Below are 72,089 nucleotides of genomic sequence, written 5' to 3'. Positions count from 1 at the left end.
GAATGAGGATGTCGAGTCCATATGGGTTGAAATTCATGGAGGGAAAAATGGTAACAAAATTCTCATTGGGGTCTGTTACAAACCCCCAAATATAACAGAAAGCATGGAAAGTCTACTTCTAAAGCAGATAGATGAAGCTGCAACCCATAATGAGGTCCTGGTTATGGGGGACTTTAACTACCCGGATATTAACTGGGAAACAGAAACCTGTGAAACCCATAAAGGCAACAGGTTTCTGCTAATAACCAAGAAAAATTATCTTTCACAATTGGTGCAGAATCCAACCAGAGGAGCAGCACTTTTAGACCTAATACTATCTAATAGACCTGACAGAATAACAAATCTGCAGGTGGTTGGGCATTTAGGAAATAGCGACCACAATATTGTGCAGTTTCACCTGTCTTTCACTAGGGGGACTTGTCAGGGAGTCACAAAAACACTGAACTTTAGGAAGGCAAAGTTTGAACAGCTTAGAGATGCCCTTAATCTGGTAGACTGGGACAATATCCTCAGAAATGAGAATACAGATAATAAATGGGAAATGTTTAAGAACATCCTAAATAGGCAGTGTAAGCGGTTTATACCTTGTGGGAATAAAAGGACTAGAAATAGGAAAAACCCAATGTGGCTAAACAAAGAAGTAAGACAAGCAATTAACAGTAAAAAGAAAGCATTTGCACTACTAAAGCAGGATGGCACCATTGAAGCTCTAAAAAACTATAGGGAGAAAAATACTTTATCTAAAAAACTAATTAAAGCTGCCAAAAAGGAAACAGAGAAGCACATTGCTAAGGAGAGTAAAACTAATCCCAAACTGTTCTTCAACTATATCAATAGTAAAAGAATAAAAACTGAAAATGTAGGCCCCTTAAAAAATAGTGAGGAAAGAATGGTTGTAGATGACGAGGAAAAAGCTAACATATTAAACACCTTCTTCTCCACGGTATTCACGGTGGAAAATGAAATGCTAGGTGAAATCCCAAGAAACAATGAAAACCCTATATTAAGGGTCACCAATCTAACCCAAGAAGAGGTGCGAAACCGGCTAAATAAGATTAAAATAGATAAATCTCCGGGTCCGGATGGCATACACCCACGAGTACTAAGAGAACTAAGTAATGTAATAGATAAACCATTATTTCTTATTTTTAGGGACTCTATAGAGACAGGGTCTGTTCCGCAGGATTGGCGCATAGCAAATGTGGTGCCAATATTCAAAAAGGGCTCTAAAAGTGAACCTGGAAATTATAGGCCAGTAAGTCTAACCTCTATTGTTGGTAAAATATTTGAAGGGTTTCTGAGGGATGTTATTCTGGATTATCTCAATGAGAATAACTGTTTAACTCCATATCAGCATGGGTTTATGAGAAATCGCTCCTGTCAAACCAATCTAATCAGTTTTTATGAAGAGGTAAGCTATAGACTGGACCACGGTGAGTCATTGGACGTGGTATATCTCGATTTTTCCAAAGCGTTTGATACCGTGCCGCACAAGAGGTTGGTACACAAAATGAGAATGCTTGGTCTGGGGGAAAATGTGTGTAAATGGGTTAGTAACTGGCTTAGTGATAGAAAGCAGAGGGTGGTTATAAATGGTATAGTCTCTAACTGGGTCGCTGTGACCAGTGGGGTACCGCAGGGGTCAGTATTGGGACCTGTTCTCTTCAACATATTCATTAATGATCTGGTAGAAGGTTTACACAGTAAAATATCGATATTTGCAGATGATACAAAACTATGTAAAGCAGTTAATACAAGAGAAGATAGTATTCTGCTACAGATGGATCTGGATAAGTTGGAAACTTGGGCTGAAAGGTGGCAGATGAGGTTTAACAATGATAAATGTAAGGTTATACACATGGGAAGAGGGAATCAATATCACCATTACACACTGAACGGGAAACCACTGGGTAAATCTGACAGGGAGAAGGACTTGGGGATCCTAGTTAATGATAAACTTACCTGGAGCAGCCAGTGCCAGGCAGCAGCTGCCAAGGCAAACAGGATCATGGGGTGCATTAAAAGAGGTCTGGATCCACATGATGAGAGCATTATACTGCCTCTGTACAAATCCCTAGTTAGACCGCACATGGAGTACTGTGTCCAGTTTTGGGCACCGGTGCTCAGGAAGGATATAATGGAACTAGAGAGAGTACAAAGGAGGGCAAAAAAATTAATAAAGGGGATGGGAGAACTACAATACCCAGATAGATTAGCGAAATTAGGATTATTTAGTCTAGAAAAAAGACGACTGAGGGGCGATCTAATAACCATGTATAAGTATATAAGGGGACAATACAAATATCTCGCTGAGAATCTGTTTATACCAAGGAAGGTGACGGGCACAAGGGGGCATTCTTTGCGTCTGGAGGAGAGAAGGTTTTTCCACCAACATAGAAGAGGATTCTTTACTGTTAGGGCAGTGAGAATCTGGAATTGCTTGCCTGAGGAGGTGGTGATGGCGAACTCAGTCGAGGGGTTCAAGAGAGGCCTGGATGTCTTCCTGGAGCAGAACAATATTGTATCATACAATTATTAGGTTCTGTAGAAGGACGTAGATCTGGGTATTTATTATGATGGAATATAGGCTGAACTGGATGGACAAATGTCTTTTTTCGGCCTTACTAACTATGTTACTATGTTACTATGTTACATAGGCATCGACGGAAATGGATGATAATGAGCAAATCAGAGTCACAGACAGAATGAACTTAGACTGTAACGTACTAATGGCAACAGACTTATCAACCTTTTTTGTGCGTTTAGAGCATGCTGATATAACATGAGCTGAATCACCACAATAAAAGCACAACCCATTTTTCCGCCTATAGTTTTGCCGTTCACTTCTAGACTGAACTCTATCACATTGCATTGTCTCAAGTACTTGTTCAGAAGACACCGCCAAATGGTGCACAGGTTTGCGCTCCCGTAAACGCCGATCAATCTGAATAGCCATAGTCATAGACTCATTCAGACCCCTGGCGCAGGGAACCCCACCATAACATCTTTAATGGCCTCAGAAAGGCCATCTCTGAATTTTGCAGCCAGGGCGCACTCATTCCACTGAGTAAGCACCGACCATTTCCGAAATTTTTGACAATATATTTCTGCTTCATCTTGCCCCTGAGAGAGAGCTAATAAAGCTTTTTCAGCCTGAATCTCCTGGTTAGGTTCCTCATAGAGCAAACCCAATGCCAGAAAAAACGCATCCACATTAAGCAACGCAGGATCCCCTGGTGCCAATGCAAATGCCCAATTTTGAGGGTCACCCCGCAGGAAAGATATAATAATCTTAACCTGCTGAGCAGGGTCTCCAGAAGAGCGAGATTTCAAAGAAAGGAACAGCTTGCAATTGTTCCTAAAATTCAGAAAACTAGATCTATCTCCAGCAAAGAACTCTGGAATAGGAATTCTAGGTTCAGACATAGGAGCATGTACAACAAAATCTTGTATATTTTGAACCTTAGCAGCAAGATTATTCAAGCTGGAAGCTAAACTCTGGACGTCCATGATAAACAGCTAAGGTCAGAGCCATTCAAGGATTAAGAGGAGGAAAAAAAAAAAAAATCAGCCAGGCTGCAATTAAGGCTAGGCAGCAACCTCAGAGGAGAGAAAAAAAAAAAAAAAAACTTCCTCAGACTATTTTTCCTCCTACTTCAGCCCAAACATTTTGGGCCGGCTATACTGTCATGATTCCAATGGCAGGGAATCACAAAAGGACAAGCACCAACGAGCTCTAGGGTGGTGGAACCTGAGCTGACCGCGACCCTAAACCTGAACACACAAATAACAATAGCCGGGGAACGTGCCTACGTTGATCCTAGACGTCTCGCACCAGCCGAAGATCTAACTTCCCCTATTAGAAGAAACACAGACCTCTCTTGCCTCCAGAGAAATCCCCCACAGAAATAGCAGCCCCCCACATATAATGACGGTGAAATGAGAGGAAGGCACATACACAGTATGAAAACAGATTCAGCAAAATGAGGCCCGCTAAAACTAGATAGCAGAGGATACAAAAGTAAACTGCGCGGTCAGCAAAAAACCCTTCAAAAAACCATCCTGCAATTACTTGAACTCATGTTCCAACTCATGGAACATGAGGAGCAATTACAGCCCACTAGAGCAACCAGCAGCAAAGAAACAATTATATGCAAGCTGGACAAGACAAAAATAAAGCAAAACGTGGAACAAGAAAATCAAAAACTTAGCTTGTCCTGAAGATTACTGAAGCCAGAAGCTGAGGTAACAAAACACTCTGGTAACCTTGATAGCCGGCGGGGAAATGACAAGAAAGCCCGGTTAAATAGGAAACTCCCAAATCCTAATAGAACAGGTGGACACCAGAGACAGCAGAACACAAATCACCCAGTACCATCAGTAACCACCAGAGGGAGCCCAAAAACAGAACTCACAACACCATCCTAGCACAAAAGGCTCGCCAAAACCTCGAAACAAAACTGGGAACCTCTGTCCGAAACGATGTTCTCCGGAATGCCATGTAAACGAACCACATGCTGGAAAAACAATGGCACCAAATCAGAGGAGGAAGGCAATTTAGACAAGGGTACCAAATGGACCATCTTAGAGAAGCGATCACAAACCACCCAAATGACCGACATCTTTTGAGAGACAGGGAGATCCGAAATAAAATCCACAGAAATATGCGTCCAGGGCCTCTTCGGGACCGGCAAGGGCAAAAGCAACCCACTGGCACGAGAACAGCAGGGCTTAGCCCGAGCACAAGTCCCACAGGACTGCACAAAAGAACGCACATCCTGCGACAAAGACGGCCACCAAAAGGATCTAGCCACCAAATCTCTGGTACCAAAGATTCCAGGATGACCAGCCAACACCGAACAATGAACCTCAGAGATAACTCTACTAGTCCATTTATCAGGGACAAACAGTTTCTCCGCTGGGCAACGGTCAGGTCTATCAGCCTGAAATTTTTGCAGCACCCGCCGCAAATCAGGGGAGATGGCAGACAAAATTACCCCCTCTTTGAGAATACCCGCCAGCTCAGGAACACCCGGAGAGTCGTGCACAAAACTCCTTGACAGGGCATCAGCCTTCACATTCTTAGAGCCCGGAAGGTACGAAACCACAAAATCAAAACGGGAGAAAAATAGCGACCAACGAGCCTGTCTAGGATTCAACCGTTTGGCAGACTCGAGATAAGTCAAATTCTTGTGATCCGTCAAGACCACCACGCGATGCTTGGCTCCTTCAAGCCAATGACGCCACTCCTCGAATGCCCACTTCATGGCCAACAACTCTCGATTGCCAACATCATAATTGCGCTCAGCAGGCGAAAACTTTCTAGAAAAGAAGGCACATGGTTTCATCACCGAGCCCTCAGAACTTCTTTGCGACAAAACAGCCCCTGCTCCAATCTCAGAAGCATCAACCTCGACCTGAAATGGAAGCGAAACATCTGGCTGGCACAACACAGGGGCAGAAGAAAAACGACGCTTCAACTCCTGAAAAGCTTCCACAGCCGCAGAAGACCAATTGACCACATCAGCACCCTTCTTGGTCAAATCAGTCAACGGTTTAGCAACACTAGAAAAATTACTGATGAAGCGACGATAAAAATTAGCAAAGCCCAGGAACTTTTGCAGACTCTTCACAGATGTCGGCTGAGTCCAATCATAAATGGCCTGGACTTTAACAGGGTCCATCTCGATAGTAGAAGGGGAAAAAATGAAACCCAAAAATGAAACCTTCTGAACTCCAAAGAGACACTTTGACCCCTTCACAAACAAAGAATTCGCACGAAGGACCTGGAACACCATTCTGACCTGCTTCACATGAGACTCCCAATCATCCGAGAAGACCAAAATTTCATCCAAATATACAATCAGGAATTCATCCAGGTACTCTCGGAAGATGTCATGCATAAAGGACTGAAATACTGATGGAGCATTGGAAAGCCCGAATGGCATAACCAGGTACTCAAAATGGCCCTCGGGCGTATTAAATGCTGTTTTCCATTCATCGCTCTGTTTAATACGCACAAGATTATACGCACCACGAAGATCTATCTTGGTGAACCAACTAGCCCCCTTAATCCGAGCAAATAAATCAGACAGCAGCGGCAAAGGGTACTGAAATTTGACTGTGATCTTATTAAGAAGGCGGTAATCAATACAAGGTCTCAAAGAACCATCCTTCTTGGCCACAAAAAAGAACCCTGCTCCCAATGGTGACGACGACGGGCGAATATGACCCTTCTCCAAGGATTCCTTAATATAACTCCGCATAGCGGCGTGTTCTGGCACAGATAAATTGAACAGTCGGCCCTTAGGAAACTTACTACCAGGAATCAAATTGATAGCACAATCGCAATCCCTATGAGGAGGTAGGGCACTGGATTTGAGCTCATCAAATACATCCCGGTAATCCGACAAAAACTCCGGGACTTCAGAAGGGGTGGATGACGAAATAGACAAAAATGGAACATCACCATGTACCCCCTGACAACCCCAGCTGGACACAGACATAGATTTGCAATCCAATACTGGATTATGGACCTGTAGCCATGGCAACCCCAAAACGACCACATCATGCAGGTTATGCAACACCAAAAAGCGAATATCCTCCTGATGTGCAGGAGCCATGCACATGGTCAATTGGGTCCAGTACTGAGGCTTATTCTTGGCCAAAGGCGTAGCATCAATTCCTCTCAATGGAATAGGATACTGCAAGGGCTCCAAGAAAAAACCACAGCACCTAGCAAACGCCAAGTCCATCAAATTCAGGGCAGCACCTGAATCCACAAATGCCATAACTAGTGTTGAGCATTCCGATACCGCAAGTATCGGGTATCGGCCGATACTTGCGGTATCGGAATTCCGATACCGAGATCCGATATTTTTGTGATATCGGGTATTGGTACGGAAGTGTAAAATAAAGAATTAAAATAAAAAATATTGTTATATTCACCTCTCCGGCGGCCCCTGGACATCTGCGCGAGGAACCGGCGTCCGGCACGGCTTCTTTCTTCAAAATGCGCGCCTTTAGGACCTGTGGTATGACGTCCCGGCTTCTGATTGGTCGCGTGCCGCCCATGTGACCGCCACGCGACCAATCAGAAGCCGCGACGTCATTCCTCAGCTAAAGTCCTAGAATGAGCGCCTTTTAGGACCTGAGGAATGACGTCGCGGCTTCTGATTGGTCGCGTGGCGGTCACATGGGTGGCACGCGACCAATCAGAAGCCGGGACGTCATTCCACAGGTCCTAAAGGCGCGCATTTTGAAGAAAGAAGCCGTGCCGGACGCCGGATCCTCCCGCTGATGTCCAGGGGCCGCCGGAGAGGTGAATATAACAATATTTTTTATTTTAATTCTTTATTTTACACTTTAATATGGATCCCAGGGCCTGAAGGAGAGTTTCCTCTCCTTCAGACCCTGGGATCCATGAGGATACATTCCGATACTTGATGTCCCATTGACTTGTATTGGTATCGGATATCGGTATCGGCGATATCCGATATTTTTCGGGTATCGGCCGATACTATCCGATACCGATACTTTCAAGTATCGGACGGTATCGCTCAACACTAGCCATAACAGAATAAGATGACAAAGAGCAAATCAGAGTAACGGACAAAAGAAATTTCGACTGTACCGTACCAATGGTGGCAGACCTAGCGAAACGCTTAGTGCGCATAGGACAATAGGAGATAGCTTGAGTGGAATCTCCACAGTAAAAGCACAGCCCATTCCGACGTCTGTGTTCTTGCCGTTCAGCTCTGGTCAAAGTCCTATCACATTGCATAGGCTCAGGTCTATGCTCAGATAATACCGCCAAATGGTGCACAGCTTTACGCTCACGCAAGCGTCAATCAATCTGAATGGCCAAGGACATAGACTCATTCAGATCAGCAGGCATGGGAAATCCCACCATGACATCCTTAAGGGCTTCAGAGAGACACTTTCTGAAAATTGCTGCCAGGGCACATTCATTCCACTGAGTGAGTACAGACCACTTCCTAAACTTCTGACAATATATCTCTACCTCATCCTGACCCTGACACAGAGCCAGCAAGATTTTCTCTGCCTGATCCACTGAATTTGGTTCATCATAAAGCAATCCAAGTGCCAGAAAAAACGCATCAACATCACGCAATGCCGGATCTCCTGGCGCAAGGGAAAATGCCAAGTCTTGAGGGTCGCCACGTAACAAAGAAATAATGATTTTCACTTGTTGAACAGGGTCACCTGAGGAGCGAGGTTTCAAAGCAAGAAACAATTTACAATTATTTTTGAAATTCAGAAACTTAGATCTATCCCCAAAAAACAAATCAGGAATTGGAATCCTAGGCTCTAACATCGGATTCTGAACCACAAAATCTTGAATGTTTTGTACCCTTGCAGTGAGATTATCCATGCAAGAGAACAGACCTTGAATGTCCATATCTACACCTGTATCCTGAACCACCCAGAGGTAAAGGGAAAAGAGAGACAAAACACACTGCAAAGAAAAAAAAATGGTCTCAGAACTTCTCTTATCCCTCTATTGAGATGCATTAGTACTTTGGGCCACGTGTACTGTTATGACCTGGTGGTTAGGACAATAATGGACCTGGTGGTTAAGAGCACACGGAATGACCTGATAGTTACTAATAATACAGGACAAGCTCTGAGACGGGGCAACTCTGCTGACCGCAATTCCTAATCCTATCACACACACTAGAAATAGCCATGGATTGCTCCTAACGCTCCCTATGCAACTCATCACAGCCTAAGGAACTAGCTAGCCCTAGTGATAGAAAAATAAAGCCTATCTTGCCTCAGAGAAATTCCCCAAAGGAAAAAGCAGCCTCCCACATATAATGACTGTGAGTAAAGATGAAAATTACAAACACAGAGATGAAATAGATTTAGCAAAGTGAGGCCCGACTTACTGAACAGACAGAGGATAGGAAAGGTAACTTTGCGGTCAGCACAAAAACTACAAAAAGACCACGCAGAGGGCGCAAAAAGACCCTCCGCACCGACTCACGGTGCGGAGGCGCTCCCTCTGCGTCCCAGAGCTTCCAGCAAGCAAGACAAAAATCAAAATAGCAAGCTGGACAGAAAAATAGCAAACCAGAGAAAAACAAGCAGGAACTTAGCTTCTGCTGGGAAGACAGGTCACAAGAACGATCCAGGAGCGAACTAGACCAATACTGGAACATTGACAGGTGGCATGGAGCAATGATCTAAGTGGAGTTAAATAAAGCAGCCAGCTAACGAATTAACCTCGTCACCTGTGGAAGGAAACTCAGAGGAAGCCCATGGACAGAACCAGCCGAAGTACCCTTCATGACCACAGGAGGGAGCTTGACAACAGAATTCACAACAGGAATGGCACAGATGCAGATTTGCCAATCTTAATCTCTCCCTTTTTTATTTTTTTCTTGGAGACTAGTGAATAAATCAGGCCCACTGTAATACAGTATATTTTCTGTGGCAGAAAATGACAGACAGATACTACAGACAGGACTGGCACAGATGCAGATTTGCCAATCTTAATCTCCCCTTTTATATTTTTTCTGGGAGAATAGTGAATAAATCAGGCCCACTGTAATACAGTATATTTTCTGTGGCAGAAAATGACAGAGAGATGCCACAGACAGGACTGGCACAGATGCAGGTTTGCCAATCTTAATCTCTCCCTTTTTTATTTTTTCTGGGAGACTAATGAATAAATCAGGCCCACTGTAATACAGTATATTTTCTGTGGCAGAAAATGACAGACAGATGCCACAGACAGGACTGCCACAGATGCAGATTTGCCAATCTAAATCTCCCCATTTTATAGTTTTTCTGGGAGAATAGTGAATAAATCAGGCCCACTGAAATACAGTATATTTTCTGTGGCAGAAAATGATAGAGAGATGCCACAGACAGGACTGGCACAGATGCAGATTTGCCAATCTTAATCTCTCCCTTTTTTATTTTTTCTTGGAGACTAGTGAATAAATCAGGCCCACTGTAATACAGTATATTTTCTGTGGCAGAAAATGACAGACAGATGCCACAGACAGGACTGCCACAGATGCAGATTTGCCAATCTTAATCTCCCCCTTTTATAGTTTTTCTGGGAGAATAGTGAATAAATCAGGCCCACTGTAATACAGTATGTTTTCTGTGGCAGAAAATAACAGACAGATGCCACAGACAGGACTGGCACAGTTGCAGATTTGCCAATCTTAATCTCCCCCCTTTTTTTCAGGGAGAATAGTGAATAAATCAGGCCCACTGTAATACAGTATATTTTCTGTGGCAGATGACAGACAGATACCACAGACAGGAATGGCACAGATGCAGATTTGCCAATCTTAATCTCCCCTTTTATAGTTTTTCTGGGAGAACAGTGAATAAATCAGGCCCACTGTAATACAGTATATTTTCTGTGGCAGAAAATGACAGACAGATACTACAGACAGGACTGGCAAAGATGCAGATTTGCCAATCTTAATCTCCCCTTTTATATTTTTTCTGGGAGAATAGTGAATAAATCAGGCCCACTGAAATACAGTATATTTTCTGTGGCAGAAAATGATAGAGAGATGCCACAGACAGGACTGGCACAGATGCAGATTTGCCAATCTTAATCTCTCCCTTTTTTATTTTTTCTTGGAGACTAGTGAATAAATCAGGCCCACTGTAATACAGTATATTTTCTGTGGCAGAAAATGACAGACAGATGCCACAGACAGAACTGCCACAGATGCAGATTTGCCAATCTTAATCTCCCCATTTTTTAGTTTTTCAGGGAGAATAGTGAATAAATCAGGCCCACTGTAATACAGTATATTTTCTGTGGCAGAAAATGAGTGACAGATACCACAGACAGGAATGGCACAGATGCAGATTTGCCAATTTTAATCTCCCCCTTTTTTATTTTTTCTGGGAGACTAGTGAATAAATCAGGGCCACTGTATTAGAGTATATTTTCTGTGGCAGAAAGTGGCTTGAAGATATATAACAAAAAAATAAAATAAAAGGGAAAAGTATGGCAGGCAGCAATAAAAAGGACTGCTGCACACAAAAGTCAAAAGTGTGGACAAACAAACAAGATAGCTGTGCAGAAAGGAAGGAGCAACAGGATTTGTGCTTTGAAAAAAGCAGTTGGTTTGCACAGCGGCGTACAAACAGCAATGCAGCTATCAGGGAGCCTTCTAGGGCAGTCCAATAAGCTACAGAGCTGATGAAGAAAAATCTAGCCTCCACTGTCCCTGCAAATAAAAGGTGGTGTTGGACAGTGGAAATCGCTACAGCACAAGCGGTTTGGGGGTGAATTTATCCTGCCTAACGCTATCCCTGCTTCTGACGAAGCGGCAGCAACCTCTCCCTATACTCAGATCGGCAGCAGTAAGATGGCGGTTGGCGTGCACGCCCCTTTATAGCCCCTGTGACGCCGCAGAAAGCAAGCCAATCACTGTCATGCCCTTCTCTAAGATGGTGGGGACCAGGACCTATGTCATCACGCTGCCCACACTCTGCATCCACCTTCATTGGCTGAGAAATGGCGCTGAACGCGTCATAGGAAACGCGACTTTGGCGCGAAGGTCGCCGACCACGTGGCCGACCCCACACAGGGATCGGGTCGGGTTTCATGAAACCCGACTTTGCCAAAAGTCGGCGACTTATGAAAATGACCGATCCATTTCGCTCAACCTTAGTTGGCACCATTTCAGCATTGTTGGCTCTCCCAAGGATTGTGTGACATTGTTATGTTACATGATACCTGTGGCCAATCAGTGCTGGCTTCACTCACCTCTAATATGAACGAATCAGATACGCCCAGAGGAAGTGAAAGAGTAGCAGCCAATGCCGACACCGCTGGAACGTTGCCAGCAACGGAGGTGAGCAACATTGTTATTATATCACAAAGGAGAAATATACAGTAGGGATTGAGAAGGGGTTGTCGAAGTGGTGGACAACTCCTTTATTGGCACATACTGGCGCATGGTATTATGTATGGGCCTCTCTCTAGCACAGTGTTGTGGATGTTTCATTGAAAAACATACCACCTTCCATGACGTACGCCTAGGACTGAATTCAATGGCCACACAATAGGATTAACCAATTTTCTAAAATACACTCCACACTCCACTTTCATTACAAACCAGTATTTTTCATCTTATTCTATGATGCAAGGCATTTTTTATGTCTGTCTCATTGTTTATATATGCTATATAAAATATTAGTTTTGATAAGTATATAGTAATCCTCTCCCATACATTTTATAGCGTGTATTGAGTTATTTAAATTAATCGCTGCAATCATATTTCATTTCAAGTGAATAAGTGAGATCAGCCCTAAACATATATTAGGGGTTGCCTGATTAAAACAAGTTATCATCTATCCACAGGTTTCCCACCTCTGGGACTAGCACAGATCGCAACGTCATTCATTTTTTGAGGCTGCCACAAACAGCCAAGCACAGCTCTCAGCAGCCCAAAAAGGAATAAATGGAGTAAAGGTCCAGCATGTGCACTGCTGTTTCATTCTAACAGGGATAAAAGTTCCCCGTTTTGCCAATCGGTGCAGGTCCCAGAGGTTAGACCATTGCCATCTAGGTGTGGAAGTATAAGTGATAACTTGTTTTAACCGGATAACTTCTTTATTGAATTGCATCCTGCTATGCTTGCATTTTTTTCTTTCCTCCTAAATGAGGAATCCCTGATGAGCCACAGTAGGTGGTGAAACATGTAGATGTGATGAGGGAACGTTAGGAATGTGAATAATAACTGAGAACGAAGGATTTTTGCTACAACTGAATGAAAAATTTGCGTATAAAAGGAGGCATAATGATAAAATGAAAATGTGATGTGGGGGCAATGATGATTATAAACTCCAAGACACCTACCTTTTGATAGAACTAAGGAGGGAAACAAGTGTCCCATAAATACCGAAAAGAGGTCATTATTTTGGGGGTTAATTGAATGTATATAATTCTACGCTATTGAACTACTAAAGGGAGTAGTCATCTTAAATCACCACTCCAGCCATTTTTGTTTTATTTCACCCCTGAAGTGGACTCACTGATGTCCATCCCCATTCTGTAGTAAAATACTTACCAGATACCGTATTCTGCTCCTTACTGACCGGAAGTGACAACTAATGGTCTCAAGCTCTCAATGTTGTCTTATGTGGTCTTATTCTGGCTCTTATTGACTTACATTGAGAAGATTCTGGCTCTTTTCGACTTACAATGAGAAGTGATCTCTGGCTCGCTCAGCTAGTCACAACCCGCAAAAGAGGAATGTAGCGGGACCTCAAGAACAGCAGAAGATGGCAACCAGTAAGTATTTTACTACAGGCATTAGTGATAACAACCTGGAGGGTAAAATAAAAAAAACACCAGAGTGGTGCTTTAAGTTTTATAATCAAATGGATGGGCTGTCAACTATATATTAGTCCTCTGTTTGATAAAATCCACATGGAGAATTTGAGATAAAGCGAAGACTTGAAGAATTTATATACGGGGTGAAATAAGTATAGCTAATTACAACCTGAAGAATCAACAACCATTGATATACAGTACATGTGTCTTAATGCATTCATATGTTCTGTCCTAATATCCTCTTCTATTTATATAACTGCCTTGTAATGTTTTAATTTCCTGTTCTGTCCAGATGTCACCGTATCCCAGAATTCCAAGCGGAGGAAGTTGACCGACCGCCATATTGAGACACCCAAGTGATGGGTGTCTCAATATGGAAACTGCTGCAAATACCAACCTATTGCGCGATACCACCATCGGAATACCGGCGCACCACACATACACTCTATACGCCGTACACACAACACACACACACTCTTACACTCTCACACACTCACACACTCTCACACACTCATACACACACTTTCACACACACACTTCCACACTCACACTTACACACTCACACATATACTCAAACTCACACTCTCACAAACTCACACACTCACGCAGTCTCTTGCGTGGTACCACAAGCAGAACACCATCGCAAGCACGCCGCCTACGGGATCAGCCGAATGATTCACTGACTGCCGCTATCTTTGTACAGGAGGAGCGCATATGCCGTTTTAATGTGACCACCACTATCTGTCTGCACAAAGATGGCGGTGGACTGATTTACTGTGCCTGCGCAAATTATATGCAGGTGCAGTGAATCATTTGGCTGATCCCGGCGGCAGATGCACAATGTGTCTACAGGCAGAGGAATCCGGTCACATTAAGGGGGTTTTCCCAAGAACGAAAGTTCATTTTAAAAACTGACTGTGTCTGACCATGTACGGCGCATACCACATCTCCAGGGTAGGGGAGGAAGCAAAAGATAATACTGACATTACATCAGGGGATCACAGTGGATTCATTTTGTGAGGTAAAATATTTCACTGACTGTTTTTAAAACATATTTTACCTCACAAAATGTATCCTCTGCAATCTCCTGGTGTAATGTCAGTATTGTCTTTTGCCTCCTCCCCTGCCCAGGAGCTGTGGTATGTTCGGACCACTGTCAGACACAGACAATTTTTAAAATGAAATTTTGTTCGTGAGAAAACCCTTTTAAAAAGCAAATATCAATGCCAACATGGCTCATCATAAAAAGTACGCCAATGCCAATGAAAGGAAAGCAGCAAAGGCACAACATCGAAGACAATAAAGGGCAAATGAGACTCTTGAAGAGCAACAGCGTCGCTGCGACAAAAACAATGCATATAAGTGTAGGCGTCAAGCACATGAGTCCCCTGATGCAAAAGTAATTAGATTATCACAGGATGTCATTAGGCAACAACAGCACCGCATGCCTGCCCCCATCGTGACGTTACCGCCCTCCTGATGCGATAGCATCAGGCCTCCATCTAGTTTCGATATATAATGCAAAATACAAAAGCAATGTACTGCCAAATAAAGTATTTTGAAACACTATTCAAAGGAATACGAGGACTCAGCATTAGAAAAAAATTATTTTAGTGCATCTGAAAAAAGAAATATATATATATTTTAACTGTAATTACTAGCTCTACTTTTTGATATTTGAAACAAAAATGTTGTCTCATTATCATACTAATGCAAAGTAAAGGGAACAACCATGTGTTCACACCTCTCAAATCCACAGACGTTGTATGCAGTTATCTGAGGAACGTGTTCTAGTGCAATATCTCAGAAAGCCGCAACATGATACCTAGTAACAGTAATGTACTAGTAACTTGTCACAAATGCTAAACCATCATTAAAACCCTGCTGTTCTGTTGGTCAAAAATGACCGACCTTGAACTTCAATATTCTTTAAAATATTCAAGATGCGGCTCTGAAACCCGTGGCCGACCGACCCATCCTCATTTAAGTCAATCAACCACAAGTTTCAGAACCGCATCTTGAACACCCCAAAAAATACCAAAGTTCAAAATAGGTCTCCCCAGACCGAACAGAACAGCAGGGTTTTAATGTAATAGAGGTATGCACAGGATCTTTATGGCACTAGATAGTGGAAACAGGATCTCCAATAGCTGATAAGGAGTCACATTAAGGAAAAACAGGTAGAGACACTTTATTTTTCTGTTTCCCAAGCAGTCGGAGCATTTGAAACTTTTATTTTAACATGTGAATGTTTTAGAAAAGAGATTCATGATGACAAGCCAAATCCAAGTGTTTTCAAAAGACAGATGCCATTTTAAACCAGTCATCTCCTTTCAGAATAAAGGATCGGCATATTGAAAGCCAACGTGACAATCCTAGACCTTTTTCTCAAATAGAGCCCACCCCAATATTAGCAGTACTAATGGCACAACTAATGTTTTTTTTTTACCATGCTCACTAAATGCTAAAACTGACCCGCCATTATGATTCTCCAGGTCAATACAAGTTTATAGCCACTGAACATGTCTAAGTTCATTTTTATTTAAGTGGTGAAAAATAAATCCAAAGTTTGTTAAAAAAATAAGAAATTGTGCAGTTTTCTGATACCCGTAGAGTCTCCATTTTTTTGTTATCTGGGGCCGGGTGAGGGCTTATTTTTTTTGCGCGCAGAGCTGACGCTTTTAATGACACCATTTTGGTGCAGATCCGATCTTTTGATTTCCCGTTATTGCATTTTCATGCAATGTTGCGGCGACCAAAAAAATGCAATTCTGGCATTTTTACTTTTTGTTTCTCATTATGCCATTTAACGATCGGGATAATTCATTTTTTTTATTGATAGATCGTGGGATTCTGAATGTGGTGATACCAAACGTGTATATTTGATTTTTTTTTATTTTATTTCGACTGGGGCAAAATTTGAACTTTTATATTTTTTAATTTTTTTTTATATTTTTAAAAACCTTTTTTTTTGTTTTTGCATGGGAGACTAGAGGCTGCAGTTGTCTGATCAGCTCTGCTACACACAGGAGATGATCAAAACACCTGTATGCAGCAGAAATGCTCACTTTCTATGAGCGTCGTCCACCGGGCGGCGCTCATAGCAATCTATTAAAGCCATAGAGGTCTGCTTGAGACCTCTGGTTGTCATGCCAACCCATCGATGACCCGTGATCACGTGATGGGGTCACTGATGGGCAGAGAATGACAGCGGCATTTAACTGGTTAACAGCCGTGGGTGGATCGCGATTCCACCCCCAGCTGTTGCATGCACATGTCAGCTGTATATATCAGCTGACATGTGCCCGGAAAGGTGTGGGCTCAGCACCAGAGCCTGCACTAAACAAGGGGAGTCCGACATCAGTGTACTATTATGCCCGATGTAGGAAAGGGGTTAAATCACATCCACACAATTTTTTGCTCCCCTATCTAGTTCTGATCTGTGTAAGAAGCAAAATGATCATGTTCTGTTTCCAGAGAAACAACACAGCAGAAGTTTGGACACCAAACTGAACTGAAGTTTGGACACCAGGCATAATCCCATTCATAACTCAGTCTAGACCATCACTATAGGTGGCATCAATCCAGCTACTAAAGACCACCAGTGAAGTCTTAAAGTTTGAAAAATACTAGAATCACTGCTTTTTGCGGTCACATAAATCCTTTACTCCTTCACACTGCAGAGCTGCTATTTTATCTAGAGAAAATCCCCAGTGACTACAACATTTCATCCTTGGTAATGGCAAAAACAGTGACTAGTAAAGTGTAAAAACCTCTGCAAACAAAAGTTGTGACAGAGGAGTGGGGTATTACACTTATAAATGAAATTATACATTAATAATTTAGAATAAGTAGTTCATATAATAATAAGTATTGCTTTAAACTATACCAAAAGTGGTGCCTAATTTACAGCAATAAATGAAGGATTATATTAGTAACAGTTACATAAAGGTACCTTCACACATAACGATATCGTTAACGATATCGTTGCTTTTTGTGACGTAGCAACGATATCGTTAAGGAAATCGTTCTGTGTGACAGCGACCAACGATCAGGCCCCTGCTGGGAGATCGTTGGTCGCTGAGGAAAGTCCAGAACTTTATTTCGTCGCTGGACTCCCTGCAGACACCGCTGGATCGGCGTGTGTGACACCGATCCAGCGATGTCTTCACTGGTAACCAGGGTAAACATCGGGTTACTAAGCGCAGGGCCGCGCTTAGTAACCCGATGTTTTCCCTGGTTACCAGCGTGTGGCACCCCTAGGGGTATTTGCCACAAAAATAGTTACTGACACTAAACACAAATATTAAGAGAGCAAAACTGCACTACCACCTCCGGCCAGAAGGGGGAGCTCCAGAGACTCCCCTTAATCCATTCTGGTCTGAGAGAAGAAATGGCAGTTGGGCTAAGGAGCTGATAGTGAGAGGTCATACAGCTGAATTTCTAACAGCCCTATGACGGTTTCCAGGCCCAAATCACCAGCCTGAGGAGAAGAGGGACAGAGAAAAGGGACATTGTGAGAACCGGGTAGCATCAATCACTACCCAGAACAGGCGCAAAGACGGATACCGGATCCGTGGCTGTATTCATTATATATAATACAGCAACCGGAAAAACGTGAGGTGATATCAGCTTCACTAGGGTCGGACGCAGCAACAGACACAGAGTTCAGCGGTACTCCCGGAGGGGGTAAGCCGATAAAAGGACTCGGGTTGCCCATCGAACCAGGACCCGGAGGGGACAGATTGGGCCGGCAGCCAGTTCACATACAGCAGCAGGGCCACACAGAAATTGCGCACAATAAGAGGCGAAGACCCCGGCAGGGTCAAAGTAACTCAGAGTTCCCATACAGACGCCGGTGACAGGACTGGTTGTAAATCCTTTTATGTTAAAGTAAACTGGTTAAACGTTTCAGTGCCTCAGTCTTTCATTTGGACAATAGCCATCTATCCAGGATCGGGATCGTCACCGCTGGGAGAACCTGCTGCTGATCAAGTAAGTGCCTGTCCCCTCACGATACCCCTTACACTGTGCATTGCCTGAGGCCACAGCACCGGGTCAAGCCACCTGTGACATTCCCCTCAAGAGACAGACCCCATTGGTCCGGTGCTGGGTACCCCGGTCTCTCGGGCGTCACAATTGGCGTCACGAACAGGATAGAGCCAGCCCATATACCGGGTATTGTGTGCCGTGATTGGAGCCCAAAACTGTGAAAACTTGGATGAAAATTCTTGAAAATTGACTTTATTAAAGAAAAATCCATTCCCCATTGAAAACTATTGAAAGTGACTTTTCCCCATTGGTTATAATGGAGTAAAGATGGCCGCCATCCCCTGAGGTAATCACGTCATAACCGTTAGGCACGAGACTGTTAATTGAGCTACGCCATCACCTGAGCCCCAGTCTAACTGAAAAACTTCAGAATCCGCCATTACAGAGCGCGCGGCCGTCAGGAGCAGCAGGGGGCGTGTCATTGTGGGCGGCACCAAGCTGAGCGCTCTGACATCAGAGCAAGGGGAAAATCGATCCTGCTGCACAGCGGAACGAATCTACACTATCCCGACGGAAGCGGAGGACCGGAAGGGTCCGGATTAACTAAGGGGGCACAGTATGTCGCAGCACGGAGACGCCGCAGCATCCGGCGACGCTAATGCAGCTGAAAGACAGAGTGTCGATAGAGAGTCCGGTAGCGCAGCGGTGCAAGGAGTGGCGCCCATCATACCGGTGCTGATGCCATATACCCCGGGTCGCCCATGGCTTCCAATGTATGAAGGTGAGCCTAATACCCTTGACGATTTCAGAGAAAAGATGCTGGCCCATTTTGACATGTTCCCCGTGGGTGAAGTTCAGCGTGTTAGTCTCCTGATGATGCAGTTAAGTGGCCATGCTAAGCGAGAAGTCACAGCATGGGCAGCTGATCTAAAAGGCACTGTTGAACGCATATTTGCTGGATTAAAAGCTACATTTGAAACCACTGCCAGCAGCAAAGCTAAAGTACGATTCTTTAATTGCAAACAAAAAGTTAATGAGGGCGTGAGAGACTTTGCCTTAAACCTGCAGGAAGCCCTTAAATCACTTACACTGGCTGAACCCATTTTTAATACCGGAGCGGATAAACTGCTAAGAGATCAATTTATTGAGGGACTCTATACCCCTTCTCACCGGGGGCATGTGAGCATGCTTGTTTTTAAGAACCCTGAATTGACATTTGCTCAATTAAAGGAGAGCGTTATACGTCTCCAGCTGGCAGAGGCACCTCGGGATCAGGAGCCTGCGCAACTCATGGCAGAGGCTCCTCAACAACATGGAGTACCAGTGACATCAGCTATGTCCGGGGCCATTGCTAAGCCCCTGGGGCCCAGTACTAATGAGGCTTTTCAACAAAAGCTTGACTCTTTAACTGATGTTGTTGCTTCAATGGCTAAAACCATGCAGGAGATGAGAGGACCCAAGATGGAGTTGGCAAACCGTAGAGAGGATGTTCCATGGATGAGACCCCGGAAATACCCGACATGGAGAGGACGACCCCGCGACCGCTACCAACCGGATGGACAGCCCATTTGCCGCCATTGCCAGCAGCCAGGCCACTTTGCACGAGATTGTGATTTAAACGGGAATCCCCTGGGAATGCGGGCCGCTTCCCAGGAATGAACTTTCAAGGCCCAACACCCTGGCACGACAGGTACATCGGAGGACGACCCATTATCCCTATCGTGCTGGACGGAATGCCCCTCTACGCTTTGCTGGACACAGGTTCCCAGATTTCATCTATACCGTATATCCTTTATAAGAGGTACTGGGCTGATGCAGATATTGATAAAGGGCCCTCTGATGTTGAACTAGATATATGGGCCAGTAATGGTAAGTTGGTACCGAAACTAGGATTCAGGGAGATGACCATAAAGATTGGTAAAGTAGAATTGAAGAAACAGGGTATAATTGTTGTTGATGTTGACCGGCGGAACTGTGAACCAACTGTATTGATAGGAATGAATGTGTTAGAGAACTGCTTTTCCGAAGTCATTTCTGTCTTACAGCAAATTGCTGAAACTGCCCAATCCTGCCAGCAGAGAGTTCTCCAAAGGGAAATAAAAGTATTGATGTTAAGGCAACAGGTAGAAGTTGCAGGTGGAGAAATCGGCAGTGTGAGGGTAAGTGATCCAACGTCTATTGTAATCCCACCAAAAACAGAAATGCTGGTATGGTGTAGAGCAGCCATTGGTACTAAGGGACGAGATTATCAAGCCTTAATAGAACCAGTGTACACCGACAGCAGGCCCACTATACTCACAGCACGAGGTATAGTCGAGGTACACCGGGGACGAGTGCCGGTACGACTTTTGAACTGTGGAGAGGAAGAGGTCACTTTGCCAAGGTATGCTACAATGGCAAAGCTATTTACTGTTGACAACAATGCCATCACAACCATTGAGCCCTTAGAACCAACCTGTCAGGTGGAAGGCAATGGCTCAGATGGAGAAATGGAGGATTGGTGCCAACAGCTACACGTGGGCATAAATTCAACACCTACCCATCAAAAACAAGGGGTGTATAGGCTAGTGACGGAATATGAACAAGTCTTCAGTAAACACCCATTGGACTTCGGACGGATAGAAGGGGTAGAACACACAATCCCCACAGGTGACCATCCCCCAATAAAAGAAAGATATAGACCCATACCGCCCGCTCACTATCAATGTGCAAAAGATATGCTGAGGGAAATGAAACAGGCCGGGGTAATAAGAGACAGCTGTAGCCCCTGGGCGGCCCCTCTAGTGCTTGTCAAAAAAAAGGACGGAACCATGAGAATGTGCGTAGACTACCGGCGGATTAATAACATCACCCATAAAGACGCCTACCCCTTGCCTAGGATAGAAGAGTCCTTGACTGCTTTGAAATCTGCTAATTATTTTTCCACCTTAGACTTAACAAGCGGGTATTGGCAAGTCCCTGTGGCTGAGAGAGATAAGGAAAAGACAGCATTCACCACACCAATGGGTCTAAGTGAATTTAATCGCATGCCATTCGGACTCTGCAACGCATCCGGTACCTTCCAGCGGCTGATGGAATGCTGCCTCGGACACAAGAACTTCGAGACCGTCCTCCTGTACCTAGATGATGTGATCGTCTACTCAAAGACTTACGAACAACACTTAATAGACCTGGCAGAAGTGTTCGAAGCCTTATCCAGGTATGGCATGAAAATCAAGCCATCCAAATGTCACCTTCTCAAGCCAAAGGTACAGTACCTGGGACACATCGTGAGTTCGGAGGGAGTAGCACCGGATCCCGAGAAAATAAGCGCCATAAGGGATTGGCCAAGACCTACCAACGCAAAAGAAGTGAGGCAATTCCTGGGATTGGTGGGTTACTATCGCAGATTTATAAAAGGATTTACCAAATTGGCAGCACCCTTGCAAGACGCCTTGGTAGGGCAGACGAAGAAACCTTCAAACCGAAACCCTCCTTTTCAGTGGAACGATGAAAGGGAAGACTCCTTTGAACAACTAAAGAAGGCACTAACCGGAGAAGAGGTTCTGGCATACCCAGATTACCATCAACCTTTCATCCTCTACACCGATGCCAGTAATGTGGGACTAGGAGCGGTGCTGTCACAAAAGCAAGAAGGTCGGGAGAAAGTCATCGCCTTTGCAAGTAGAAAGCTCCGGCCTACTGAAAGAAATCCAGAAAATTATAGCTCCTTCAAATTGGAACTACTGGCAGTAGTTTGGGCTGTGACTGAACATTTCAAACACTATCTGGCTGCTGCAGAATTTATTGTCTATACTGACAACAATCCGTTGACCCACCTGGACACAGCCAAATTAGGTGCGTTAGAACAGCGATGGATAGCCCGGTTATCTAATTACAACTTCAAGATCAAGTATCGAGCAGGTCGCAAGAATGGAAATGCCGATGCCCTATCCCGGATGCCACACTTGAGAGATGTAGAAGAAGAAACGGGGGAGCTTGAAGAAATTGAACTACCAGCCTTCCATCATCCCAAGGCAAAACATCATCAGTCAAGTACCTATCAGAAACAACAAGAGGTGAATTTTAATCCGTTAGCACACCATAGATGGGCTGACACTCAAGACAGCAATCCGGCTGTGAAGTTGGTGAAGGAACTGCTGACTGAGCAAAGTGCATATCCCGATGAGGATGCCCCAGAAGAGACGCATCAACTCTGGAAAGAGAGAGGCAAAATGTTCCTGTATCAAGGGAAGCTCTGTAGAAGGTACACCAATCCGAAAACACATGAATTGGTTTGGCAGATTATCGTGCCTAAACAAGATGTCAAGATGGTCCTCGAAGCTTACCATAATGGTGCTGGTCACTTCGGTTGGAAAAAGTTAGAAGTACTTCTAAGAGAAAGATTTTATTGGGTCGGGATGAGAAAATCAATCGAACAGTGGTGCAGAAATTGTGGCCCGTGCAACCTCAGAAGAAACGATCAAAAGAACCAAAGAGCACCACTGCAGCCCATAATCACCAAACAACCACTTGAACTTGTAGCCATGGACCACGTGAAGTTGACACCAAGCCGGTCCGGCTATGTCTATGCCTTGACCATCGTGGACCATTATTCACGCTTCTTGGTAGTAGTACCCGTAAAAGATCTGACAGCAAAAACAGCAGCCAAAGCGTTCCAAACGTACTTTTGTAGACCCCATGGATATCCGGAACAGGTTCTCACCGACCAAGGTACAGCCTTTGAATCAGAGATCTTCAGAGAATTCTGTAATATGTATGGTTGCAAAAAGATCCGGACGACGGCCTATCATCCACAAACAAACGGCTTATGCGAGAAGATGAACCATATTATAATAGACCTACTAAAGACTTTACCTGAGACAGAAAGGAATCAATGGCCAGAGAAATTGCCTGACTTGGTAGATCTATATAATCATGTCCCGGTAAGCTCCACCAACTGCACCCCAGCTTACCTTATGCGTGCAAGACCCGGCCAATTACCAATCAATCTAGAAATGGGAATTCTGAAACCAGACGCAGAAGTTCAAGACTCCAATTGGGATATCATACGGCAAAAGCAGTATCGCCAAGTGCAAGAGAGTGTGGAAAGAAGCCTTCAGCAAACTAGAGAAAGACAAGAGCGAACTTTCAACCAGAATGCTCTAGCGACCCCATTAAGACCGGGTGACCAAGTGCTCAAGAGAAATCGTCGAACCAATAAACTAGACAATCAGTGGGAAGCCGTACCCTACACAGTTTTACCAACAAGAATGGATAATCCTAAAATGTGTCTCATTAGCAAAAACGGAGGCTTAACATCTGTACTAGTGTCAAGAGACAATCTTAAATTGTGTCCGGAAGCATTGAAAGAGCCAGAAGTTGTCCAGCCAGAACCAGAAGTTATTCAACCCATACTGGTCCAACCAGTAAAGGAAAAAGAAGAGAAAATGTATCACACCTGTATAGGAGACTTTCCCAAAACCCTACTAACATACCATGGTGCAGTAGTGGTTCCCATGGTGGCCTTTTACCCAACACCGAACCCAATACCAGAAGTACCAAGACAGGAAGAGGCTGACCCCGTACTACAGGAGGTTCCAGGCCAGGAAGAACAGATTCCTGATAAGAGTAATCTCATTCACGGTGGACTTGCCAACTCCATAGTCATGGAATTATCTTTAGCAGAGCGGGCAGATACTACATCCGCAGTAGACAGTAGTACACCACATGAAGAGATACCGCTATTACGTAGATCACAGCGTAGTACCCAGGGCCAATTATCGGCCAGGTATGCAGATTACCAACTATAAAGCTCATAATGTGAATTGTATATATGTTATGCCATATATAGTTAAACAGAAAATGTAGTATAGTCATTGTTATCAGTCTGCAACGTTTAAGCCCAGTACCTACAGAGACTTGTCTGTATGAACTTCTTGCATATTCTTGAACTTGTTATCAGCCCGGAGGCACTAAATCAAAGCTCCGGAAAGACTGCTTTTTGAACTTTCCTTTTTGCTCTTTTTGAACTTTCTTTAGACTTTCTATTGGTAACTCCGTTGGAAAAATGGAACTAAATTCCTGGACACAAAGTGCAGTGCCTTTCCTAGTACCTTCAAGGGTAGAACTGTATTAATGGACGCTATTTGAAGTGACTTTTTACAGAACTCTATTTTTGTTTCCTTGAGTGGTTTTTGTAACTTTTCATTTTTAAGACTCTGTACATATTAATTGTTATTTCAAAATGTTATCGTCCCACAGTCCCGGAGTACTGTTCTTAACTAAGGGGGAATGTGGCACCCCTAGGGGTATTTGCCACAAAAATAGTTACTGACACTAAACACAAATATTAAGAAAGCAAAACTGCACTACCACCTCCGGCCAGAAGGGGGAGCTCCAGAGACTCCCCTTAATCCATTCTGGTCTGAGAGAAGAAATGGCAGTTGGGCTAAGGAGCTGATAGTGAGAGGTCATACAGCTGAATTTCTAACAGCCCTATGACGGTTTCCAGGCCCAAATCACCAGCCTGAGGAGAAGAGGGACAGAGAAAAGGGACATTGTGAGAACCGGGTAGCATCAATCACTACCCAGAACAGGCGCAAAGACGGATACCGGATCCGTGGCTGTATTCATTATATATAATACAGCAACCGGAAAAACGTGAGGTGATATCAGCTTCACTAGGGTCGGACGCAGCAACAGACACAGAGTTCAGCGGTACTCCCGGAGGGGGTAAGCCGATAAAAGGACTCGGGTTGCCCGTCGAACCAGGACCCGGAGGGGACAGATTGGGCCGGCAGCCAGTTCACATACAGCAGCAGGGCCACACAGAAATTGCGCACAATAAGAGGCGAAGACCCCGGCAGGGTCAAAGTAACTCAGAGTTCCCATACAGACGCCGGTGACAGGACTGGTTGTAAATCCTTTTATGTTAAAGTAAACTGGTTAAACGTTTCAGTGCCTCAGTCTTTCATTTGGACAATAGCCATCTATCCAGGATCGGGATCGTCACCGCTGGGAGAACCTGCTGCTGATCAAGTAAGTGCCTGTCCCCTCACGATACCCCTTACACTGTGCATTGCCTGAGGCCACAGCACCGGGTCAAGCCACCTGTGACATTCCCCTCAAGAGACAGACCCCATTGGTCCGGTGCTGGGTACCCCGGTCTCTCGGGCGTCACAAGCGTAAAAGTAAAAAAAACAAACACTACATACTTACCTTCCGCTGTCTGTTTCCGGCGCTCAGCTTCTCTGCCCTTCTCCTGCACTGACTGTGAGCACAGCGGCCGGAAAGCAGAGCGGTGACGTCACCGCTCTGCTTTCCGGCTGACCGACGCTCACAGCCAGTGCAGGAGGAGTGCAGAGAAGCTGAGCGCCGGAAACAGACAGCGGAAGGTAAGTATGTAGTGTTTGTTTTTTTACTTTTACGCTGGTAACCAGGGTAACCATCGGGTTACTAAGCGCGGCCCTGCGCTTAGTAACCCGATGTTTACCCTGGTTACCCGGGGACCTCGGGATCGTTGGTCGCTGGAGAGCTGTCTGTGTGACAGCTCTCCAGCGACCAAACAGCGATGCTGCAGCAATTGACATCGTTGTCGGTATCACTGCAGCGTCGCTGAGTGTGAAGGTACCTTTACACTACAGTGGCATGTAAAAGTTTGGGCACCCATGGTCAAAATTACTGTTATTGTGAACAGTTAAGCAAGTTAAAGATGAAATGAGTCCGTTCTACCTGAGGATCCAGAATCAGTGTAGCCTGAACAGAGTCCGAACCCTGTCCTGCCAGTTACTCCGAGACCAGTCCATACCTGGGAGGCTGACCCTTGGGGTCAGCATCTGCAGTATCGGGGGCTGCCTAGGAGTGGTACCTGGTGGCTACCTGCAGCTCAAGCTGATTCCACTATCAGGAGATCTAGCGAAAACCAGGTAGTCACTTAGCTACAGGTCCTTCTCAAAAAATTAGCATATAGTGTTAAATTTCATTATTTACCATAATGTAATGATTACAATTAAACTTTCATATATTATAGATTCATTATCCACCAACTGAAATTTGTCAGGTCTTTTATTGTTTTAATACTGATGATTTTGGCATACAACTCCTGATAACCCAAAAAACCTGTCTCAATAAATTAGCATATCAAGAAAAGGTTCTCTAAACGACCTATTACCCTAATCTTCTGAATCAACTAATTAACTCTAAACACATGCAAAAGATACCTGAGGCTTTTATAAACTCCCTGCCTGGTTCATTACTCAAAACCCCCATCATGGGTAAGACTAGCGACCTGACAGATGTCAAGAAGGCCATCATTGACACCCTCAAGCAAGAGGGTAAGACCCAGAAAGAAATTTCTCAACAAATAGGCTGTTCCCAGAGTGCTGTATCAAGGCACCTCAATGGTAAGTCTGTTGGAAGGAAACAATGTGGCAGAAAACGCTGTACAACGAGAAGAGGAGACCGGACCCTGAGGAAGATTGTGGAGAAGGACCGATTCCAGACCTTGGGGAACCTGAGGAAGCAGTGGACTGAGTCTGGTGTGGAAACATCCAGAGCCACCGTGCACAGGCGTGTGCAGGAAATGGGCTACAGGTGCCGCATTCCCCAGGTAAAGCCACTTTTGAACCATAAACAGCGGCAGAGGCGCCTGACCTGGGCTACAGAGAAGCAGCACTGGACTGTTGCTAAGTGGTCCCAAGTACTTTTTTCTGATGAAAGCAAATTTTGCATGTCATTCGGAAATCAAGGTGCCAGAGTCTGGAGGAAGACTGGGGAGAAGGAAATGCCAAAATGCCTGAAGTCCAGTGTCAAGTACCCACAGTCAGTGATGGTGTGGGGTGCCATGTCAGCTGCTGGTGTTGGTCCACTGTGTTTCATCAAGGGCAGGGTCAATGCAGCTAGCTATCAGGAGATTTTGGAGCATTTCATGCTTCCATCGGCTGAAATGCTTTATGGAGATGAAGATTTCATTTTTCAGCACGACCTGGCACCTGCTCACAGTGCCAAAACCACTGGTAAATGGTTTACTGACCATGGTATTACTGTGCTCAATTGGCCTGCCAACTCTCCTGACCTGAACCCCATAGAGAATCTGTGGGATATTGTGAAGAGAAAGTTGAGAGACGCAAGACCCAACACTCTGGATGAGCTTAAGGCCGCTATTGAAGCATCCTGGGCCTCCATAACATCTCAGCAGTGTCACAGGCTGATTGCCTCCACGCCACGCCGCATTGAAGCAGTCATTTCTGCAAAAGGATTCCCGACCAAGTATTGAGTGCATAACTGAACATTATTATTTGATGTTTTTTTTGTTTGTTATTAAAAAACACTTTTATTTGATTGGATTATTTTTATTATTATTATACATTTTTATAGCGCCATTTATTCCATGGCGCTTTACATGTGAATACGGGGCAAATATAGACAATTACATTAACCATGAGCAGATAACAAGGCACACGAGTACATAAGGAGGGAGGACCCTGCCCGCGAGGGCTCACAGTCTGCAGGGGGTGGGTGAGGATACACTAGGAGAGGGAAGAGCTGGCTGTGCGGCTGTTCAGTAGGTTGAGGATCACTGCAGGCTGTAGGCTTGTCGGAAGAGATGAGTCTTCAGGTTCTTTTTGAAGGTTTCTATGGTAGGCGCAAGTCTGATGTGTTGGGGTAGAGAGTTCCAGAGTATGGGGGAAGCACGGGAGAAGTCTTGGATGCGGTTATGGGAAGAAGAGATGAGAGGGGAGTAGAGAAGGAGGTCTTGGAAGGATCGGAGGTCGCGTGTAGGTAGGTACCGGGAGACCATGTCACAGATGTATGGAGGAGACAGGTTGTGGATGGCTTTGTATGTCAGTGTGAGGGTTTTGAACTGGAGTCTCTGGGCGATAGGAAGCCAGTGAAGGGCTTGACACAGGGGAGAGGCTGGGGAATAGCGGGGGGACAGGTGGATTAGTCGGGCAGCAGAGTGTAGGATGGATTGGAGTGGTGCCAGAGTGCAAGAGGGGAGTCCAGAGAGTAGGAGGTTGCAGTAGTCGAGGCGGGAGATGATAAGGGAATGCACTAGCGTTTTTGCAGTGTTGCGGTCAAGGAAAGCACGGATCCGGGAAATATTTTTGAGTTTGAGACGACAGGAGGAGGCAAGGGCTTGGATATGTGGCTTGAAAGAGAGGGCAGAGTCGAGGATCACCCCGAGGCACCGGGCGTGTGGGACTGGGGATAGTGAGCAGCCATTGACATTGATGGATAGATGTGGTGGAGGGGTAGAGTGAGATGGGGAAAGATGATGAATTCTGTTTTGTCCATGTTCAGTTGTAGAAAGCGAGCAGAAAAGGCTGAAATGGCAGACAGACAGTGCGGGATTTTGGTAAGCAAGGAAGAGAGGTCAGGTCCGGAGAGGTAGATCTGCGTGTCGTCGGCGTAGAGATGGTACTGCATACCGTGGGATTCTATGAGCTGTCCCAGGCCGAAAGTGTAGATGGAGAAGAGTAGGGGTCCTAGAACAGAGCCTTGAGGAACACCGACTGACAAGGGGCGAAGTGAGGAGGTGGTGTGGGGGAGGGAGACACTGAATGTTCGGTCTGTCAGATATGACGAGATCCAGGAAAGGGCCAAGTCTGTGATGCCAAGGGATGAGAGGATTTGTAGCAAAAGGGAGTGGTCAACAGTGTCAAAGGCAGAAGACAAGTCCAGGAGAAGGAGGACAGAGTAGTGTCGCTTGCTCCTGGCAGTTAGTAGGTCATTGGTGACTTTAGTTAGGGCAGTTTCAGTTGAGTGATGGGAACGGAAGCCTGATTGTAACCGATCAAAGAGGGAGCAGGAGGAGAAGTGGGAGGACAGTTCAAGATGGACGTGTTGCTCCAGCAATTTGGAGGCATAAGGGAGAAGAGATATTGGGCGATAGCTAGACACAGAGGATGGGTCGAGGGAGGGCTTTTTGAGGATGGGTGTGATCTTGGCATGCTTGAAGGATGAGGGAAAGACACCTGTTGTGAGTGAGAGGTTGAAGAGGTGCATTAGGGTTGGGATGAAGACCGTGGAAAGGTTAGGGATGAGGTGGGATGGGAGCGGGTCAAGCGTGCAGGTGGTGAGGTGTGATCTTGACAGGAGGGTGGAGAGCTGATCTTCTGTCATGGTGGAGAAGCTGGTTTTGGAGGAGCAGGGTTGAGCAGCTAAGAGGGGCAGTGGGTTCTGTGGGCCAAAGCTTTCTCTGATCGTATTGATCTTCTGTTTAAAGAAAGAGGCGAAGTCATCAGCAGAAATGAGGGGGGAGGGAGGAGGTGCGGGGGGACGGAGTAGAGAATTGAAAGTGTTGAAAAGCTGTTTAGGGTTGTGAGACAGGGAGGATATGAGGGATGAGAAGTAAGTTTGTTTTGCGGCAGTGAGCGCAGACTTGAAGCTGGCGAGGGACTGCTTGTATGCAGTGAAGTGGTCGGCAGAGTGGGATCGCTTTCATCTCCGCTCAGCAATCCTGGAAGCCCGTCTCAATTCTTTGGTCAGGCTGGTCAGCCAGGGCTGCCTGTTAATTGTACGAGTTTTACTATGCATGAGTGGGGCGGCCGAATCGAGTGTTGTTGTTATTGTGGTGTTATAAAAAGTGGCAGCAGCATCTGTGTCATGAAGGGAAGCTATGTCTGTGAGAGGGAGAAGGGACTCAGAGAGTGATTGTAAGTTGAGATGTTTGAGATTTCTGCGAGGGTGAGTGAGTTTGTGGAGTGGGGGTTGCACACTAGGAGAGGAGAGGGACGAGAATGTCAGTAGGTTGTGGTCAGACAGGGGGAGGGGTGTGTTAGTGAGATTAGTAAGGGAGCAGAGGCGGGTGAAGATGAGGTCCAGCGTGTGGCCATCTTTGTGAGTGGCCTCAGAGGACCATTGAGTGAGGCCAAAGGAGGCAGTCAGTGATAAAAGTTTAGAGGTAGCTGAGGTGAAAGTGTCAATGGGGACATTGAAATCACCCATGATGATAGTGGGGATGTCAACAGAGAGGAAATGAAGTAGCCAGGTGGTGAAGTGGTCGAGAAAGGTGGAGATGGCTAGTTCTGGGGGGCGGTAGATGACAGCCAGCTGGAGGTTGGAGGGGGAATAGATGCGGACAGAGTGCACCTCAAACGAGGGAAGAGTAGCGGAGGGTGGTAGCGGGATTGGAGTGAAGGAGCAGGTGTCGGACAGGAGCAAGCCAACTCCTCCACCGCGTTTGTTGCTGGGGCGAGGGGTGTGAGAGAGGTGGAATCCGCCATAGGAGAGCGCAGCTGGAGAGGCCGAGTCAGAGGGGGTGAGCCAGGTTTCAGTGAGGCCGAGGAAGGAGAGTTTGTTGCTGATGAAGAGGTCATGGATAAATGTCAGTTTGTTGCAGATGGAGCGTGCGTTCCATAGTGCTCCAAGTAGGGGGAGCTGGGGAGTGGGGGCTGGATGAATGGGTATGAGGTTGTCGTGGTTGGGAAAACATGCGGAGGATCGTGGCAGGGGGTTAGAAACGAGTGTGGGGATGAATTGAGGAGGGCCGGGATTTGGGGATATGTCACCAGCAATGAAGAGTAACAGACAGATCATTAGAAGGTGGGAGCAGGATAGGACATGATGCGGCCGTGTGTGTCTGGAGAAAAAGGATTGTATGTGGAGGAACAGTTCTGAGGAGAAGGTGAGATGGCTGGGGAGTATGGAGGAAGAAATGACTAGTTCCTTACTAGGAGGAGGGATTGCAGGAGATTGTAAGAAGGAAAGTAGTATGGGGGTGAAAGAGAAAAGAAACCGAAACATTGTAGTGGTTAGTAGTCTGTTACCTTCCAGTCAATTCCAGTCCAATTCAGTCTAATTCAGAATCATAATTAAAAAGATGTAATTCAGTCTAATTCAGAATCATAATTAAAAAGATGTAATTCAGTCTAATTCAGAATCATAATTAAAAAGATGTAATTTAAAAGATGATTTGCAGCAGACTGAGTCTATAGCAGACTCCTGCATGTGAATATATCCCCAGTTAATGGCAATCAGGTGTGAATGAGGGGGTGGCTGGGTATGGGAGACCAGATGTAGAGAGTTAAGCAAAGGTCATAAAGTGAGGGAGGGGGAGGACTGACCACTCAAAGAGATGCCAGGATCACACAATGGGATACATGAAAACAGGTCATGGAAACAAGCTCATAGGTGAGAAAGCATACTAAAAGGATTATATGTGCTGCACCAAGACACTCAGATCCTGGGGAAGCATAGAAAAGCCAGTGCAATATACAGAGATATTCTGGAGCCAGGGAGAGCTGGGTAAAGTCAGTGCATACCATGGAAAATCAATGCAGTATACAGAGACATTCAGAAGCCTGGGAGAGCTGGGTAAAGTCAGTGCATACCATGGAAAATCAATGCAGTATACAGAGACATTCAGAAGCCAGGGAGAGCTGGGTAAAGTCAGTGCATACCATGGAAAATCAATGCAGTATACAGAGACATTCAGAAGCCAGGGAGAGCTGGGTAAAGTCAGTGCATACCATGGAAAATCAATGCAGTATACAGAGACATTCAGAAGCCAGGGAGAGCTGGGTAAAGTCAGTGCATACCATGGAAAATCAATGCAGTATACAGAGACATTCAGAAGCCAGGGAGAGCTGGGTAAAGTCAGTGCATACCATGGAAAATCAATGCAGTATACAGAGACATTCAGAAGCCAGGGAGAGCTGGGTAAAGTCAGTGCATACCATGGAAAATCAATGCAGTATACAGAGACATTCAGAAGCCAGGGAGAGCTGGGTAAAGTCAGTGCATACCATGGAAAATCAATGCAGTATACAGAGACATTCAGAAGCCAGGGAGAGCTGGGTAAAGTCAGTGCATACCATGGAAAATCAATGCAGTATACAGAGACATTCAGAAGCCAGGGAGAGCTGGGTAAAGTGGATGGGTGAAATATGCTAATTTATTGAGACAGGTTTTTTGGGTTATCAGGAGTTGTATGCCAAAATCATCAGTATTAAAACAATAAAAGACCTGACAAATTTCAGTTGGTGGATAATGAATCTATAATATATGAAAGTTTAATTGTAATCATTACATTATGGTAAATAATGAAATTTAACACTATATGCTAATTTTTTGAGAAGGACCTGTATGTCCCTCCGAGGTAAACCACGTGGCAGAGTGGGTCCACAAACCATGTGCACAACACATGCATGACAAATTACATAACAAAAGAAAACTCTCAAATTACAGGACCACCCTTTGCTAATGAACATTATTCACTGATTTTGTTTGTTGGCTGACCATTCAAAAACGTATGTAACACCATAAATGTAAAAAATTCTACAAATTTCTTTCAAAGATAAATAATTTAATTTTCAGCCTTAGGAGATTTATTTATGGAGAATATCAGAAGAGTCAATATGTCGCGATATTATCATCTGCCCCCTTCTTGCGGGTCTTAATAAGTTATGGATCTAGACTCATATTGACACTTATTGATACTTAATATGTTAAAGTTTCTGCCACAGCCGTTTCCGCATTCGTAGCATAAATTATCCTAAATTAATATTCAACCACGGTGCTGCATCCATTACATCCACAAAATGTCAAATAATGTCATTTTAGGTTGCAGCAATCAATATTCAGCCTTCAAAAGTAATTCATTATGTGAAATTGTTGTTAGGTTTAATTGCCATGGCTTTCTCATTAATGAAATGTATTGATAACAAGTAGCCATTCTAGCCGTAACCTTTACAGCGCACTCTGCACCCACTGATACAAAGCATAATTGCTTTTCTAATCAGCTCTGCTTTGCATGTATATGGCACCATCTTTCACAGAAGGGTCATTTCAGTGCTCATGTGAAGAAAGGTGATAGATAGTATCAGTTTCCTCTTCAAATATCCCAGTGGTCTTTAACTTGGCTTCTCCACACAGCTAATGTATGTGTCTGGAATATATGTTAATGGAAACTCTGACAGCAGGGAAATACGATAGTCCTTTTTTTAATTAATGACATGACAATATAATAAAAAGCAATATTTTTATTTTAGTTGTTCCTAACTCTTGTAAATTAAACATACTGTTTTTTGTTTTTTTTTCAATTATGTGTATTAAAAAAGGTTATACGGGATTGGACTAGAAAAACAGTCCTTTTTTCCCCCAGATACACCATTTATGGTTAAATAATTGGGCCATTCTGGATTGTAGTGGTCATCATCAAAAAGGCTATCCTTCTAATCAGAGATAATATAGTATTATCTGTCGGGCATTCAATGAAGGGTTAATATACGGACAGATCGGATTTCCCAGAGTGGGAGAAACTTTTCTATCCTGGGTGGTCATACATGGGGATCCTCTACTTTTGATCTCTGGGTGACATTTTGTACTGTTTTGTCATGAGATTACTTCTATTTTCTATTACTTGTAAACCAACATTTAATTTATTTTATAAAGATAATCCATAAATTAAAAAAATGCAGTGCAAATGTGTTAAATGGTTGAAGGGAATATGTCAGCAGTTTTTTTGCTGTTGAATAAGAGAGCAGCATGATGTATGAGCAGAGACCCCGATTCCAGTGATTTGTCACTTACTGGGCTGCGTGTTGCAGCAAGACTTATCACTGGAGGACTAGTTGTGTGCTGTGTAGTCCTCCTGCTCTGTGTAACCTGACCCCCGCCACTGATTGGCAGCTTTTTACCAATGTACAGTGTAGATAGAAAGCTGCCAGTTAATGGTGGGGAAGGGGTTATAAAGAGCTCAGTATTCAGAGTGCTGCTAGCTCTGCAGCAGGTTAGGCCGGTTTCACACGTCCAGATAATTCCGGTACCGGAAAAAAATCGGTACCGGAATTGTCCGTGTCCGTGTGGCCCTACGTTTCTGTGGCACATCAGTGTGGCACACGTGCGGCACACGTGTGCCGCCCGTGTGCCCACTGGGTACCACACGCACCGTGCTGGGTACCACACATACCAGCATCTGGTGCTGAAGCCCCAATTCATATCTTCCCTGCAGCAGCGTTTGCTGCAGAGAAGATATGAATAATAGTGTTTAAAATACCACCCCCTGTGCGCCCCCCCCCCTCCGCTGTTCTGAAAATACTCACCAAGCTCCCTCGTTGGCTGTCGCTGCTTCCTGTTCTGGCCGCATCTTCTCCTGTATGCAGTCACGTGGGGCCGCCGATTACAGTAATGAATATGCGGCTCCACCCCTATGGGAGGTGGAGCCGCATATTCATTACTGCAAATGAGCGGCCCCACGTGACCGCATACAGGAGAAGATGCGGCCATGAGAGGAAGCAGCGTCAGCGAGGGAGCGAGCCGGATGAGTATTTTCAGAACAGCGGGGGGCAAACAGGGGGTGGGGGGGCACACAGGGGGTGGGGGGGTAGGGGGCAGATAGATCTTTATTTTAAACACTATTATTCATAGCTTCTCTACAGCAAACGCTGCTGCAGGGAAGATATGAATCGCGGCTTCAGCACCATGTGGGGGGGACAGCGCTTAATGTAGCTCTGTCTCCAGCACGGCACACGGACTGCACACGGACAACATCCGTGTGCGGTACGTGTTTTACATGGACCCATTGACTTTAATGGGTCCATGTAATCCGTGCGCTCCCACGACCACTGACATGTCTCCATTAGGGTTGAGCGAAACGGGTCGTTCATTTTCATAAGTCGCCGACTTTTGGCAAAGTCAGGTTTCATGAAACCCGACCCGATCCCTATGTGGGGTCAGCCATGCGGTACGCGACTTTCGCGCCAAAGTCGCGTTTCAATGACGCGAAAAGCGCCATTTCTCAGCCAATGAAGGTGGACGTAGAGTGTGGGCAGCGTGATGACATAGGTCCTGGTCCCCACCATCTTAGAGAAGGGCATTGCAGTGATTGGCTTGCTGTCTGCGGCATCACAGGGGCTATAAAGGGGCGTTCCCACCGACTGCCATCTTACTGCTGCTGATCTGAGCATAAGGAGAGGTTGCTGCCGCTTTGTCAGAAGCAGGGATAGCGTTAGGCAGGGTCCATTAACCCCGAAACCGCTTGTGCTGTAGCGATTTCCACTGTCCAACACCACCTTTTGTTTGCAGGGACAGTGGAAGCTACATTTTTTTTCCTCAGCGCTGTAGCTCATTGGGCTGCCCTAGAAGGCTCCCTGATAGCTGCATTGCTGTGTGTACGCCGCTGTGCAAACCAACTGCTTTTTCAAAGCACAAATCCTGTTGTTCCTTCCTTTCTGCACAGCTATCTTGTTTGTTTGTCCACACTTTTGATTTAATTTGTGCAGCAGTCCACTCCTTGTTATTGCTGCCTGCCATAACTTGCTGAGATTACTGCAGGGAGATAGTAATTGTAGGACAGTCCCTTTTTTTTGTTTTTTTTTTAATTCTCCCTGAAAAAAAAAATAGTGGAAGATTAATATTGGCATTTGTGCTTGAGTGCCAGTCGTGTGTGCCATCTCTCTCAAATTGTGGGGCACAGAAAGCCTAGTGTCTATAATACTGTTTTTTTTGTGTGTTTTTTAATTCTCCCTGAAAAAAATAAATAGTGGGAGATTAATATTGGCATTTGTGCTTGAGTGCCAGTCGTGTGTGCCATCTCTCTCAAATTGTGGGGCACAGAAAGCCTAGTGTCTATAATACTGTTTTTTTTTTTGTTTTTTTTTTAATTCTCCCTTAAAAAAAAATAGTGGGAGATTAGTATTGGCATTTGTGCTTGAGTGCCAGTCGTGTGTGCCATCTCTCTCAAATTGTGGGGCACAGAAAGCCTAGTGTCTATAATACTGTTTTTTTTTTTTTTTTTTAAATTCTCCCTAAAAAAAAAATAGTGGGAGATTAAGATTGGCATTTCTGCTTGAGTGACAGTCCTGCGTGTGTGCCATCTCTCTCAAATTTTGGGGCACAGAAAGCTTAGTGTGTAATACTGGGCCTGATTTCTTGACAATTCTAGTGGGAGATTAATATTGGCATTTCTGCTTGAGTGCCAGTCCTGTGTGTGCCATTTCTCTCAAATTTTGGGGCACAGAAAGCCTACTGTCTATAATACTGTTTTTATTGGGGGGGGGGGGTTATTTCTCCCTTAAAAAAAAAAAAAAAAGTGGGAGATTAATATTGGCATTTGTGCTTGAGTGCCAGTCGTGTGTGCCATCTCTCTCAAATTGTGCTGCACAGAAAGCCTAGTGTCTATAATACTGTTGTATTTTTTTGGGGGGGGTTTAATTTTCCCTTAAAAAAAAAAAGTGGGAGATTAAAATTGGCATTTGTGCTTGAGTGCCAGTCGTGTGTGCCATCTCTCTCAAATTGTGGGGCACAGAAAGCCTAGTGTCTATAATACTGTTTTATTTTTTTTTATTCTCCCTTAAAAAAAAAAAAATTTGTGGGATATTAATATTGCCATTTGTGCTTGAGTGACAGTCCTGCGTGTGTGGCATCTCTCTCATTTTGTGCCACAGAAAACATAGTGTGTAACATTGTGCCTGATTTTCCTTGCAGTCTCACCCACCTATAAAGGGATATATAAATCCAACAGAAGTTTTAGTTCACCTTGTAAGTTGTTTTACAGGAACAAATACCGTTACTTTGGTTACGTTTTGCAAACAATGAGGAAGTCTGGAAAAGCAGTTTCGTAGTAGGAAACACTGCATGTAGGGCACCGGCAAGAATACCGTCTCCAACCGTCTCTCAGTCTGCCATGTCCACCGGCACACCCGCTAGTTCCACGATCTCCAGCTCTCCAGTCCAGCTCACCCTACATGAGACTCTCGTTAGAAAAAGGAAGTACTCATCCTCGCATCCGCGTACACAGGGTTTGAATGCCCACATTGCTAGACTAATCTCGTTAGAGATGATGCCCTACCGGTTAGTTGAAAGCGAAGCTTTCAAAGCCCTGATGGACTATGCTGTACCACGCTACGAGCTACCCAGTCGACACTTCTTTTCGAGAAAAGCCATCCCAGCCCTCCACCAGCATGTAAAAGTCCGCATTGTCCATGCACTCAGGCAATCTAAGAGTAGAAAGGTGCACCTGACAACAGACGCATGGACCAGTAGGCATGTCCACGGAAGGTTACGTGTCCATTACGGCGCACTGGGTTAATGTGGTGGATGCATGGTCCACAGGGGACAGCCTACTAAGTCTGTCTGCAGTCCCTAATTCAAATTGTCCTCCGCTGACCACACCAATGCTGCCTGTGTACCCCTGTAACCTTTTTTAAACTGCATTGAGCCCAATTTTTTGTTTAAGGCCTACTACCTGTGTCTGTCTGCGCCACTCAATACAGCTGTCCTCCTCTGAAAAAAGCTGAGCGTCAATTGTCTGGTTTTCAACCTATAGGAATTTGAAAACTGCATTGGGGCTACTATTTCGGTAGGGCCTACTAACGGTGTCTGCCGCTCCAAGGTGTTCTCCTGGTAGCCTTTCCTGAGCTTCGATCTTCAGGCTCTTGTTAAATAGTTTTTTAATCAAACTGCAGTGGGGCTAGTACTAGGGTTGGGGCCTACTACCAGTGTCTGCCACTCCAAGGTGTTCTCCTGGTTGCCTTTCCTGAGCTTCGATCTTCAGGCTCTTGTTAAATAGTTTTTTAATCAAACTGTAGTGGGGCTAGTACTAGGGTTAGGGCCTACTACCAGTGTCTGCCGCTCCAAGGTGTTCTCCTGGGTGCCTTTCCTGAGCTTCGATCTTCAGGCTCTTGTTAAATACCGTATATACTCGAGTATAAGCCGAGATTTTCAGCCCAAATTTTTGGGCTGAAAGTGCCCCTCTCGGCTTATACTCGAGTCAAGGTGGGTGGCAAGGTCGGCGGGTGAGGGGGTGAGGGCGCTGAGGCATACTTACCTAGTCCCAGTGATCCTGGCGCTCCCCCTGCCGTCCCAGGGTCTTCTGTGCTGCAGTTCTTCCCCTCTTCAGCGGTCACGTGGGACCGCTCATTAGAGAAATGAATAGGCGGCTCCACCTCCCATAGGGGTGGAGCCGCCTATTCATTTCTCTAATCAGCGGTGCCGGTGACCGCTGATAGAGGAAGAAGCTGCGGCACCGAAGACCGTGGGACAGGCAGAGGGAGCCGGACGTCAGGACCAGGTAAGTATGTCATATTTACCTGTCCCCGTTCCAGCCGCCGGGCGCCGCTCTGTCTTCCCGGCGTCGCTCCGCTCCGCTCTGACTGTTCAGGTCAGAGGGCGCGATGACGCATATAGTATGCGCGGCGCCCTCTGCCTGATCAGTCAGAGCAGAGACGCCGGGACCGGACGCCGGAACGAGACGCCGGGAGCTGCAATCAAGAGAGGTGAGTATGGCTTTTTTTTTTTACTATTGCAGCAGCGGCAGCAGCGGCACAGATTTATATGGAGCATCTATGGGGCAGTATGAACGGTGCAGAGCACTATATGGGGCACAGATATGGGGCAGTATGAACGGTGCAGAGCACTATATGGGGCACAGATATGGGGCAGTATGAACGGTGCAGAGCACTATATGGGGCACAGATATGGGACAGTATGAACGGTGCAGAGCACTATATGGCACAGCTATGGGGCAATAATGAACGGTGCAGAGCACTATATGGCACAGCTATGGGGCAAGAATGAACGGTGCAGAGCACTATATGGCACAGATATGGGGGCAGTATGAACGGTGCAGAGCACTATATGGCACAGCTATGGGGCAATAATGAACGGTGCAGAGCACTATATGGCACAGCTATGGGACAGTATGAACGGTGCAGAGCACTATATGGGGCACAAATATGGGGGCAGTATGAACGGTGCAGAGCACTATATGGGGCACAGATATGGGACAGTATGAACGGTGCAGAGCACTATATGGGGCACAGATATGGGGGCAGTATGAACGGTGCAGAGCACTATATGGGGCACAGATATGGGGCAGTATGAACGGTGCAGAGCATACAGGGCACAGATATGTGGAAATATGAACGGTGCAGAGCACTATATGGCAGAGCTATGGGGAAATATGAACGGTGCAGAGCACTATATGGCAGAGCTATGGGGAAATATGAACGGTGCAGAGCACTATATGGCAGAGCTATGGGGAAATATGAACGGTGCAGAGCACTGTATGGCAGAGCTATGGGGAAATATGAACGGTGCAGAGCACTATATGGCAGAGCTATGTGGAAATATGAACGGTGCAGAGCACTATATGGCACAGCTATGGGGCAATAATGAACGGTGCAGAGCACTATATGGCACAGCTATGGGGAAATAATGATCTATTTTTATTTTTGAAATTCACCGGTAAATGCTGCATTTCCACCTTAGGCTTATACTCGAGTCAATAGGTTTTCCCAGTTTTTTGTGGCAAAATTAGGGGGGTCGGCTTATACTTGGGTCGGCTTATACTCGAGTATATACGGTAGTTTTTTAATCAAACTGCAGTGGGGCTAGTACTAGGGTTGGGGCCTACTACCAGTGTCTGCCGCTCCAAGGTGTTCTCCTGGTTGCCTTTCCTGAGCTTCGATCTTCAGGCTCTTGTTAAATAGTTTTTTAATCAAACTGCAGTGGGGCTAGTACAAGGTGTTCTCCAGGTTGCCTCTCCCTAAATTCTATCTTCAGGCTTAAATTGTTTTTAATATAACACTGCATTTGGCCTACTTGTTTTGTTGGCCCTACTAACGGTGTCTGCCGCTCCTTGATTTTCTCCTCCACTGAACAAACCAGTGCCGCCTGTTTACTTCTGTTACCAATTTTGAACTGCATTTAGCCTACTTACTGATTTGGGCCTACTCACTGTGTCAGCCTCTCATTACAGTTGTACTCCACTGAACAAAGCAATGCCCCCTGGTTAGTCCTGTTACCAATTTTGAACTGCATTTAGCCCACTTTATTCTTTGGCCCTGTATCTGTGTTTCCTCCTCATCCTGCCCATTGCCCAGCCAGTGATAGATGAGTCTGCTGGTACATTGACCCAGAACGTTACATTCCCCGTGCACGCTACACAGCCAGAATGTGACCCTGCTGAAATTCAGGTTCCTCTTCCCGCATACCATACCACCTTACACGGGGACAAAGAGGAAGGTGCAGATGAAAGTGCAGGTTCCTTCATCAGGTGGGGGGTTGAATACTCTTTGGTGACGTCACTGGCACAGGGCCCCTCATAGTACGCAAAAGTGTCGCTGCCGGTGGGAGGCGCCCCCGCCGTGCAAACACACCGCCGTACTTTGAGGGGCCCTGTGCCAGTGTCAATGCCAAACAGTGGGCCCCCCCTGCTTGCTCAGGGTCACAGCACTTGCAAAGTTGAAATACTTACCTCGCCCTGCTCCACTGCCGTGACGTGGTCCAGATTTCCTGGGCCCACAAAATACTTGAACCAGCCTTACCCCCCACAACTTTAGCCAAATGACCCCCAATTTCCAATGCCTAACTATTATTTTAAGGGAAATTAAGATTGACAAGCTTCATTAAGAAGAATGGATGTTTTTGCCATTAAAATGGGCACTCTAGGTTTTTTCCTGGCCCCCACTCACTGCCGACTATGCTGCCCCATTGACTTGCATTGGGTTTTGTGTTTCGGTCGATCCCGATTTTACGACATAATCGGCCGATTTCACTCGACCCGACTTTTGAGATAGTCGGGTTTTGCGAAACCTAACTCGACTCTAAAAAAGTCAAGGTCGCTCAACCCTAGTCTCCATGTTTGGCACACGGAGACACGGTCCGCAAAAAATCAATGACATCTGCACAGATGCATTGATTTTAATGGGTCTACGTGTGTCAGTGTCTCCGGTACGTGAGGAAACTGTCACCTCACGTACCGGAGACAGTGACGTGTGAAACCGGCCTAAAACAGTGATTTGTATCAATATGAGAGCATGCAAACCCATAAGTGACCCAACACTAGAATCAGAGTTTCTACCCATACATTATATTGAAGAGCACCTTCAGTAACCGGCTAATACTTCTGAGGTGTAAGAAGGAAAAATTTAGGAAATCGTTTGTGCCAACTGCTATGGGGATGTACAACCATAACATTAGGGTTAAATAATAAAGGTGATTGTCTACTTTATTTCTTCTACTTTTCAGTTCACCCGCTGTGTATGTCCTATTCTAATGTATAATGTTCTTCTGTCAACAAACTGTCATGTCAATTAAGTAATTCATTTTATGATTTTTATGATGTAAGTTGTGCTGCTGTGATACCATAATTTCCCACGGGATCAATAAAGTGTATCGCATCGCATCGTATCATATCGTATCGTATTGTACATGGCAAAAACCTGCGGATAGATTCCCTTCAAATATTTAACACAATTACAGTGCACTTTTTTAAATTTATGGATTATCGTTCAAAAATAAATTAAATATTAGCTTACAAGTAAGCTAAAATGGCTCCTAACAAGATCCATCATTGATTCCACTAAAATAGAAATAGTCTCAAGACAAAAAAATGCAAAATGTCAACCAGAGATCAAAAGTTATTTTACTGGGATCCCCATATATGACCTCTTTAACCCCTTCGTGACATGCGCCGTACTAGTACTGCGCTGCCGACACTGCATTAGTGCTAGCAGCAGTACTAGTACGGCGCACCGATCACCGCGGTCTCGCGCTGAGCGCCGCGGTGATCGGGTGCGGGTGTCAGCTGTATATGACAGCTGACACCCCGCAGCAATGCCCACGATCGGCGCTATCGCCGATCGCGGGCATTTAACCCCTCTCAGTAGTGACAGCGGCATAGAGGGGGATCGCGCAGGGACGGGGGCTCCCTGCGCTCACCCACCGGAGCAACGCAATGAGATCACGTTGCTCCAGTGACCCGGAAGGAGTCCCCGGATCCAAGATGGCCGCCGGACTCCTTCCGGGTCATGAAGTGACCTGGCTAGCCGGCGCCTGCTAAGAGCAGGCGCTGGAGAGCCAGCTAAGCAGTATGGGGTACATATGGGGTATCGGCGTACTCAGGACAAATTGTACAATGACTTTTGTGGTCCAATTTCTCCTTTTACCCTTGGTAAAATGAAACAAATTGGACCTGAAGTAAAAATTTTGTGAAAAAAAAGTTAAATGTTCAATTTTTTTAAACATTCAAAAAATTCCTGTGAAACACCTGAAGGGTTAATAAACTTTTTGAATATGGTTTTGAGTACCTTGAGGGGTGCAGTTTTTAGAATGGTGTCACTTTTGGGCATTTTCTGTCATATAGACCCCTCAAAGTCACTTCAGGTGTGAGGTGGTCCGTAAAAAAATGGTTTTGCAAATTTTGTTGCAAAAATGAGAAATCGCTGGTCAACTTTTAACCCTTATAACGTCCTAAAAAAAAAAATTATGTTTCCAAAATTGTGCTGATGTAAAGCAGACATGTGGGAAATGTTGTTTATTAACTATATTATGTGATATAACTCTAATTTAAGGGCATAAAAACTAAGAGTTTGAAAATTGCTAAATTTTCATAATTTCCGACAAATTTTTGTTTTTTTCACAAATAAATGCAAGTCATATCGAAGAAGTTTTACCACTATCATGAAGTACAATATGTCACGAGAAAACAGTGTCAGAATCACCGGGATCCGTTGAAGCGTTTCAGAGTTATGACCTCATAAAGTGACAGTGGTCAGAATTGTAAAAATTGGCCCTGTCACTTAGGTGAAAACAGTCTTTGGGGTGAAGGGGTTAAAGTATGTCATAGGGACTAGGGATAGGAACTGTGAAGAAAATGTCAACAATAACAGAACCTTCGAGAACCGGCTACTAAGTCACCCAAAAAGTTTTCTATGCTGAAATCACCAAATGCTGGCAGGACATTACACAAAAGAGTAACTGTAAATTAGGATGAAAATATATGAAACATGGTAAGGCAGAGACCAGGTCGGGACTGGGACAAACAAGCAGCCCTGCCACACAGACCCCACCAGCCCACATTATAACACTCCTCACCCCGATCAGTGAATTTTGCTTTTTTTGTCGTGCCCCTCACTCTCCTAAAAGGAGATATTTGTAGAGCCACATGTGAATGCCACCACAGTGCGTATGATCGACCACAGCTGTATTTACATGGTGCTCTACAGAGCTCCGATTTTCAGGCTCATGGGGGTCCCTGCAGTCGGATCTCCAGCAATTGGAAAGTTATCCCCTGTCCAGAGGAGAGGGGATTACTTGGGATAATCCATTTAAACAGCTTTTGCAGCATTTTATTTTTATTTGGTTATAGTAATATTGAAAATATGACACCAATATTGACCGTTGCAAAGTCCAATGTCGCCTCTTCGACAACAGGACAGGAGGAGTGTTACTGTGCAGTGTATAAATAGAATAGGAGGACTGGTGCTGTGCAGTGTATATATACAGGACAGGAGGAGTGGTACTGTGCAGTATATATATACAGGACAGGAGGAGTGGTAGTGTGCAGTGTATATATACAGGACAGGAGAAGTGGTGCTGTGCAGTGTATATATACAGGACAGGAGAAGTGGTACTGTGCAGTGTATATATACAGGACAGGAGGAGTGGTACTGTGCAGTGTATATATACAGGACAGAAGTGATACTGTGCAGTGTATATATACAGGACAGGAGGAGTGGTACTGTGCAGTGTATATATACAGGACAGGAGGAGTGGTACTGTGCAGTGTATATATACAGGACAGGAGAAGTGGTACTGTGCAGTGTATATATACAGGACAGGAGGAGTGGTACTGTGCAGTGTATATATACAGGACAGAAGTGATACTGTGCAGTGTATATATACAGGACAGGAGGAGCGGTACTGTGCAGTGTATATTTACAGGACTGGAGGAGTGGCACTGTGCAGTGTATATATACAGGACAGGAGAAGTGGTACTGTGCAGTGTATATATACAGGACAGAAGTGATACTGTGCAGTGTATATATACAGGACAGGAGGAGTGGTACTGTGCAGTGTATATTTACAGGACTGGAGGAGTGGTACTGTGCAGTGTATAAATAGAATAGGAGGAGTGGTACTGTGCAGTGTATATTTACAGGACTGGAGGAGTGGTACTGTGCAGTGTATATATACAGGACAGGAGGAGTGGTACTGTGCAGTGTATATATACAGGGCAGGAGAAGTGGTGCTGTGCAGTGTATATATACAGGACAGGAGGAGTGGTACTATGCAGTGTATATTTACAGGACTGGAGGAGTGGTACTGTGCAGTGTATATATACAGGACAGGAGGAGTGGTACTGTGCAGTGTATATATACAGGGCAGGAGGAGTGGTACTGTGCAGTGTATATATACAGGGCAGGAGGAGTGGTACTGTGCAGTGTATAAATAGAATAGGAGGAGTGGTACTGTGCAGTGTATATTTACAGGACTGGAGGAGTGGTACTGTGCAGTGTATATATACAGGACAGGAGGAGTGGTACTGTGCAGTGTATATATACAGGGCAGGAGGAGTGGTACTGTGCAGTGTATATATACAGGGCAGGAGGAGTGGTACTGTGCAATGTATAAATAGAATAGGAGGAGTGGTACTGTGCAGTGTATATTTACAGGACTGGAGGAGTGGTACTGTGCAGTGTATATATACAGGACAGGAGAAGTGGTACTGTGCAGTGTATACATACAGGGCAGGAGGAGTGGTACTGTGCAGTGTATATTTACAGGACTGGAGGAGTGGCACTGTGCAGTGTATATATACAGGACAGGAGAAGTGGTACTGTGCAGTGTATATTTACAGGACTGGAGGAGTGGTACTGTGCAGTGTATATATACAGGACAGGAGGAGTGGTACTGTGCAGTGTATATTTACAGGACTAGAGGAGTGGTACTGTGCAGTGTATATATACAGGGCAGTAGGAGTGGTACTGTGCAGTGTATATATACAGGACAGGAGAAGTGGTACTGTGCAGTGTATATTTACAGGACAGGAGGAGTGGTACTGTGCAGTGTATATTTACAGGACTAGAGGAGTGGTACTGTGCAGTGTATATATACAGGGCAGTAGGAGTGGTACTGTGCAGTGTATATATACAGGACAGGAGAAGTGGTACTGTGCAGTGTATATATACAGGGCAGGAGGAGTGGTACTGTGCAGTGTATATTTACAGGACTGGAGGAGTGGCACTGTGCAGTGTATATATACAGGACAGGAGAAGTGGTACTGTGCAGTGTATATTTACAGGACTGGAGGAGTGGTACTGTGCAGTGTATATATACAGGACAGGAGGAGTGGTACTGTGCAGTGTATATATACAGGGCAGGAGGAGTGGTAATGTGCAGTGTATATATACAGGGCAGGAGGAGTGGTACTGTGCAGTGTATAAATAGAATAGGAGGAGTGGTACTGTGCAGTGTATATTTACAGGACTGGAGGAGTGGTACTGTGCAGTGTATATATACAGGACAGGAGAAGTGGTACTGTGCAGTGTATATATACAGGGCAGGAGGAGTGGTACTGTGCAGTGTATATATACAGGACAGGAGGAGTGGTACTGTGAAGTGTATATATACAGGACAGGAGGAGTGGTACTGTGCAGTGTATATATACAGGACAGGAGAAGTGGTACTGTGCAGTGTATATATACAGTACAGGAGGAGTGGTACTGTGCAGTGTATATATATATAGGACAGGAGAAGTGATACTGTGCAGTGTATATATACAGGACAGGAGAAGTGGTACTGTGCAGTGTATATATACAGGACAGGAGAAGTGGTACTGTGCAGTGTATATATACAGGGCAGGAGGAGTGGTACTGTGCAGTGTATATATACAGGACAGGAGGAGTGGTACTGTGCAGTGTATATACAGGGCAGGAGGAGTGGTACTGTGCAGTGTATAAATAGAATAGGAGGAGTGGTACTGTGCAGTGTATATTTACAGGACTGGAGGAGTGGTACTGTGCAGTGTATATATACAGGACAGGAGGAGTGGTACTGTGCCGTGTATATATACAGGGCAGGAGGAGTGGTACTGTGCAGTGTATAAATAGAATAGGAGGAGTGGTACTGTGCAGTGCATATTTACAGGACTGGAGGAGTGGTACTGTGCAGTGTATATATACAGGACAGGAGAAGTGGTACTGTGTAGTGTATATACACAGGACAGGAGGAGTGGTACTGTGCAGTGTATATTTACAGAACTGCATGAGTGGTACTGTGCAGTGTGTATATACACAGGACAGGAGGAGTGGTGCTGTGCAGTGTATATATACAGGATAGGAGGAGTGGTACTGTGCAGTGTATTTACAGGACTGGAGGAGTGGTACTGTGCAGTGTATATATACAGGACAGGAGCAGTGGTACTGTGTAGTGTATATACACAGGACAGGAGGAGTGGTACTGTGCAGTGTATATATACAGGACTGCATGAGTGGTACTGTGCAGTGTGTATATACACAGGACAGGAGGAGTGGTAGTGTGCAGTGTATATATACAGGATAGGAGGAGTGGTACTGTGCAGTGTATTTACAGGACTGGAGGAGTGGTACTGTGCAGTGTATTTACAGGGCTGGAGGAGTGGTACTGTGCAGTGTATATATACAGGACAGGAGGAGTGGTACTATGCAGTGTATATATATACAGGACTGGAGGAGTGGTACTGTGCAGTGTGTATATACACAGGACAGGAGGAGTGGTACTGTGCAGTGTATATACAGGACAGGAGAAGTGGTACTGTTCAGTGTATATACAGAAGAGGAGGAGTGGTACTGTGCCGTGTATATATACAGGACAGGAGGAGTGGTAGTGTGCAGTATATATATACAGGACAGGAGGAGTGTGGTACTGTGCAGTGTATATATACAGGACAGAAGGAGTGGTACTAAGCAGTGTATATACAGGACAGGAGGAGTGGTACTGTGCCGTGTATATACACAGGACAGGAGGAGTGGTACTGTGCAGTGTATATACAGAACAGGAGGAGTGGTACTGTGCCGTGTATATACTGTATACATGACAGGAGGAGTGGTAGTGTGCAGTGTATATAAACAGGACAGGAGGAGTGGTACTGTGCAGTGTATATACAGGACAGGAGAAGTGGTACTGTGCAGTGTATATACAGAACAGGAGGAGTGGTACTGTGCAGTGTATATATACATGACAGGAGAAGTGGTACTGTGCAATGTATACATACAGGACAGGAGGAGGGTACTGTGCAGTGTATATATACAGGACAGGAGGAGGGTACTGTGCAGTGTATATATACAGGACAGGAGAAGTGGTACTGTGCAGTGAATATATACAGAACAGGAGAAGTGGTACTGTGCAGTGTATATATACAGGACAGGAGGAGTGGTACTGTGCAGTGTATATACACAGGACAGGAGAAGTGGTACTGTGCAGTGAAAATATACAGAACAGGAGGAGTGGTACTGTGCAGTGTATATATACAGGACAGGAGGAGTGGTACTGTGCAGTGTATATATACAGGACAGGAGCAGTGGTACTGGGCAGTGTATATATACAGGACAGGAGGAGGGTACTGTGCAGTGTATGTATACAGGACAGGAGGAGTGGTACTGTGTGGTGTATATATACAGGAGGAGTGGTACTGTGCAGTGTATATATATAGGACAGGAGAAGTGGTACTGTGCAATGTATATATACAGGAGGAGTGGTACTGTGCAGTGTATATATACAGGATGGGAGGAATAGTACTGTGCAGTGAATATATACAGGACAGAAGGAGTGGTACTGTGCCGTGTATATATACAGGACAGGAGAAGTGGTACTGTGCAGTGTAAATATACAGGACAGGAGGAGTGGTACTGTGCCGTGTATATATACAGGACAGGAGAAGTGGTACTGTGCAGTGTCTATATACAGGACAGGAGGAGTGGTACTGTGCATTGTATATATACAGGACAGGAGGAGTGGTACTGTGCATTGTATATATACAGGACAGGAGGAGTGGTACTGTGCAGTGTATATATACAGGACAGGAGGAGTGGTAATGTGCAGTGTGTATATACAGGACAGGAGAAGTGGTACTGTGCAGTGTATATATACAGGAGGAGTGGTAGTGTGCAGTGTATATATACAGGACAGGAGAAGTGGTACTGTGCAGTGAATATATACAGGAGGAATGGTTATGTGCAGTGTATATATACAGGACAGGAGAAGTGGTATTGTGCAGTGTATATATACAGGACAGGAGAAGTGGTACTGTGCAGTGTATATATACAGGAGGAGTGATACTGTGCAGTGTATACATACAGGACAGGAGAAGTGGTATTGTGCAATGTATATATACAGGGCAGGAGGAGTGGTGCTGTGCAGTGTATATATACAGGACAGGAGGAGCGGTACTGTGCAGTGTATATATACAGGACAAGAGGAGTGGTACTGTGCAGTGTATATATACAGGACTGGAGGAAGGGTACTGTGCAGTGTATATATACAGGACAGGAGGAGTGGTACTGTGCAGTGTATATATACAGGACTGGAGGAAGGGTACTGTGCAGTGTATATATACAGGACAGGAGGAGTGGTACTGTGCAGTGTATATATACAGGACAGGAGGAGTGGTACTGTGCAGTGTATATACAGGACAGGATGAGTGGTACTGTGCAGTGTGTATATGCAGGACAGGAGGAGTGGTACTGTGCAGTGTATATATACAGGACAGGAGGAGTGGTACTGTGCAGTGTGTATATACAGGACAGGAGGAGCGGTACTGTGCAGTGTATATATACAGGACAGGAGGAGCGGTACTGTGCAGTGTATATATACAGGACAGGAGGAGCGGTACTGTGCAGTGTATATATACAGGACAGGAGGAGCGGTACTGTGCAGTGTATATATACAGGACAGGATGAGTGGTATTGTGCAGTGTATATATACAGGAGGAGCGGTACTGTGCAGTGTATATATACGGGACAGGAAGAGTGGTACTGTGCAGTGTGTATGTATAATTGCGCTATTGCAGAGCGCAGGCGCAGGATCCCGGGCCACCATTACATGTTACAGGGCACTGTGATGCTGATGGGACAGGGGAACACAAATGAGCACTGGTGGCATAGTTTTGCTCCAGGTACTGCTCGCCCCAGAGCCTGGAAGAACACATTAACATAAAGAAATAAAAGTCGATTTCTCCACAACAAGATCGCAGATATAGGCATACAGGTATGGTTATTCTAACCATTCTATTACCTGTATGCCCATATTAATAGCTTAAAAACGTCCCAGGGGGGTCACAGATTCGAGTAGTATACACAGCATACATAGACTGTTGTATTTATATACATGATATAGGTGATAATGTGACTGCTATAACTGCAATATAAATAAATTGTAATTAATTGAAATACTGCTGTAAAAATGTTACATAGGTGATACTGTGACCATACACACCAGTCACAGTATCACCTATAATATGTATATACAGCAGAGTCGCAGTATCACTTCTGTATTGTATATACAGCAGTCTGTATGCATCATACAGGTGGTACTTGCAAGTGCTGTTTATTCATAAAACAAAGTTGCCATATTGGGACTCACCCAGGTCCCTGAGATGGGGGAGGATGAAGAGCTGACGTGAGTCCATCGTAGGGAGTGCAGAGGAGCGGATCCCTGACTGGGACTGGTGATGAGTAGTGTTGAGCATTTCGATACTGCAAGTATCGGGTATCGGCCGATATTTGCTGTATCGGAATTCCGATACCGAGATCCGATATTTTTGTGATATCGGAAATCGGTATCGGAGTGTGCGGTGCTTATGGTTCCAAGGGTCTGGAGGAGAGGAAACTCTCCTTCAGGCCCTGGGATCCATATTAATGTAAAAAATAAAGAATAAAAATAAAAAATATGGCTATACTCACCCCTCCGAAGGACCCTGGCTGTCACCGCTGCGAGCATCTGCCTCCGTTCCTGAGAATGTAGTGAGTGAAGGACCTTCGATGACGTCGCGGTCAGGTGAGCGGTCAGGTGACCGGTCACCTGACCGCAACGTCATCGAAGGTCCTTCACTCACAGCATTCTTAAGGACGGAGGCGGACGCTTGCAGTGGTGACAGCCAGGGTTCTTCGGAGGGGTGAGTATAGCCATATTTTTTATTTTTATTCTTTATTTTTTACATTAATATGGATCCCAGGGCCTGAAGGAGAGTTTCGTCTCCTTCAGACCCTGGGAACCACCGAGGAATACCTTCCGATATTTGTGCCCCATTGACTTGTATCGGTATCGGAACTTGGTATCGGTGAGATCCGATATTTTGCCGGTATTGGCCTATACCATCCGATACCGATACTTTCAAATATTGGAAAGTATCGCTCAACACTAGTGATGAGTAGTGCAGGGAATGAATCAGATGCTCTGACACTGGTACTGGCCAGCGTCAGACAGAAGAGCCCTGTGCACGGCGAGGTAACCCTTTCAAACCTGTTACAGAAGGCCCTGTGTGCGTGCACTCTCATGCTTGCACATACTGACAAGGGCCACCGCTGCGAGAATGTACTGTCAAGTGCCGCCGCGGCCATTGTCAGCGCGTGCACACAGGGACTCTAGTAGAGACGTTTTAAAAGGGCTGGCGACCCACTTCGTAGTACAGAGCCACCAGCCAACCAGGCATCTGCCTGGCCACTGCAGATTAGCAATCCGGGCCTGGCAGAGACTACATTTTGGCATACTAGATGGTAAGTTCATGTGACACCTGTTTATTCGTTTTGAAGAACAAAGTCTACCGCGACCGTGATATAGTTATAATCAGGGCAGCGGTTGCAATTGTACTCACGCCCCTGAATCTGCAATACGCATCATGTCATCATGCCCTACATTAAAAGGCCTTGCTACTCATGCATTGAAACCCAAGTCCTTCAAGTTATCTTTGGTGACAAATCTGTTCTTGGGAACTACACCGACTACTGTAAACCTGCATGACTCAATGTTATAGTTATCTCCACCACAACATATTCCTCTTATTTACTAGGTTTGAATAGACAATCTGATTGTTCTCAAGAACATGATCTTCTTTCTTAGTAAAGTGATAAATCTATCACAGGAAAATATTCTGCGAAATCACTTTATTAATAATTATGTTTGTTATCTTGCTAAAAATGCGCATAAAAGTGCCACAAATTAGACATGACATAAAAATTCATGAATTCATGTACGAACATGCCATTGAGTGCTTAGGGTATGAGATACATATAGACACTGAGTCATCTCATGCAGAATTAGAAAATCAGAAATACTCCTACAAGTATGATTCAGATCATTTACACGGTGATTCAGATTAATTATGTAGGAGTTGCAATGAACATATAGACATAGGCTTTTAGGAAAAATAACTGCTAAACAACCATAATAACACACTTCAGTTTTGTAGAAAGGAAAATTAAATGTCTTCCATGAAACGTTGAATGAACAGCAAATGCAAATGTTTTACTTCAAAGGAAAGGCCGAAATTACAGTATCACAAAGTCAACGTTTCATACATTATTAGCTTCAAAATGAAAATCTTTTGCAAATCCTTGAAAAGTTCACTTGTTATTAACAGCATGATCAAACGGGACGTGCATTTTGCATGAAATAATCAATTCTTGATAGTGATGATCGAATCGATTTGATGTGATCCAGATCCAGGCAAATTTTTCTTTTGAGGCCACTTTGCAATTCAATTTGTGCAAATCGGCAGAAAAATGTTCTCCATCGTTTTACACATTGCAGGAGATTGCATCAATCACAAAAGGCTCACATGACTTCAGGAATGCCCTGGCTTCCCCAAAATGCCTTTATGGCACGCAGCCATGACTCCAAAAAATGCCTTGAAGCTAGCAGATCACATTAATGATGCATGATATATTTTGGGCGATCTTAGCATTGTGGCAGGATATCATAGCACACAGCTCGCCAATAGGAACAGGAAGAAAAAGCTGTACAACACTGAAAAATTGCTTCACACAGTAATATGTTGAATAAATGGAGCAGGGAAGAAGATGAGAGTAGTAGTCTACGAATGATGCAGAGACTTGATCAGTGAAAAGAGAGATAGGAAAAAGACCAGCAGTACGAGGCTTAATGTGATTGAGGTGGTGTACTTACCATCTGTTCTACTACATTTGAACTACAATCACATTTTTTTCATCCTTAATGCAAAAAAAAAATCAGAAGCAAGACAGGACAATGGTTAAAAAAAAATAAATAAATAAAAACCTGGTATCACTTGTCACAAGTGATTTATGCTAGAAATTAAAAAATTCAGCAAGCATTTTTTGTGATGGAGAATATTTGTTTTGTCTAAAATACTAAAGAAAAATCACCAAAATTCAGATATTTAACTGCAACTGAAGTGTGAGTAACACAGACATTTTTGGGGGGCAGATCTGCCATTCTAGTTGTCTTTTTCATATGTACATGCCACACCAATACGCTGCCTAGCATTTGTTATTTTGTCATTTTGGACAAAAAGGTTGAATTTTACTGAAAAAAAGAAGTTGAAAAAAACCCAAAACATTTAACTGTGTATGTGCGTTTTTGCACACTTGTCTTACTAATTTAACTTGAGTCAACATTCTGCAAAGAATGAGCTGACTGATCACAATCAATTTTTTCATCTTTTAATTTTGAAAAACATGAAAAGTCTGTCAGTGCACTGTGTTATTAAGTGGATGGTGGTTACCTCCAGGTTACCACTGTTTCTGTGTTGAAGTCACTTTGAGATTACTAAGGCTGTGTTTTTGTTAAATTGAGAGAAGTTGGATACAGTCCTAGGAGACCTGTGTTATACACATCTTTCAGAGCATTTGGAGCACCTCCAACTTGCAACAAATCAAATTTTTTAGGAAAATTCACCAAACCTTTCAAAAAATTCAATAATGGATGTGTTTGGAGAAAGCCAGGGTTGGGACCCGCTGGTCGCCTGGTTCCATGGAGATGGTCAGATAAGCCAGGTGGTGACTCTCGTGTCAACGGGCTTTGGACCTTGTATGGACTCTATGGACAGTTCTTGGTCATCTCCCTAGGCTTGTCGTTACCTCTTCTCTCTGCGTGCATCCACAGATGGAGTAGCGACCCTGAGAGCTCTGACATCATGTCAACTGGCTTTGGACCTTGTATGGACTCTATGGACAGTTCTTCGTCATATCCCTATGCTTGTTGTTACCCCTTCTCTGTGCGTTCATCCGCAGATGAAGTATCGACCATGGGAGCTCTGACATCATGTCATACTGGAAATACGTGGAGATGCAGTGATCTTTTATATGCGCCCATGTAATCAAGCAATTCAAGCCATGTTGGGATTGTGCTGTTTGCTATTGTGTGCTGTGGTTCAATAAAGTATTGCCACACTGTTTTACCTTAAAAAAAAATTCAATAATCTCTAATACTTGATCACCTTTCCTCAGAGCTCTGGGTTGTGTCATTCCTATGTTATTATTTCTAGAAACGTGAACATTTATTGACATGTCTGTTTTCCAAATAACATTTAATAATGGGGTGTATCACAACACATTCTAGTGCAATCTACAGTGACTGGAGATTGGACAGTGTATATAGGGGCATGCCAACAACTGTTACCATTTCTCAATTTATTCATCTATTTTAAGTAGGAATAACAGAGGAATGGAGCAACATAGCCTTACGAAAAAAATATTATTTCAAGAAGATTTCAAGTATTTACATACATTGGCTTTTTTGGGGGTAGTGACATATACTATTTAATATTGATAATGTGGTATAATAATACTGGTCTACAAAAAAAAATTCTGGCATGGACTTCAAGAACAGTTTTAGACTAATTTGAGGGTGCTGAATTCAAATCTGATCTTATAATTTCTCTATCACATCACGTTTTTGCGCTACAGGTATATAGCCCATTTTCATGAATTCCATGATAAATAAGTAGTGTATGAAAAGTGGCGGTTTATATGGTTCACTAAGATAAATTTAGTTTTCATTTAGGCTCCCAGTAAATGTGAGAATATCTTTGTTTTCTTTGAACATGCATAATTACCATTTGTTATGATAACACCCTTGTTTTCTGTGCAACTGGGACAGTAGAGCTACAGCAGAGTATTGGGTGAAAACTGAATGGCCTCAGTGACAGAGTTTGGCATCTGGCGATAAGAATGTCATCCATGATCCTCTAGTGGATAGAAAGAACATTGTCTTTCCTCCCTTACACATAAAACTTGGATTGATGAAGCAGTTCGTCAAAGCTGTCAATCACAGTGGAGAATGCTTTAACTATATATGTTCAAATTTTCCAGGTCTTAGTGAAGAGAAGAAAAAGGCTGGAATATTTGATGGACCTCAAATAAGAACAGATCCAAATTTTATCACATCAATGAAGGAGACAGAAGAAAGGGCTTGGAATGCATTTTGTAATGTGGTGCAGATTTTTCTAGGGAATAAGAAAGCAGACAACTATGAAGAGATTGTGGAAGAGCTACTAATGAGTCTGCGAAATCTTGGATGTAGAATGAGTATCAAGATTCACTATTTACACAGCCATTTGGACTTTTTTTCCACAGAACCTTGGGGATGTGAGCGAGGAACAAGGGAGCGTTTTCATCAGGACATTAAAACAATGGAAGAACGGTATCAAGGCCGGTGGGACTCACATATGATGGCTGACTATTGCTGGAGCTTGATGAGAGACAACCCAGAAGCTGTACATCACAGATCAGCCAAGAAAAGAAAGTTCAAATAACTGCCATTTACCATTCATCTGTGTGCCATATATATGTGTTTTTATATTTTGTAGTTTAACTCTGTAAGTATATTTGATTTGCTGCACATAGACTTTGTAATCTTTGTTATTCCTTGATTAAAAATATACAAAATGTAGTACCGAAAATCATGTGTTTTTATCATAAAACATTAGGAGTAATTTTAATCAAAAATTGAAAATATCTCGAAATCCTGAGGTGATAGCCAAAAACGGAGTTCATATTCGTAATCAGCAGCCAAAATTGACTTAAATATGTTTTAAAACCTTTTGCCAGAAAAATTGCGTTGACCAGTGTAATATACAATATTGGATTTAATACTCATGTTAAATACAGAGTTCAGAAAGGGAGAGGAAATGGGAGTGGCATTCAGGAAGGGTGGGGAAAATAGCAGTTTTAAAATTCTTTACTTACAGTAATGTATAAAGGAAAGTACAAAGGAGAGCAACTAGACTCAAGTCAATGTATGCATCCAAAGATACAGTACAACAAATATAATAACAAGAACAAAATAAAGAGTATTACAGATGTGTCATGATACACGACCTAATGATGTGGGGGCGGTATCTCCCCAAATCCGCCCTTAGAAGGAGACTCACAATGAACCAAAAAGTGGGAGACATAAAGGCACAAAAAAAAGAAAAGAAAGTATAAAAAGAGGACAGAGGAGAACTATTAAATCTGAAGGTATGAAGACAAGGCAGCGCCACTATGAGTCATGAAGAAAGGCTAAGCAATCTGTTGAGGATGGAAATTCTAACAATATCAACCTTACAAAGGGCTTCACATTTTGATAGGACATTTCTGATGCTTTTCAAGTATTGTTCAGTTTCTCTACATCACCAATTTCTGCCAGTAAAGTAGCTATCTTATGTCTTATTCACATTTGTGATGAGCACCAAGTCCTTTATAATAAAAGCATTTTATGCACTTCTCATAGTAAGCAGAAGACTACTGTATGCGCTACATTAGTTTCAAAATAAGTGAGATTTTGAATTAGGAGATGGGCTGCGATAACAGATAGGGAGACTGGTGTTTGAAAGTTTAAAAGGTTTTACTACAACAGTAATGTGATTCCTGTAAGATTGTGATGTTAAGAATGTTGCGATTTTAAGAAGGTAATGGAACATTTTCCAGGAGTATAGAGGAGCTTGTCATTTAAAGATCCAACAAGTAAATATGTACTCTAAGGCCATGTTCACACAATGCGTTTTTTACTGCAGAACCGCCGCGATTTTGCCGCTGCGGGTCCGCAGCTGTTTTCCATGCAGGGTACAGTACAATGTTACCCTATGGAAAACAGGAACCGCTGTGCTCACATTGCGGAAATTCACTAAATTGTGACCATGTCACTTCTTTGTGCGTTACTGCAGCGGTTCTGCACCCATAGACCTCCATTGTGAGGTCAAACCCGCAGTAAAACCCGCAGATCAAAAATATATCTGCGGGTTTTATTGCGGTTATGGGTGGAGAAACCGCTGCTACAGGAAGTGCGGAGAAGCGGGAGGAAGTTGGAGCGCGGAAGTGCGTGGGCGGAGTGTGGTTCTGGATCCCGAAGAGACTGTCATGGAGGCATACCGTCGCATGGGGATCGATGTCGGCCGTTTGATAGATTTGGTATGTGTGTGTGTGTGTGTGTATGTGTGTGTGTGTATATATGTGTGTGTGTGTCCCCATGCGACGCTAGTGCCACCATTGTGCTAAGTCGCCGTATGGGACTACTACTCCCATCCGGTATTAGGATGGGATAGTTGTCCCTGTGTCCGGCTACTTAGCACAATTGTAAAGTAACACAAAACACACACAATACACATGCATGACACAGTACATACAACATATAACACAGAGTATATACTCACCAACAGCACACTGGTAGGCGAATGTTATGATAGGCAATTCAGTACCACAATGGACATAGCGGTCAGAGCACATACAGTGATCTGACAATAACCCAAAATCATAGAACGAGCTCTGAGACGTGGGAACTCTGCAGACCGCAATCCCTAATCCTCTCCAAACAACACTAGAGGCAGCCGTGGATTGCGCCTAACTCTGCCTATGCAACTCGGCACAGCCTGAGAAACTAACTAGCCTGAAGATAGAAAATAAGCCTACCTTGCCTCAGAGAAATACCCCAAAGGAAAAGGCAGCCCCCCACATATAATGACTGTGAGTAAGATGAAAAGACAAACGTAGGGATGAAATAGATTCAGCAAAGTGAGGCCCGACTTTCTTAACAGAGCGAGGATAGGAAAGATAACTTTACGGTCTACACAAAACCCTAAAGAAAACCACGCAAAGGGGGCAAAAAGACCCTCCGTACCGAACTAACGGCACGGAGGTACACCTTTTGCGTCCCAGAGCTTCCAGCAAAACAAATAGACAAGCTGGACAGAAAAAATAGCAAACAAATAGCAAAGAAGAACTTAGCTATGCAGAGCAGCAGGCCACAGGAATGATCCAGGGGAAAACAAGTCCAACACTGGAACATTGACAGGAAGCCAGGATCAAAGCATTAGGTGGAGTTAAGTACCTAACGACCTCACCACATCACCTGAGGTAGGAAACTCAGAAGCCGCAATACCACTTTCCTCCACCAACAGAAGCTCACAGAGAGAATCAGCCGAAGTACCACTTGTGACCACAGGAGGGAGCTCTGCCACAGAATTCACAACAGTACCCCACCTTGAGGAGGGGTCACCGAACCCTCACCAGAGCCCCCAGGCCGACCAGGATGAGCCACATGAAAGGCACGAACAAGATCGGGAGCATGGACATCAGAGGCAAAGACCCAGGAATTATCTTCCTGAGCATAACCCTTCCACTTAACCAGATACTGGAGTTTCCGTCTTGAAACACGAGAATCCAAAATCTTCTCCACAATATACTCCAACTCCCCCTCCACCAAAACCGGGGCAGGAGGGTCAACAGATGGAACCATAGGTGCCACGTATCTCCGCAACAATGACCTATGGAATACATTATGTATGGAAAAGGAATCTGGAAGGGTCAGACGAAAAGACAAATGATTAAGAACCTCAGAAATCCTATACGGACCAATGAAACGAGGTTTAAACTTAGGAGAGGAAACCTTCATAGGAATATGACGAGAAGATAACCAAACCAGATCCCCAACACGAAGTCGGGGACCCACACAGCGTCTGCGATTAGCAAAACGTTGAGCCCTCTCCTGGGACAAGGTCAAATTGTCCACCACATGAGTCCAAATCTGCTGCAACCTGTCCACCACAGTATCCACACCAGGACAGTCCGAAGACTCAACCTGTCCTGAAGGGAAACGAGGATGGAACCCAGAAGTTGCAGAAAAATGGCGAAACCAAGGTAGCCGAGCTGGCCCGGTTATTAAGGGCGAACTCAGCCAAAGGCAAAAAGGACACCCAGTCATCCTGATCAGCAGAAACAAAACATCTCAGATATGTTTCCAAGGTCTGATTGGTTCATTCGGTCTGGCCATTAGTCTGAGGATGGAAAGCCGAGGAAAAAGACAAGTCAATGCCCATCCTACCACAAAAGGCTTGCCAAAACCTTGAAACAAACTGGGAACCTCTGTCAGAAACGATATTCTCTGGAATACCATGTAAACGAACCATATGCTGGAAGAACAATGGCACCAAATCAGAGGAGGAAGGCAATTTAGACAAGGGTACCAGATGGACCATCTTAGAAAAGCGATCACAGACCACCCAAATGACTGACATCTTTTGAGAAACGGGAAGATCTGAAATAAAATCCATAGAGATATGTGTCCAAGGTCTCTTCGGGACCGGCAAGGGCAAAAGCAACCCACTGGCACGAGAACAGCAGGGCTTAGCCCGAGCACAAATCCCACAGGACTGCACAAACGTACGCACATCCCGCGACAGAGATGGCCACCAAAAGGATCTAGCCACTAACTCTCTGGTACCAAAGATTCCAGGATGACCAGCCAACACCGAACAATGAACCTCAGAGATAACTTTATTCGTCCACCTATCAGGGACAAACAGTTTCTTCGCTGGACAACGATCAGGTTTATTAGCCTGAAATTTTTGCAGCACCCGCCGCAAATCAGGGGAGATGGCAGACACAATTACTCCCTCCTTGAGGATACCCGCCGGCTCAGACAAACCCGGAGAGTCGGGCACAAAACTCCTAGACAGAGCATCCGCCTTCACATTTTTAGAGCCCGGAAGGTACGAAATCACAAAGTCAAAACGGGCAAAAAACAGCGACCAACGAGCCTGTCTAGGATTCAACCGCTTGGCAGACTCGAGATAAGTCAAGTTCTTATGATCAGTCAATACCACCACGCGATGCTTAGCTCCTTCAAGCCAATGACGCCACTCCTCGAATGCCCACTTCATGGCCAGCAACTCTCGGTTGCCCACATCATAATTTCGCTCAGCAGGCAAAAACTTCCTGGAAAAAAAAGCGCATGGTTTCATCACTGAGCAATCAGAACCTCTCTGCGACAAAACAGCCCCTGCTCCAATCTCAGAAGCATCAACCTCGACCTGGAATGGAAGAGAAACATCTGGTTGACACAACACAGGGGCAGAAGAAAAACGACGCTTCAACTCTTGAAAGGCTTCCACAGCAGCAGAAGACAAATTGACCACATCAGCACCCTTCTTGGTCAAATCGGTCAATGGTTTAGCAATACTAGAAAAATTGCAGATGAAGCGACGATAAAAATTAGCAAAGCCCAGGAACTTTTGCAGACTTTTCAGAGATGTCGGCTGAGTCCAATCATGGATGGCTTGGACCTTAACAGGATCCATCTCGATAGTAGAAGGGGAAAAGATGAACCCCAAAAATGAAACCTTCTGCACACCAAAGAGACACTTTGATCCCTTCACAAACAAAGAATTAGCACGCAGGACCTGAAAAACCGTTCTGACCTGCTTCACATGAGACTCCCAATCATCCGAGAAGATCAAAATGTCATCCAAGTACACAATCAGGAATTTATCCAGGTACTCTCGGAAGATGTCATGCATAAAGGACTGAAACACTGATGGAGCATTGGCAAGTCCGAATGGCATCGCTAGATACTCAAAATGACCCTCGGGCATATTAAATGCAGTTTTCCATTCATCGCCTTGCTTAATTCGCACCAGATTATACGCACCACGAAGATCTATCTTGGTGAACCAACTAGCCCCCTTAATCCGAGCAAACAGATCAGATAACAATGGCAAGGGGTACTGAAATTTAACCGTGATCTTATTAAGAAGGCGGTAATTTATACAAGGTCTCAGCGAACCATCCTTCTTGGCTACAAAAAAGAACCCTGCTCCTAATGGCGACGATGACGGGCGAATATGCCCCTTCTCCAGGGATTCCTTCACATAACTGCGCATAGCGGTGTGCTCAGGCATGGATAAATTAAACAGTCGACCTTTTGGGAATTTACTACCAGGAATCAAATTGATAGCACAATCACAATCCCTATGCGGAGGTAGGGTATCGGACTTGGGCTCATCAAATACATCCCGGTAATCAGACAAGAACTCTGGGACCTCAGAAGGGGTGGATGACGAAATTGACAGAAATGGAACATCACCATGTACCCCCTGACAACCCCAGCTGGACAACGACATGGATTTCCAATCTAATCCTGGATTATGGACTTGTAGCCATGGCAACCCCAACACGACCACATCATGCAGATTATGCAACACCAGAAAGCGAATATCCTCCTGATGTGCAGGAGCCATGCACATGGTCAGCTGGGTCCAGTACTGAGGCTTATTCTTGGCCAAAGGTGTAGCATCAATTCCTCTCAATGGAATAGGACACTGCAAGGGCTCCAAGAAAAACCCACAACGCTTAGCATACTCCAAGTCCATCAAATTCAGGGCAGCGCCTGAATCCACAAATGCCATGACAGAATACGATGACAAAGAGCAGATCAAGGTAACGGACAGAAGAAATTTTGACTGTACCGTACCAATGGTGGCAGACCTAGCGAACCGCTTAGAGCGCTTAGGACAATCAGAGATGGCATGAGTGGAATCACCACAGTAGAAACACAGACCATTCAGACGTCTGTGTTCTTGCCGTTCAACTCTGGTCAAAGTCCTATCGCACTGCATAGGCTTAGGTTTAATCTCAGGTAATACCGCCAAATGGTGCACAGATTTACGCTCACGCAAGCTTCGACTGATCTGAATGGCCAAAGACATAGATTCATTCAGACCAGCAGGCATAGGAAATCCCACCATGACATCCTTAACCCCTTCATGACCGGGGGATTTTTCGTTTTTCCGTGTTCGTTTTTCGCTCCCCTCCTTCCCAGAGCCATAACTTTTTTATTTTTCTGTCAATTTGGCCATGTGAGGGCTTATTTTTTGCGGGACGAGTTGTACTTTTGAACGACATCATTGCTTTTAGCATGTCGTGTACTAGAAAACGGGAAAAAAATTCCAAGTGCGGTGAAATTGCAAAAAAAGTGCAATCCCACATTGGTTTTTTGTTTGGCTTTTTTGCTAGGTTCACTAAATGCTAAAAATGACCTGCTATTATGATTCTCCAGGTCATTACGAGTTCATAGACACCAAACATGACTAGGTTATTTTTTATCTAAGTGGTGAAAAAAAATTCCAAACCTTGCTAAAAAAAAAAAAAAAATTGCGCCATTTTCCGATACTCGTAGCGTCTCCATTTTTCATCATCTGGGGTCAGTTGAGGGCTTATTTTTTGCGTGCCGAGATGACGTTTTTAATGATAGCATTTCGGTGCAGATACGTTCTTTTGATCGCCCGTTATTGCATTTTAATGCAATGTCGCGGCGACCAAAAAAACGTAATTCTGGCGTTTCGAGTTTTTTTCCCGCTACGCTGTTTAGCGATCAGGTTAATACTTTTTTTTAATTGATAGATCGGGCGAATCTGAGCTCGGCGATACCAAATATGCGTAGATTTGATATTTTTTTATTGATTTATTTTGATTGGGGCGAAAGGGGGGTGATTTAAACTTTTATGTTTTTTTTATTTTTTTCACATTTTTTTTAACTTTTTTTTTTAACTTTTGCCATGCTTCAATAGCCTCCATGAGAGGCTAGAAGCAGGCATAGCACGATCGGCTCTGCTACATAGCAGCGATCTGCTGATCGCTGCTATGTAGCAGAATTGCACGTGTGCTGTGAGCGCCGACCACAGGGTGGCGCTCACAGCGACGGGCAATCAGTAACCATAGAGGTCTCAAGGACCTCTATGGTTACCATTCACAAGCATCGCCGACCCCCGATCATGTGACGGGGGTCGGCGATGACGTCATTTCCGGCCGCCCGGCCGGAAGCGGTAGTTAAATTCCGCTGTCTGCGTTTGACAGCGGCATTTAACTAGTTAATAGGTGCGGGCAGATCGCGATTCTGCCCGCGCCTATTACGGGCACATGTCAGCTGTTCAAAACAGCTGACATGTCCCGGCTTTGATGCGGGCTCACCGCGGAGCCCTGCATCAAAGCAGGGGAGCCGGCATCGGACGGTATAGTACGTCCGATGCCGGTAAGGGGTTAAGGGCTTCAGAGAGACCCTTTCTGAAAATCGCTGCGAGCGCAGCTTCATTCCATTGAGTGAGTACCGACCACTTTCTAAATTTCTGACAATATACCTCTATCTCATCCTGACCCTAACACAAAGCCAGCAAATTTTTCTCTGCCTGATCCACTGAATTAGGCTCATCGTACAGCAATCCGAGCGCCAGGAAAAATGCATCAATATTACTTAATGCAGGATCTCCTGGCGCAAGGGAAAATGCCCAGTCTTGAGAGTCGCCACGCAAAAAAGAAATAATAATTCTCACTTGTTGAGCTGGGTCACCAGAGGAGTGAGGTTTCAAGTCCAGAAACAGTTTGCAATTATTTTTGAAATTCACAAACTTGACTCTATCACCATAAAACAAATCAGGAATAGGAATTCTTGGTTCAAACATAGGCTTCTGTACCACCAAATCTTGAATCTTTTGTACATTTATAACGAGATTATCCATTGAAGAGCACAGACCCTGAATGTCCATGTCCACACCTGTGTCCTGAACCACCCAAATGTCTAGGGGAAAAAAAAGGCAAAACACAGTGCAAAGAAAAAAAAATGGTCTCAGAACTTCTTTTTTCCCTCTATTGAGAATCATTTGTACTTTTGGCTTCCTGTACTGTTATGATAGGCAATTCAGTACCACAATGGACATAGCGGTCAGAGCACATACAGTGATCTGACAATAACCCAAAATCATAGAACGAGCTCTGAGATGTGGGAACTCTGCAGACCGCAATCCCTAATCCTCTCCAAACAACAATAGAGGCAGCCGTGGATTGCGCCTAACTCTGCCTATGCAACTCGGCACAGCCTGAGAAACTAACTAGCCTGAAGATAGAAAATAAGCCTACCTTGCCTCAGAGAAATACCCCAAAGGAAAAGGCAGCCCCCCACATATAATGACTGTGAGTAAGATGAAAAGACAAACGTAGGGATGAAATAGATTCAGCAAAGTGAGGCCCGACTTTCTTAACAGAGCGAGGATAGGAAAGATAACTTTGCGGTCTACACAAAACCCTAAAGAAAACCACGCAAAGGGGGCAAAAAGACCCTCCGTACCGAACTAACGGCACGGAGGTACACCCTTTGCGTCCCAGAGCTTCCAGCAAAACAAATAGACAAGCTGGACAGAAAAAATAGCAAACAAATAGCAAAGAAGAACTTAGCTATGCAGAGCAGCAGGCCACAGGAATGATCCAGGGAAAAACAAGTTCAACACTGGAACATTGACAGGAAGCCAGGATCAAAGCATTAGGTGGAGTTAAGTAGAGCAGTACCTAACGACCTCACCACATCACCTGAGGTAGGAAACTCAGAAGCTGCAATAGCACTTTCCTCCACCAACAGAAGCTCACAGAGAGAATCAGCCGAAGTACCACTTGTGACCACAGGAGGGAGCTCTGCCACAGAATTCACAACAGGCGAAGCCCTCGATCCCCTAGAAAAAATCCCAAAATAAAAAATAAAATCCATACTCCCTGTCTGCAGAATCCTTAAAACGAGTGTCCCACGCCGATCGGCTGCTCTCCGGCGATACACTGCCAGGAGCGAAGCTCCTAGCAGTGTATTGCGTACTGTTCCGGAGTTCAATGGCGCCGGCGTCTCGGTTAACGGCAGTACAGCTGCGTTGAACTTTCCCACGCAGCACTGCCGTTAAGCGAGAGTGCTGGGGTCAATGACCGCCGGTAAACTCGCTCGCGCATGCGCAGTGACACACCGACAGGAACTATGGCTCCTGTCAGTGTGTTGCTGCAGCCATGGAGAGCAGACATATCTCTGGATGTGTCTGTTCTCCATGGCAGATCTTCGTGGGACCCTCGATGGATTTCTGCGGACAGGGCCAGGGAGTATGAATTTGTTTTTTTATTTTGCATCTTTTTCAGGTCGAGGGTCTTCAGGACGGATTGAGCGTACAATAAAATATGGTCAAAAAGTGGGTGTCTTTATTTCATTAAAATATTTTTTTTCTAGTGTTTGTGTTTTTTTTTTAACCCTTTCATTGGATTAATAATGGATATGCGTCTTATTGACGCCTCTCCATTATTAACCGGGCTTAATGCCACCTTACAATAGCAAGGTGGCATTAACCCCTCATTACCCCATATCCCACCGCTACACGGGAGTGGGAAGAGAGGGGCTAAGTGCCGGAATTGGCGCATCTTTTTGATGCGCCTTTTCTGGGGCGGCTGCGGGCTTATATTTGTAGCCGGGGGGGGGCAAATATCCATGGCCCCTTTCCTAGGCTATGAATATAAGCCCACGGCTGTCTGCGTAGCCTTTCTGGCCTAAAAATATAAGGGGACCCCAACACTTTTTTTTTTTCGGGGCCCCCTATATTTTATTGCCACAAAGGCTACACAGACAGCTGTGGGCTTATATTCATGGCCTGGGAACAGCCAGGGGTATTTTAACCCCTTCCTGGGCCTCAAATATTGGCCCACGGTTGTCTGCCTAGCCTTTCTGGCCTAAAAATATAGGGGGACCCCAACACTTTTTTTTTCTGGGCCCTCTATATTTTAGTGCCAGAAAGGCTATGCAGACAGCTGTGGGTTAATATTCATAGCCTGGGAACAGCCATGTGTATTTTAACCCCTTCCCAGGCCACAAATAATGGCCCACGGCTGTCTGCCTAGCCTTTCTGTCCTAAAAATATAGGGGGACCCTACGTATTTTTTTTTTCGGGGGTCCCCATATATTATTGTAACCCTTTCATAGGATTAATAATGGATAGGCGTCTTATTGACGCCTCTCCATTATTAACCGGGCTTAATGCCACCTTACAATAGCAACCCTATCATTAACCCTAGGATCCCTTTAGGGTTAGGGTTAGGATCCCTTTAGGGTTAGGGGTAGGGGTAGGGTTAGGGGTAGGGTTAGGGGTAGGGTTAGGGGTAGGGTTAGGGGTAGGGTTAGGGTTAGGATCCCTTTAGGGTTAGGATCCCTTTAGGGTTAGGGGTAGGGGTAGGGTTAGGGGTAGAGGTAGGGTTAGGGTTAGGATCCCGTTAGGGTTAGGATCCCTTTAGGGTTAGGGGTAGGGGTAGGGTTAGGGGTAGGGTTAGGGGTAGGGTTAGGGGTAGGGTTAGGGTCCCTTTAGAGTTAGGGTTAGGGGTAGGGTTAGGGGTAGGGGTAGGGTTACGATCCCTTTAGGGTTAGGGGTAGGATCCCTTTAGGGTTAGGGTTAGGGGTAGGGGTAGGGTTAGGGGTAGGGGTAGGGGTAGGGTTAGGGTTAGGATCCCATTAGGGTTAGGATCCCTTTAGGGTTAGGGTTAGGGATAGGGTTAGGGGTAGGGTTAGGGTTAGGTTTGAACTGGTCTCTGGCCTCAAGATTAACGTTGACAAATCTGAAGCCTTGTTCATTAACACCCCCAGGGAAACACAAAACAACATAACAGCACAATTTAAGTTTACCAAAAATGAGCGGTTCTTAACCTATCTCGGCATCAATCTAACCTCCCATAGATCGACTCTATTTAAATGGAACTATGCCCCCTTAATTAGAAATCTCAGGTCAGACCTTACCAGATGGTCATCTATGTCCCTATCCTGGCTAGGTAGGCTACATGCCATTAAGATGGTTTCCTTACCACGATTTCTGTATATTTTCCGCTCTTTGCCCATTCCTCTACCTTCCAAAACGTTACTAGATATCCATAACACGATCTCTAAATTTATTTGGCAGGGGAAAAGACCCAGGATAAGACTAAAAACCATGTTTATTAATAGAAGACGAGGAGGTATGTCTCTGCCCAACTTCACTTTATACTATAGAGCGGCCCAGCTGGCCCAGCTAATAAGTACCAAAGCAGACAAACATAGCGCACCCAGATGGGTGAATCTCAAATCTCACTTCCTGACCCCATTCACTCTTCCAGGCCTCATGTGGTCATTGCAGAGGCTTCCGAAAGGGATCAATGCATCAGCTCCATTCACAGCACATTCCCTGATGTTATGGAGGAAGGAAAGATTTAAACATTCCCTACAATCCAAAACCTCCTTAATGACTCATATTTTTCATAATCCAGCCTTTCCACCAGGGTTGGAGCCTCGCCCTTTCCATTGGTGGGTATCTAGGGGTTTAATTACCCTTAAACATCTTACTTCACCATTCAATATTCTACTCACCAAACAAGAGTTCACCCAAAAGTACACCCCACCAAACTCTGAAATATTGCGTATCATCCACATCTTTCACTTTGCTGAGCAAATTTTAGGACACGGTGTCACCCACCGCCCATCAGATTATGAACAAAAATGTTTGAATGACCCACTGGGTAGGGGAGCTATCTCTTTAATATACTCAACCCTGAATGCAATACCAGAGGATGAAAAACTCAAATATATGACTCAATGGGAAAGAGACTTTAATATGATAATGTCCCCATTGGAGTGGCAAAAATGTTGCTGCTCTCTTTCTAAGGGTAGTCTCCAAACCTCCTTAGTTGAGACATACATCAAGCTCCTACATAGGACATATTTGGTTCCGAGCAAATTACATGCCATCTACCCAAATTTATCGGATCGGTGTTTCAGGGGGTGTGGAGCTCTGGGCGACTTGAAGCATACGTGGTGGGATTGCCCGATTGTATCCGCTCATTGGCTGAGGATTAAATCTATTGTGGAGGAGCTATATGGTGGGGTGATTCAATTAGATGCAACGGTGTTCCTACTGGGGGCCAGATACCCTGGCTTCTCCAACAAACTTCATAATTTAGTCAATCAACTGCTCCTGGCCACTAAGCTACACATCGCAACGAAATGGAAAACAACTACCCTTTCTCTTTCTTCAATAATTGACAAGATAAACACTATCATGCTATGTGAACGAATACAAGCTACAAGAGATGACTCATGGGAGTCCTACTATCAAGTATGGAGGCCGTGGATCGAAAGGAACTCTAGCAGTAATCTTGACCAAGTCTTAACACTATCACTATGAGGTCAATTTAAAGTCTGATAGACTTCCTTGGACTCGCCCCTTGTGCCCAACTATTGATAGTATTCTGATGCAGTATTAGATCTCTTATTCCCCCCCCCTCTTGTCTTTTTCAACCACCTGTCTTCGTCTACGTGTTTAATTGTAGTATTGTTTAAAACTATCAAGGTTAATCTAGAATTTGATTACATTTATGTATATTCCACTGCATGGGACCTTGTTGTGAAACTTTCTTGGTTTTTTGGAAAAATAAAAACATATTGAAACTAAAATGCGTGAAATCTAAAACTCGCCGTCCTCATCAACTGAAGGAACAGTCAGCATAAGCTCCTTATCTGCTGTGTCAACTTTCTTCAGTAAAGATACATGAGAAACTAAATTAATTCTCCAGGGCGAGGGGATGTCTAATGTCTATATAATAACCACTTTGAAGGGTCCTACAAACTTAGGCCCCAGTTTTTTAAAGGGATCTTCAAACGCAGATTCCTGGAAGGCAAACAGACCATGTCCCCAACTGCAAACAATGCCTCCCTTCTTTTCTTGTCAAAATATTTCTTTGACCTCCTATTAGCCTCTTTCAGATTATTGAGTACATTGGTCCAAACCCTGTCCAAATTTCCAGAAAAACTCTCCTCCTCAGGCACCGCTGCCCCAGTCTTAGAAAATGGACCGAAAGATGGATGCCTCCCTGTACAGCAAGAAAAAGGAGAACACCCAGCCGAGGAAGACGTATGATTATTAAGAGCAAACTCAGCTAGTGGTAAATATTCCGACCACATTTCCTGATTGTCTGCTACAAAACATCTCAAAAACTGCATGACGTCCTGGTTCTTCCTTTCGGTCTGTCCATTGGACTCTGGATGATAACCTGACGAAAATGACAAATGAACCTTTAATCTGTCACAAAAAGCACGCCAAAAGTGAGCCACAAACTGTGGTCGTCTATCGGAAACAATGTCCGTGGGAACCCCATGGAGCCTGACAATCTCTTTCACAAATGCCTTAGCTAGAGTCTTGGCGCAGGGTAATTTATTGAACGGGACCAGATGACACATCTTACTAAACCGGTCCACAACAACCCAGTTGACAGAAAAACCCTCAGAGACTGGCAGATCGGTGATAAAATCAATAGCAAGATGTGACCATGGCAAACTAGGAACCTCCAAAGGGCACAGCAACTCTGCAGCCGGGGCATGTGAGGCCTTCGACCTAGCGCACACAGTATACTGATGCACCCACTTGATGATTTCTCTTTGCCACCCTGGCCACCAGAAACTTCGACCGATCGACTTTCTAGTTTCTGAAATCCCTGGATTACCCGCCAACCGAGACTCATGACATTCAGCAAACAAAGCTCTCCGCAAGGCTCTAGGCACAAATAATTTACCATATGGAGTGTTAGATGGTGCAGCATTCTGAGCCTCTAGGATGCTACTCTCCAACTCAGAACCCAATGCTGCCACCACCACCCCTCTCTGCAAAATACATTCCTCCTTCTCAGTATTAACTGCTGGAGAGAAACTACAAGACAAAGCATCCGCTTTAACATTCTTTGTCCCAGGGATATATGTGACGGAGAAATGAAACCGGGCAAAAAACAGTGCCCACCTACCTTGATGGGCATTCAAACGTTTAGCAGCTTTCAGATATATCAGATTCTTATGATCAGTAAAAACCTGTATCGGATGTCTGGCCCCCTCCAAAAAATGTTGCCAATGCTCAAACATGAATTTAATAGCCAGCAACTCTCTGTTCCCAACATCATAGTTGAGCTCAGTCTCCAAAATTTTTTTAGCAAAGAAAGCACAGGGACACACCCCATCCTCTTCCTCCTGGGACAGAACTGCCCCCACCCCTACTGAAGAGGCATGAACCTCTACCAGAAATGGCTTGGTCTCATCCATCTGGATCAAAACAGGAGCTGAGCTAAACCTCTCTTTGAGATGCTCAAAAGCCTTAATAGCTTCAGAGGACCGTTGGACAGTATTAGGACCCTTCTTGGTGAGATCAGTAATAGGTTTAGCAATCACGGAAAAATTCCTTATGAATTTTCTGTAATAATTGGCAAACCCCAAAAATCTCTGAACCAACTTCATACATTCAGGCCTAGGCCACTCCAGCACTGCCTGAACCTTCACCGGGTCCATCTCAAACCCATCACTGGAGACAAGGTACCCCAAAAAACTCATTTTCTGTACCGCAAACTCGCACTTCTCCAATTTAGCAAAGAGTGAGTTTTCACTCAAAATCTGTAGAACTTCGCAGACTCTCTGCCAATGCGACTCCAGATCAGGTGAATATATCAAAATATCGTCCAAATAAACAATAACACTCCTACCGATCTACGACCTCAGAATGTCATTAATGAAATTTTGAAAAAACGCAGGCGCATTAGTAAGGCCAAAAGGCATCACCAGACACTCAAAATAACTTTCCTGGGTATTAAAGGCTGTCTTCCATTCATCGCCCTCCTTCACCCGCAGCAAATTATATGCGTCCACAAAGGTCAATCTTAGAGAACCACTATGCTCCGGTTAGTAGGTTAAACAAATCCGGAATCAGTGGCCACGGGTAAGGATTGCGCACAGTGATTTTATTAATCTCCCGAAAATCCAGACACGGCCTATGGCCCCATCCTAATTTTTGACAAAAAATAATCCTACAGCCACAGGGGATTAAGAGGGTCTTATATGACCTGCAGCTAAACTAGTCTGTAGGTATTTCTTGAAGGCCTCCCTCTCAGGAATCGTCAGATTTAATAAACGACTCTTAGGAAGTGTGGCACCTGGAACAAACTCAATAGCGCAGTCATAATCTCTATGGGGTGGTACAGCTAGTGCTGGGGTCAATGACCGCCGGTAAACTCGCTCGCGCATGCGCAGTGACACACCGACAGGAACTATGGCTCCTGTCAGTGTGTTGCTGCAGCCATGGAGAGCAGACATATCTCTGGATGTGTCTGTTCTCCATGGCAGATCTTCGTGGGACCCTCGATGGATTTCTGCGGACAGGGCCAGGGAGTATGAATTTGTTTTTTTATTTTGCATCTTTTTCAGGTCGAGGGTCTTCAGGACGGATTGAGCGTACAATAAAATATGGTCAAAAAGTGGGTGTCTTTATTTCATTAAAATATTTTTTTTCTAGTGTTTGTGTTTTTTTTTTAACCCTTTCATTGGATTAATAATGGATATGCGTCTTATTGACGCCTCTCCATTATTAACCGGGCTTAATGCCACCTTACAATAGCAAGGTGGCATTAACCCCTCATTACCCCATATCCCACCGCTACACGGGAGTGGGAAGAGAGGGGCTAAGTGCCGGAATTGGCGCATCTTTTTGATGCGCCTTTTCTGGGGCGGCTGCGGGCTTATATTTGTAGCCGGGGGGGGGCAAATATCCATGGCCCCTTTCCTAGGCTATGAATATAAGCCCACGGCTGTCTGCGTAGCCTTTCTGGCCTAAAAATATAAGGGGACCCCAACACTTTTTTTTTTTCGGGGCCCCCTATATTTTATTGCCACAAAGGCTACACAGACAGCTGTGGGCTTATATTCATGGCCTGGGAACAGCCAGGGGTATTTTAACCCCTTCCTGGGCCTCAAATATTGGCCCACGGTTGTCTGCCTAGCCTTTCTGGCCTAAAAATATAGGGGGACCCCAACACTTTTTTTTTCTGGGCCCTCTATATTTTAGTGCCAGAAAGGCTATGCAGACAGCTGTGGGTTAATATTCATAGCCTGGGAACAGCCATGTGTATTTTAACCCCTTCCCAGGCCACAAATAATGGCCCACGGCTGTCTGCCTAGCCTTTCTGTCCTAAAAATATAGGGGGACCCTACGTATTTTTTTTTTCGGGGGTCCCCATATATTATTGTAACCCTTTCATAGGATTAATAATGGATAGGCGTCTTATTGACGCCTCTCCATTATTAACCGGGCTTAATGCCACCTTACAATAGCAACCCTATCATTAACCCTAGGATCCCTTTAGGGTTAGGGTTAGGATCCCTTTAGGGTTAGGGGTAGGGGTAGGGTTAGGGGTAGGGTTAGGGGTAGGGTTAGGGGTAGGGTTAGGGGTAGGGTTAGGGTTAGGATCCCTTTAGGGTTAGGATCCCTTTAGGGTTAGGGGTAGGGGTAGGGTTAGGGGTAGAGGTAGGGTTAGGGTTAGGATCCCGTTAGGGTTAGGATCCCTTTAGGGTTAGGGGTAGGGGTAGGGTTAGGGGTAGGGTTAGGGGTAGGGTTAGGGGTAGGGTTAGGGTCCCTTTAGAGTTAGGGTTAGGGGTAGGGTTAGGGGTAGGGGTAGGGTTACGATCCCTTTAGGGTTAGGGGTAGGATCCCTTTAGGGTTAGGGTTAGGGGTAGGGGTAGGGTTAGGGGTAGGGGTAGGGGTAGGGTTAGGGTTAGGATCCCATTAGGGTTAGGATCCCTTTAGGGTTAGGGTTAGGGATAGGGTTAGGGGTAGGGTTAGGGTTAGGTTTGAACTGGTCTCTGGCCTCAAGATTAACGTTGACAAATCTGAAGCCTTGTTCATTAACACCCCCAGGGAAACACAAAACAACATAACAGCACAATTTAAGTTTACCAAAAATGAGCGGTTCTTAACCTATCTCGGCATCAATCTAACCTCCCATAGATCGACTCTATTTAAATGGAACTATGCCCCCTTAATTAGAAATCTCAGGTCAGACCTTACCAGATGGTCATCTATGTCCCTATCCTGGCTAGGTAGGCTACATGCCATTAAGATGGTTTCCTTACCACGATTTCTGTATATTTTCCGCTC

This window comes from Ranitomeya imitator, chromosome 4 (assembly GCF_032444005.1).
Source record: "Ranitomeya imitator isolate aRanImi1 chromosome 4, aRanImi1.pri, whole genome shotgun sequence".
NCBI lineage: Eukaryota > Metazoa > Chordata > Amphibia > Anura > Dendrobatidae > Ranitomeya > Ranitomeya imitator.
The sequence above is the reverse complement of the archived record's forward strand: the minus strand, read 5'-3'. Positions refer to the sequence as shown.